Raw genomic sequence first — 70,038 nt, 5'->3', positions numbered from 1 at the left:
GTAGTTTACCTGGATATGCACCCCCACCAACACCTGTCCTCAGGGCAAGGCCACCCTGTCTCACCCACAGCTGACCTCACACAGCTCTCAGCATCTTGTGCTCTAAGCTCAGACTCTCAGCTCCCTCCAGTCAATTTCATCCTTCCAGGGCCTGCATCCCTATCTCTCTCTCTCCTGACCTAGATCATTAAACCATCATTCAGTATTTTAACAAGATCCTGTTTGTCTATAGAAAATGCTAGGCAGATCTGTAGACAACACCCTGAAGTCCTCAGTGGGAAGCCAATGCTGAGCTTACTGACCACTAAATTCAATCTTGGAGCTCTTGCCCCAGACATAAATGACAGTAGCTAATAAGCAAGTACCTACACCTGTCATTTGTGATTCGTTATTATACTTAACTACATATGATGGTAACATGTGATCCTTGGATACAGGGCAAACACTTGCCTTGAGATTTATCTGTAACTTCCTAGCAGTTTCAGAAAAGTCGGAGTGAGATATGATTAATTCATCAGACTATTCAAACAGATTGTTCCGTAGTATGATCAGTTGTTCCAAATGTTAGTGAGATGATGAACTGCAGTACTGCCTAGCCAGTGGTATCAAGACTCTAAGTACTGTGGTATAGTAGAGCTATAATTGTTGTTAGGATAAATTGGTTGTCAGTATTATTTAAAAAAGAAAGTTTTTTTGAGACAGGTTCTCTCTGTGTTAGTCTTGGTTGTCCCAGACTCCCTTTGTAGACCAGGCTGGCCTTGAACTCACAGCGACCTGCCTCTGCCTCCCGAGTGCTGGGATTAAAGGCTTGCACCAAAAAACAAAACAAAACAAAACAAAACAAAAACAAAACCCAACCAAACCAACCAACCACCACCAACAACAACAAAAAAGAAGATAGAAGAAGAAGAAGAAGAAGAAGAAGAAGAAGAAGAAGAAGAAGAAGAAGAAGAAGAAGAAGAAAGGAAGGAAGAAAAAAAAAAAAAAGAAACCCAAGTAGATCTTACCATAATGTAAAAGGATTTAATAGTTAGAAAAAGACACATTTTTGTCCCAATGCAGCCGCAGTAGACTTCCTGGGTGCTCAGGACTATTCAACCACAGTGTCTACACTCTACTTTCTTGCTAGCTTAGCTGATAATAGATAAATGTGGTGACAACGTCATGTTTACCCAAATCAGAAAACTTCCTTACATGATGTGACACAGATCAGAAGCAGAGCTGCATAGGTTTAAAAGCCCGTGAGGCCACTGAGCACACACCTGCTTCATCCCCTTCCCAGGGCTGTGTCTACTCTGCCCTCCTCCAACCTGAACAGCCTTCCTGGGAAGATGGCACCAGCGCTGATTCTCCTGGCTTTTCTTCTGTCCCTTGGAGCTCAAGCAGGTAAGTGAACAGCCCTGTTGCAGAGGTGCCATCACATGACACGACTGCTGTCCTTCTGCCCAGCAGGAGTCAGGAATGGTTCTGACAGTGCACACAGGAGCTTTGTGAACCTCAGGTCCCTACCAAAGCCAGACTTTGAAATTTGACACTGGCTAGATTCTAACAAGGTCTGAGGAAGGGAGGTGTTTTCAGAAAGCTTAATAGAGACTGGCTTCTTCCAGCTTTTCTTCATCACGTGGAGACTAGATCATCCTTAGAAAAGAGTTGTTGCAGAGATGCAAAGATAGAAAATGTACATCATTAACTTTCTTGAGCTCAGGTTAATGGCAACTTTAATGACCAGCATGCAACGAGTGAGGCCACCAGGTCAAGAATACTAACAATCTTCACTAACCTCCACCATTAGCCTGCTGAAAATCATGCCCAGGGTGACAAGATGCCTGCACTGCACACGCCACTAACTGTTCTGTCTTGTGCTAGCTGGCCTCTTCACTCTTTTCTGCAGCTCACCAACTTTTTCATCTTTGCTAGCACACTGAATGTCCCCCAGGCTCTGAATCCCACCAGCATTGCATCACCTATGCTCCAGCTAAATAGAAGTCATCATTCATTCTTGCAGCCAAAAGCATTTGCTGAGAGCCTAAGATGTGTTGGGCACCAGAATAGGAGAACATCATAAAATGTACATCCGTAGTGCTTGGGGGTAAAAGGCGTAGAAATGACACCAATCTCCATGTTAGAGAGGTTAGTGTGACTCACTAACAAAGAAAGGACCAAGGCGAGCCAAACAGGATCCCCTTGGCTTCTAGCATCATGAAAACAGAGATTATTCCTCCATGCCCTTGTAAAACTGAGCCTGGTGGACAAGGGCTACCCGAGCCTTCTCAGAGCAGGGTCTGAGGCTTAAGATTCACCAAAGATTATTCTATGTGCAAGGACTCCTGTCTGCAACCATCTTAGGGGACTGCCAGTCCCACCCTCTATCATCCTCCTTTATAGATATTATCTCCTGATCTCATCTGTTGCAAGAGACTCCAGATTCTATCCTTTTCTTTCAGAGGAGATCATTGGGGGCCGTGAGGCCAGGCCCCACTCCCGCCCCTACATGGCGTTTATTGAGTCTGAGGATATTGATGGAAATAGGAGTTGCTGCAGCGGCTTCCTGATTCGATACAACTTCGTGCTGACAGCTGCTCACTGCAGGGGAAGGTGAGGAGAAGCAGCTCGCCCACAGTTTCTGAGACCCCCACACAGGAGCTTCTTCCTTTACTGTGGCTGCTCCTCTGCTAGCTCACTAGAAGGCAGGACTGTGAAAATAGAAGTCTGATATATATGACATCAGAGGGTGAGAGGGCAGAGCCAGCTGAAATCAACTGCATTGGCCCAATTACAGCAGTGGTTGAGTTTGAATGTTCACCTTAAGTCTCAAAGCAAGTTTTGGAATACTGCCTAGAGGCAAGAGCGAGCCTCCAGGACTCTAAGGGCCCTGAGAAACAGAGAGCAGTTGGTCACATATCGAGGCACTCTTGTGTCCTCAAGTTCCCTCAGCTAGAGCCCCATCCTGTCTTTCACAGCTCCTGGACTACATCCTTCCTGACTGCACATCTCTCAAGTTCTTTCTGTCTCTGCACAGCTCACAGAAAGTCACCTGGGGGGCCCACAATATTAAGATACAGCTTGTCTACCCTGCCTGGATGCATCCTCTCTGACTACACATCTCTCATGTCCACTCTACTCTCTGCACAGATCAGTGACAGTCACCCTGGGGGCCCACAACATCACGGCACAGGAGCAGACCCAGCAGATCATCCGTGTGACAAGAGCCATTCCCCACCCAGACTATAATCCTAAGGAAGACTCCAATGACATCATGCTGTTAAAGGTGAGACCTGCCTTCCTTCCCACCCACACACCTCCACTCCCCCTCACCCCCACCCCACCCCTGCTGCCTGTGTTCTTCCTGGTGCAGTTCTTCCCCTCCAGCTCTGATCCTGCTTCTTCCCTCCCTTCCATACTGGCCTTTGTGTGGCCCAGGGCAGCAGGATCCTGGCTGAGCTGGTCTCTTCTGTCTCTTCCCCATCAGCTGGAGAGAAGGGCCAGGAGGACTAGAGCTGTGAGGCTCATCAAGCTGCCCACACACAATGTCCATGTGACAACTGGGGATGTGTGCCATGTGGCTGGTTGGGGGTCAAAATCCTTTAAGAGCTTTTCCATAACTGACCTCCTTCAAGAGGCTGAGCTGGTCATCGCGAAGGACGAGGAATGCAAAAAATGTTTCCGTCACTATTCCAACACCACACAGATATGTGCTGGAGACCCCAAAAAAGAACAGCTTGCTTTCAAGGTGAGGTACAAGCATTTAACAGACAAGCCACAGAGAGAGAGAGAGGAACCTGAGAGAGGCCTGCCAGTGAGACTGGCCAGACCCTCAAGCCTCAGAGCAGAGAAGGCACAGCCCAAGAGTGCACTTATTAGTCCCTTGTGTGGAGGTAGCAAGAGTGGGAGGTGGGGAAACTTCAGTCATCCCCAAAATGCATCAATTATGCCAGAGAATACCTGAGGACTTCAGGGGAAGCCTTGGACTGAGCTGGTAGGAAAAGGCAGGCTTCCCTGAAGCTCTGGCCCTGAGGGAAGTTGGAAAGCCTGTCCTGGTCCTGATCTGTTAGCTTTGCCAGGAGGAGGGAGAGAGGGCAGAGACAGAGGGAACCAGACTCAGTTCTTTTTTTCTCTACCCACAGGGTGACTCTGGGGGACCCCTGGTGTGTGACAACAGAGCTCTTGGGGTTGTATCCTATGCAAAATCCAAGAAGATCTCTCCAGTAGTGTTTACTAAGGTTGCACACTTCCTGCCCTGGATAAACAGAAACACGAATCTCTCCTAACGGGTGTTAAACCATATGTGCCTGACCATCTTGTCTGTGTTCAGACAAGAACTGTATGCAGTGAACAGCAAAGGCTGAAACTTCATAATAAATGACCCCCTAAGTGCATATACCTGAAGTTTGTTGTTGGTTGAGCCACTTTAATTTTTGTGCCCCTTGCTGGTCCAGGCAGCCATGTCCTGTCAGTTCTGAGCTTTGCTTCCTCCTCCTTCCCCAGCCCCTCCCCTCACTGGAACTTCAGGCTATAAAATTCCCACATATTTATCACCCATACATGGTGAGAGTAGAGGATTGTTTCTTTTTTTTTAAATTTTTGATATAGGATCTCACTGGATATGTATGGCTGGCCTGGAATTTACTATGGAAACCATCCTGGACTTAAACTCACAGAGATCTGCCCCTTTCTCCTTTGCCAGTGCTGGGATTAACGTTGTCTGCCAGGACATCCAACCATACACATATTTTAATTCTCAACTCTCCAAGGCTGGCTTTCTTACAATACAGCCATTAGGAGACTACAGCACTGCAGAGGTGCCATACACTCAGTCACTCTTATTCATACTGGAAATGAATCTTCCTAGGCCTAGGACATTCCTGTCATCTCTAACCGACTGTCATCAGCACCCAACATTTAGAAGAGAGCCGAACAAGGCTTTGAGGCAAAGGATGAGTCCTCTGTGGAAATTCAGTAGGCTGTGGGCAGGGCCACACATTCAGTATACTATTCCAGGACCTTCCAGTCTCTAGCAGGGCAGGGTACTCTTGTTACCCGAACTATCAGAAGTCTAGAAGGCTGATACGTGCCTCTGATGGCCCCAGGATCACTTCAGTCCTATTTCCCAGCCAAGCACAAAGCTCAGTCCACTTTTGTAACCCTTCTGGCCTGCCAGGGTTTGCCTTCTGACTTCCTCCAGCCCCACCTCCTGCAGGCCTGATTTCATCCAGCCTTTCACTCCTCTACCTATACGTTCTGAACATTGTGGACTCTCCTCTTCCTCATATTCCAGCTAGACTTGCTGTCAGTCACCTGATGTTCACGCCTTCCACCTAGGCTGGCTGAGCTCTCTTCCAAGTCAAGTCTTCCATGGAAAGAAAAGCTCAGCAATGTCCTCCAGTCTCTCCACTAACCTGGTTCAGCCTGAAATCTGGGCTCCCCCTCCTGGCCAGTGGGTATATGGCAGTTTGTGAACCTTATGCATCTAAGTGATGCTAGTATCTTTTGACATCATCAGCTAACACGTGTAGGTCTGTGGCTTTGTATCAGGTACTTGATAGACTCTTTCTTCGCTTTAACCCTCTTGTTTCACTGGACAGGTCAGTATTGATCTGTATTTGTAATTAAAAAATGTTTTAACCACTTATATCTGCATACTAGCCCAAGGGGCATGTCCCACGAAAGCCTTCACTTACCAGGAAACTGGGACAGAGGGGAGGACATCCTATTGGGACACTAAATGAGAGAAGCATGGGACAATAGCAAAGTAGAAGGATCCAGAGGGTCCTAGAAACCTACAAGTAGAACATTATGATAGGCAGATTTGGGCCCAGGGGTCCTGCTCAAACTAAGGCACCAGCCAAGGACAATACAGGCGGTAAACTTTAAACCCCTACCCAGATCTAGCCAATGGTCAGAACAGTCTCCACACTTGAGTGGAGAATGGGATATGACTTTCTCACGTACTCTGGTGCCTCACATTTGACCATGTCCCCTGGAGGGGGAGATCTGGTGGCACTCAGAGGAAGGACAGCAGGTTACCAAGAAGAGACTTGATACCCTATGAGCATATACAGGGGGAGGTAATCCCCCTCAGGAACAGTCATAGGGAAGGGGAATAAGGGGAAAAGGGGAGGGAGGGAAGAATGGGAGGATACAAGGGATGGGATAACCATTGAGATGTAACAAGAATAAATTTAAAAAAATGTTTTAACAATGATTAAGTTGGGAGCACAGCCAGCATGTTGTCCCCTGAGCCTAATTGCCCACCCTCCTGGGGAGGCCCACAGGGCCCCAGGAACATCCAGGTTAGATATCTCCACCAATTCCTGCCAGTGCCCTTCCTGTTGGTTCCATCTAAGGACAAATAGCACACTGTCTCTCAAAACCTATCAGCTACTTTCCTGAGGATGTCTGTAGAGCCCCCAGAATCATCTAGTTTAGATACCTCCCTGCTTGCCTGGTCCTCCTGGGCCACAGAGAGCAGAGATGAGCTGTGTTCTGTCTCTTGAGCTCCATTGTTAGGCTCACAGCTTTGTCTCCCTTCATGAGGAGGCTTGCAGGACTCTAGGAACAGCCAGCAGAGGTGAGCCACAGGCTGTTCCCTGAACTGCATTGTGAGGACCAAGGCTCTGTCTGCCTTCTGTGTCCTGCCATCATGAGGAACATCCATTCCACTCTGGGGACAACCAGATGGCTAATGGTCAGCATGAAACACGATCAACAAGAGCCAGGGCAGTATGGCGCCACCAGAGGCCAGCTGTCCCATTACAATAAGCTCTGGATTTCCTAACAAAGACAAAGAACAAGAGATGACCTTCAATCCTACCTTATAAAGAAGATCGATGGTTTTAAAGAGACAATGAATGAATCCATTAAAGAAATATAGGAAAATACAGTCAAACAATGAAGCAATGGAAATAGAATCAATAAGGGAAACACAAACTGAGTGAATCCTGGAGATGGAAAACCAGGGAAGAGATCAGGAACTACAGACACAAGTTCATCAGCAGAATAAAAGAGATGGAAGAGAGAATCTCAGGCATAGATGATACAATTGAAGAAACTGATATATTTGTCAAATAAAATGTTAAATCTAAAAAGTACCTGACACAAACATCCAGAAATCTGGGACACTATGAAGAAGCCAAACCTAAGAATAATAGGAATAGGAGGAGAAGAAGGAGAAGATGAAGAAGAGGAAGAAGTGGAAGACAAGGAAGAAGAGAGAGAAGGAGAAAGAGAAGACCTTCAGCTCCAGGTCCTAAAATTAAAAAAAAAAATTGTAGAAATTAATTTCCCCAATCTAAGGAAAGAGATGTCTATAAACATATAAGAAGCTTACAAAACACCAAATAGATTAGACCAGTAAAGAAAATATCCCACCACAAAATAATCAAAACATTAAATGTACTGAACAAAGAAGGAATATTAAAATTGCAAGGGAAAAGGACTAAGTAGCATGTAAAGGCAGACATATCATAATTACACCTGACTTCCCAACAGAGATTCAGAAAGTCACAAGGGCTTGAGCAGATATACTGCAGACTCTAAGAGACCAGATGTCAGCCCAGACCACTATACTCAGCACAACTTTTAATCATCATAGATGGAAAAAACAAGATAGTCCATGACAAAACCAAATGTAAACAATATTTATCTATAAATCCAGCCCCACAGAAGATACTAGAAGGAAAACTCCAACCCAAGGAGGTTAACTATACCCAATAAAACATGAGAAATAAATTACCCCCTACCTGCAGATTCAAGAGAAAGGACACACACACACACACACACACACACACACACACACACACACGCACATGCACACGCACACACACACACAAATCCATCAATGTAATTCACCATATAAACAAACTGAAATACAAAAACCACATTAACTTTGCATTAGATGCTAAAAAACCTTTGACAAAATCCAATACTCCTGCATGTTAAAAATCTTTGAGAGACCAGAGATAAAATGTGCATGCCTAAACTCAATGATTCCAGTACAGCAAGCCAATAGGCAACATAAAATTAAATGGGGAGAAACTTAAAGCATTTCCTTTCAAATCTTGGACAAGACAAGTGCTTGAAGTTCTAGCTAGAGCAATAAACAACTAAAGGAGATTGAGGGGGATATGAATTGGGAAGGAAGAGGTTAAATTGTCACTATTTGAAGATGATGTCATAGTAAACATAAGTGAGCCCCAAATTTCTACCAGAGACCTCTTACTGCTGATAAACACCTTAAGCAAAATGTCTTGAATCAAAATTATCTCAAAAAATCAGTAGGGCAACAACATTCTTCACAATAGCCACAAACAATATAATAAATCTTTGTGTGACGTTAGCCAAGCAAGTGAAAGACCTGAAAGACAAGCATTTCAGGTCTCTGAAGAAGATATGAGAAGATGGAAAGATCGCCCATGCTCATGGATCAGTAGGATTAACATAGTTAGAGTGTCATCTTCCCAAAACTAATCCAGGGATTCAATGCAATTTCCATAAAAATTCCAACAAAATTCCTTACAGACTTTGAAAGAGCAATTCTCAACTTCAAATGGGAAAACCAAAAACACAGGATAGCTACGCCAATCCTGCACAGTAAAAACTTCAGGAGGTATCACCATCCTTCACTGAAAGCTGTACTACAGAGCAACAGTAATACAAACCACATGCTATGGGCATAAACACAGACAGATTGATCAATGGAATCGAATTGAAAGTATAGATATAAAACCACACCTAAAGACACTTGGATTTTGACAAAGAAACCAAAACCATACAATGGAAAAGAAGAAAAGCATCTTTGAAAAATGGTCCTGGTATAACTGGATGTCTACATGTGGGAAAATGCAAATAGGTCTGTATCTATCACCCTGCACAAAACTCAAGAGCAAATGGATCACATCTTCAACATAAAACCAGATACACTATATCTAATAGAAGAGAAAGTAGGGAATGGCCTTGAATGCATTAGTACAGGAGAGCACTTTCTGAACAGAACACCTACAACGTAGGCCCTAAGATCAACAATTAACAAATGAGACCTCATGAAACTGAAAAGTTTCTGTAAGGAAAAAAAAAAAAAAACCCTGTCAATAGGACAAAATGGCTGCCTACCAAATGGAGAAAGATGTTCACCAACCCTCCATTTGACAGATGGCTGATATCCAATATATATATATTTCAAGAAATTAAATACCAACAAACCAAATAACCTAATTTAAAAATGAGGCACAGAGCTAAATGGAAAATTCTCAACAGTGGAATCTCTAATGGCCAAGAGGCACTTAATGGTCAATGTCCTTAGCCATCAGTGAAATACAAATCAAAATGACTCTGAGATTCCATCTTACACAAACTTGTACAACCACTTTAGAAATCAGTCTGGTGGTGTCTCAGAAAATTAGGAATAATTCTATCACAGGACCCAGCTACACCACTCCTGGGCATATACAGAAAAGATGCTCCACCATACCACAAGAACATTAGCTCAACTGTGTTCCTAGCTGCTTTATTTGTAATAGGCAGAAGCTTGGAACATCCTACATGTCCCTCAACCAAAGAATCGATAGAGAAAATATGGTATATTTATACAATGGAATACTACTCAGGTATTAAAAATGAAGATATCATGCAATTTGGAGGCAAATGGGTGGAACTAGAAAATATTATCCTGATTTAGGTAACTCAGACCCAGAAAGGCTAACATGTCATGTACTCACTTGTAAAAGGATATTGACCATCAGGTATGTGATAACAGTGCTACAGTCCACAGACCCAAAGAAACTAATAAGAAAGACCCAAAAATGGCTGCTTGAATATAACTAGAAGAGGAAATAAAATAGACCCTGGAAATGGATGGAGGGAAGGAGCTGGGAGCAAGAATGGTTTGTGATGAAAATGGGGGTGGAGAACAGATGTGGGGAGAAAGGAGAGTTCAGAGGAGAACTTGGAGAGATAATAAAAAGATGAGAGGGCATCTCTGTGACAGCAGAGGTTCCTGGGAATCTATTGGGGATAATCCTAGGTGAGACTCCAAGCAGTGGGAGATATGAAGCCTGAAGTCGCCACCTCCTCTAGTCAGGTGGGACTTCTATGTCAGGAATGGGGACATCCAAAATGTGTGTTGCCTACAAGAAATATAGAGATAAAGATGGAGCAGATATTGAGGGAATGGCCAAGCAATGACTGGCTCAGCTTGAGATCCACCACAAGGGAGAGAGCTAGCCACGGACAATATTAATGATATTCTGCTATGCTTGCAGACAGGAGCCTAGCATAAATGTCTTCTGAGAGGCTTCACCCAGTAGCTGAAGAAAACAGATGCAGAGACTCAAAGCCAACCATTAGACAATGCTCAGGGAGTCTTGTGGAAGAGTGTGAGGAACAATTGAGGGGCCAGAAAGGTAAATGACAGCATAAAAAGACCTATAGGGTCAGCTATCCCGGGCCCATGGGGCCTCACAGAGACTGAACCACTGACCAAAGATCATGGATAGGCTGGACCTAGGCCCTTTACACATATATAGCAGATGTACAGCTTACATCGGGAGTAGGGGCTATCTCTGACTCTGCTGCCTAGCTTTGAATCCCTTTGCTCTAGTGAGGTTGCCTTGTCTGTCCTAAGTGGGAAAGAATGCTCTTAGTCCTTCTGCAAATTGATGTGCCAGGGTGAGTTGATACTTATTGAAGGGGGGAGGTTACCCTTCTCTGAGGAGAAGGGGAGTATGGAATAGGGCAGGGGGTGTGACATGGGACTGGGAGGAATGGGGGAGGGGGCTGTAAAGTGATTAAATAAATAAATTAATGAAGAAAAATTGTTAAATTCACTATATTATAACAGTGTCATGGACATATCTGATTTGGCTCAGAATGCAGTGTGTGAAAGTAGGAGAAAGTTGGAAAACCTCCAACCCTGTGGTTTTCAATGTGCCTCATGTGGAGCTCTCACAGAGAGAGGTGAACAGGAGAAACACAAACAAAGAGACTTTAGCTTGCTTGATATTCAAAGCATAGACCACGATATGCCAATTGTCTTATAAAACAGCATATGTTGACCAAGTCACTCACACAGCACCACTGGTTTATTATACTTTTTCCTTCTCTTATATTTATATCCTAACCATAGTTTCTCCTCCCCCAACTCTCCTCTCCCCCAGATCCCACTTCTCCCTCTTTCTCTCCAGAAAAGGGCAGCCTTCCCAGGCATTTCAATTGAACACAGATGAACAAGTTACAATAAGACTGGGCACAGACCTTCATATCAAACCTCAGTGAGGCAACCGGAAGGAAAGAATTCCAAGAGTAGGTGAGAGAGTCAGAGACGTGTCCACTCCCTCTGTTAGGAGTCCTACAAGAAACCAAGCTACACAGACATAACAAATGTGCAGATGACCCGGCTCAGACCCATACAAGCTCCATGTTTGCCATTTCAGTCTCTGTGAGCCCCTATAAGACCTGCTTAGTTAATTCTGAGGGCCTCGTTCTCCTAGTGTCCTTGACACATTGCTCCTAAAATCCTTCATCCTCCCTTCAAACGAGGCTCCTCCAGCTCTGCCTAATGTTTGGCTGTGGGTCTTTGCAGCTGCTCCCATCAGTTGCTGGGTGACTCCTCTGATGACATTTGCTCTTGGCACTCATCTATGAATTTAGCAGAATACCTCTAGGAATCATTTCATTGACATTTCTTCTTATGGCCAGTTGTGTTTGCTTCTCTTTGTTCTCTGGGCTACCAAGCCTCTGGTTCCTCACCATCTAGGCAGTACCAGACATGGGCTCCTTCTTGTGGTATGATCCTCACATCGGACCACTCATTGGTTGATCACTCCATAAGTGCTTTACCCCAGCACATCTTGTAGACAGGGCAAATTGTAGGTCAAAGGTTTTGTGGCTGGGTTGGTGTCCCAGTGACACCACTGGAAGTCTTGCCTGGTTACAGGAGATGCAAGTTCAGGCTTAGTATCCCCAAGTACTTGATTCTTTCCTAGGGTTACCCTCATAGACAAACAAAGTTACTATGAACAGAGTTGAGCAAGTTTCCTTTCGATAGGATGGAGCACCATTTGTGTTTATGCCCAGGAGTGGTTACCTGGGCCTTGAGTTAGATTGATTCCCAATTTTCCAAGAAAGCACTATATTAATTTTCATATTGGTTGTACAAATTTTCACTTCCACCAGCAATGCAGGAGTGTTTCCCTTCCTCCACATCCTTGGTAGCATGTGTTGTCACTTTAGTTTTTGATCTAAGCCATTCTGACAGGAGTAAGATGGAATCTCAAGTATTGATTTACATTTTGCAGATAACTGAGGATGTTGAACCTTTATTTTTTAAAAATAATTTTAATATATTATAATTTATTCAGATTATATCCTGAATGTTATCTTTTTGCTTTTATCCTCCCATTCCCACCATCCCTCCCTCCCTCTTCTGCCCTATTCCCTCTTCTACCTCAGACAGAAGGGGCCCTCCTCCCACACCATATGACTATACGATATCAGGCCTCATCCAGATAGCCTGCTTCCCTTCCTTTTTGTGCCACCAGTCCTCCCCACCAAGGGGAAGTGATCAAACAGGGAGCACCGGAGTTCATGTCAGAGGCAGTCACCGTTTCCCTACAACTGTGGAGAATGAGGTTTCCAATGGCTAGCCCTGAACATGGAGTCTGGGTTTACTGCATGCATTGTCCATGGTTGGTGCAATGGTTTCTGTGGCACCCCTGTGTCCAGATCCTCCAGTCTTGATGATCTCCTTGTGGGGCTCCTGAACCCTCTGGGTCCTTCCATCCCCCCACTCTTCCATACACTCACAGAGTTTCCTCAGGAGTCTAGCAGTGAGATCCTGCATCTATCCTGAGCCCCCTCTGGGTGAAGTCTTTCAGAGGACATCTATGTTGGACTGTTATCCACTTATAAGTGTATATATACCATGCGTGTTTTTCTGGGTCTGGGTAACCTCATTCAGGATGATCATTTCTTTTTTTGTTTTGTTTTGTTCTTTTGGTTTTTTGAGACAAAATTTTTCTTTGTAGCTTTGGCTGTCCTGGACTAACTTTGTAGTTTGTCTGTCTCTGCCTCCCAAGTGTTGGGATTAAAAAGATGATCATTTCTAGTTCCATCCATTTTCCTGCAAATTTCAGGATTTCCTTATTTTTAATAGCTAAGTAATATTCCATTGTGTGAATGTTCCACCGTTTCTTATTCCATTCTTCAGTTGAGGGACATCTAGATTGTTTCCAGATACTGGCTATTATGACCAAAGCTGCTATGAACACAGATGAGCAAATGTTGTTTATTGGATCATCTTTTGAATATATAGCCGGGAGTGGTATATCTGGGTCTTGAGGTATCACTATTCCCAAATTTCTGAGAAAGTACCAGATTGATTTCTAAGGTGATGGTACAAGTTTGCACTCCCATCAGCAATGGAGGAGTGTCCCTCTTTCTCCACATCCTTGTCAGCATGTGCTGTCACTTGAGTTTTTGATCTAAGCCATTTTGACTGGTGTGTGATGGAATCTCAGAGTTGTTTTGATTTACATTTCCCTCATCGAGCATTTCTTTAGGTGCTTCTCAGCCACTCTATATTCCTCTGTTGAGAATTCTCTGTTTAGCTCTGTACCCACTTTCAATTGTATTTGGTTTGGTGGTATTTAATTTCTTGAGTTCTTTTTATGTTTTGGATATTAGCCCTTTGTCAGATGTAGGGTTACTGGAGATTTTTTTCTTAGCTTTTCAGAAGCTTATAATGTTCATGAGATCCCATTTCTTAATTGTTGATCTCAGAGCATGAGCTATTGGTGTTTTGTTCAAGAAGTTGTCTCCTGTGTCAATGAGTTCTAGGCTCTTCACCATTTTTTCTTCTAACTGATATAGTGTCTCTGGTTTTATGTTGAGATCTTTTATCCACTTGGACTTTAGGTTTCTGCAGGGTAATAAATATGGATCTACTTGCATTTTTCTACATGTAGACATCCAGTTAGACCAGCACCATTTGTTGAAGGTGCTATCTTTTTTTTATTGAATAGATTTGGCTTCTTTGTCACAAATCTAGTGTCCATATGTGTGTGGATTTATTGTTGGGTTCCATTCCATTGTTGATTCCATTCCATTGATCAACCATCCTATTGCTATGCCAGCACCATGCTGCTTTAATTACTATAGCTTTATAGTACAGCTTGAGATCAGGTATGGAGATTCCTCCAGAGTATCTTTTATTGTACAGAATTGTTTTAGCTATTCTGGGTTTTTTGTTTATCCATATGAAGTTGAGAATTGATCTTTCAATGTCTTTAAAAATTGTATAGGTACACCACATGCTGGCAAGGATGTGGAGAAAGGGGAACACTCCTTCATTGCTGGTGGGAATGCAAACTTGTACAACCACTTTGGAAATCTATCTGGAGCTTTCTCAGAAAAATGGGAATAGGGCTTCCTCAACACCCAGCTATTCCACTCCTTGGAATATACCCAGAATATGCTCCACCACACAATAGGGACATATGCTCAACCATGTTCATAGCTGCCTTATTCATAATAGCCAGAACATGGAAACAGCCTACGTGTCCCTCAGTAGAAGAATGGATAAAGAAATTGTGGTACATTTACACTATGGAATACTACTCAGCTATTAAAAACAAGGAATTTCCAAAATTTGTGGACAAATGGATTGAACTATAAATTATCATAATGAGTGAGTTCACCCAGAAGCAAAAAGAGTTAAATGGTATATACTCACTTATATCAAGACACTAGTCCAAGGGGTACGTCCCCATGAAAAACTTTACCTATCAGGAAAGTGGGTCAGAGGGGAAGACATCCTATTGAGACTTTAGGTGTGAGAAGCCTGGGAGAATGAGGAAATAGAAGGATCCAGAGGGTCCTGGAAAACTACAGGTGGGTCTGGGCCCTGGGGTCCTCCTCAAACTATGGTACCAGCCAAGGAAAATATAGGCAGTAAACTTTGAACCCCTACCCAGACTAGCCAATGGACAGGACATTCTCCATCGTTAAGTGGAGAAGGAGATCTGACTTTCACACAAACTCTGGTGCCCCATATTTGACTATGTCCCTTGGATGGGGACGCCTGGTGGTACTCAGAGGAAGGATAATAGGTCACCAAGAAGAGACTTGATACCCTATGAGCATATACAGGGGGAGGAGGTCCCCCTCAGTCACAGACATAGGAGAGGGGAATAGGGGGGAAGCGGGAGGGAGGGAGGAATGGGAGGATAAAAGGGATGGGCTAACAATTGAGATGTAATATGAATAAATTAATAATAAATAAAAAAAGAAAAAAAGAAAAAATTGTGTAGGTATTTTGATAGGGATTGCATTGAATCTGTAATTGCTTTTGGTAAGATGGCCATTTTTACTATGTTATTTCTCCCAATCCATGAACAAGGGAGATCTTTCCATCTTCTGTCATCTTCAATCTCCTTCTTAAGAGAATGAAGCTTTTTTTCAAATGAGTCACTAACTTGCTTGGTTAGAGTAACTCCCAGATATTTTATATTGCTTGTGGCTAATGTGAAGGATGTAGTTTTCCCAATTTCTTCCTCTGCATGATTGTCATTTGTATATAGGCAGGCTACTGACTTTTTGAGTTAATTTTGTATTCACTCATTTTGCTGAAGGTGTTATCAGCTGTAGGAGTTCTCTGGTAGAATTTTGGGTGTCACTTTTGTATAGTATCATATCATCTGCAAATAGGGATCATTTGACTTCCTCCTTTCTGATTTGGATCCCCTTGATCTCCCTTTTTTGTCTTATTGCTCTGGCTAGAACTTCAAGAACTATATTGAAGAGATATGGAGATAGTGGGCAGCTTTGTCTGGTGCCCGATTTTAGAGGAATTTCCTTGAGTATCTCTCCATTTAATTTGATGTTGGCTATTAGCTTGCTGTATATAGCCTTTATTATGTTTAGGTATGTGCCTTGTATCCCCAATGTCTCCAAAACTTTAAACATTAATGAGTGTTGGATTTTGTTAAATGCTTTTTCTGCATCTAAGGAGATAATCATGTGGTTTTTCTCTTTCAGTTTGTTTATATGGTATATTACATTGATGGATTTCTGTACATCAAACCTATATTTAATGAATGAATACCTACCTGGTTATGGTGAATGATATCTTTGATATGCTCTTGTATTCATTTTGTGGGTATTCTTTTGAGTATTTTTCCATCCATGTTTATAAGAGAAATTGGTCTGATACTCTCTTTTTTTGTTGGGTCTTTTCTGAGGTTTAGGTATCAACGTGACTGTGGCCTCATAGAAAGAATTTGGTAATGTTCCATCCATTTCTATCTTTTGGAGTAGCTTGAAGAGTATTATTATCAACTCCTCTTTGAAGGTCTGGTAGAGTTCTGCACTGAGACCCTCGGGCCCTGGCCTTTTTGGTTGGGAAGCTATCAACAATTCCTTCTAGTTATAAAGGAGAAATGAGGCTATTTAATTTGTTTATCTGACCTTGCTTCAATTTTAGCAAGTGGAATCGGTCAAGAAAATTGTCCATTGCCCTTAGATTTTTCAAATTTTGTGGCATATATGCCTTTGAAGTAGGATCTTATGATTCTTTGTATTGTTTCAATGTCTCTTGCTATGTCTCCTTTTTCATTTCTGATTTTGTTGATTTGGATAGTATCTCTCTGTCTTTTAGTTAGTTTGTCTAATGGTTTGTCTACCTTGTTGAATTTTTCAAAAAACCAGCTCCTGGTTATGTTGATTCTTTGACTTGTTCTCTTTGCTTCTAATTTATTGATTTCAGCCCTAAGTTTGATTATTTCCAGATGTTTACTCCTCTTGGGTGTTTCTGCTTCTTTTTCCTTGGGACTTCCATATGTGTTGTTAAGTTGCTTATGTGGGATGTTTCTAATTTATTTATAATGGCACCTAGTGCTAAGAATTTTCTTCTTAGCACTGCTTTCAAAGTGTCCCACAAATTAGGGTATGTTGTTCCTTCATTTTCATTGAATTTCAGGAAGCCCTTAATTTCTTTCTTTATATCTTCCTTGACCCAGGTGTCATTTGATAGAGTTGCTTAGTTTCCATGTGTATGTAGGTTTTTATTATTTCTATTGTTGTTGAAGTCCTTCCTTAGACCATGGTGATCTGATAGGATACAAGGTATTATTTCAGTGTTCTTGTAGCTGTTGAGGTATGCTTTGTGACCTACTATGTGATCAGGTTTGGAGAAGGTTCCATGGGGTGCTGAGAAGAAGGTGTAATCCTTTTTGTTTGAGTGAAAAGTTCTGTAGATATCTGTTAGATTTATTTGATTCATGACATTTGTTAGTGTAGTTGTTTCTTGGTTTAGTTTCTGTTTCAATGGCCTATTTTTTTATGAAAGTGGGGTGTTGATGTCTCCCACTATTAATGTGAGAGGATCAGTGTGTGGTTTAAGCTTTGTTAATAGATCTTTTACAAATGTGGGTGCCCTTGTATTTGGAGCATAGATGTTAAGAATTGTAATGTCATCTTGGTTGAATTTACCTTTGATGAATATGAAGTGTCCTTCCTCATCCCTTTTGATTAATTTTGGTTGAGAGTCTATTTTATTAGATAATAAAATGACTATACCAGCTTGCTTCTTGTGACTGTTTGCTTGGAATATTTTTTCCAGCCTTTTACCTTGAGGTAATGTCTATCCTTGTGCCTGAGATGTGTTTCTTGAATGCAGAAGAATATTGGATCTTGTTTATGCATCCATTTAGCTAGTCTGTGTGTTTTTATTGGTGAAGTGAGACCATTGTTGTTGAGAGATATTAATGACCAGTGACTGTTAAGTCCCTTGATTTTGATGTTGGTTGCCATAGTTTGTGTCATTGTGTTTTTGCAATGGTGTAGCTATCTACTTCCCATGTAATTTTTGTTGTAGCTTGTTCCTTTGGGGTGGAATTTTCCTTCTAGTACCTTCTGTAAAGCTGGATTTGTGGATAGGTACTGTTTGAATTTGTTTTTTGTCATGGAATATTTTGTTTTCTCCATCAGTGGTTTTGATAGTTTTTCTGGGTAAAGTAGTCTGGCCTGGCATCTGTGGTCTCTTAGGGTTTGAAGGATCTCTGTCCAGACCCTCTGGCTTTTATGGTCTCTGCTGAGAATCAGGTGTAATTCTGATAGGTTTGCCATTAAATGTTATTTGGCCCTTTTCCCTTGCAGCTTTTAATATTTTTTCTTTGTTCTGTATGTTTTGTGTTTTGATTATTATGTGACGGCAGTTCTTCTTTTCTGGTCAATTCTATTTGGTGTTCTGTAGGCCTCTTGTATGTTTATAGGCATCTCTTTCTTTAGATTGGGGAAATTTTCTCCTATGATTTTGTTGAGAATAATTTCTGGGCCTTGGAGTCTGATGTCTTCTCTTTCTTCAATGCCTATTATCCTCAGATTTCTTCTTTTCATGGTGTCCTTGATTTCTTGGATGTTTTGTGTCAGGATTTTTCCAGATTTAGCATTTAATTTTTTATTATTAATTTATTCTTGTTACATCTCAATGGTTATCCCATCCCTTGTGTCCTCCCATTCTTCCCTCCCTCCCCTTTTACCCTTATTCCCCTCCCCTATGACTGTGACTGAGGGGGATTACCTCCCCCTGTATATGCTCATAGGGTATCAAGTCTCTTCTCGGTAACCAGATTTAGCATTTTCTTTAATGGTTGCTTCAAGATCTGATTGTATCTTCTAGACCTAAGATTCATTCCTCCATCTCTTGGATTCTGTTAGAAAAGCTTGCCTTTGTGTTGCTCGCTGCCTTATCTGAGGTCTCATGTTCCTGTTTTTTTTTTCTGTCTGTGTGTTTATCGTTGAATCCATTTTCATCCTCAGATCTTGAACTAATTTTTTTGTTTCTTTCATCTGATTGTTTGTATATTCCTGAGTTTCTTCAATTGCCTCTTTATAGGCCTTCAGAGCTTGAATCGTTGTATTGATTTCCTTCATCTGGTTGTTTGTATTTTCCTGAAAAAAATTCCAGTGACACTCTATGGGCTTCTTTTATGTCTTCCACCTGTTTGGCTGCATCTTCCTGCATTTGATCATGATTTTTATTTGTTTCCTCCATTATCATCCTTAATACTAAGGATTTGAGGTCATTTTCTTGTATTTCTGTTGTGCTTGAGTTCTCTGGGTTGTTTTCTTTGGGATAGCTGGAATCTGGAGACGCCATATTGTTTTGGGTTTTTCCATATGCTTTTACGCTGTCCTTTAGACATCTTGCTGTCTCTGTTTTTGTTGAGTAGCTTTCAGAGTTGGGTAGAGGGAGTCTGATGATAGATTCACCTGTTTTCTCATGATTTCCCTAGGCTGGAAGCTCTAATGCTTCACTGGTCTGGATGGCAGGAGGCTAGCCCTGTTGTTTTGGACTCTCACAGCCAGTGATCCTCAGCTCCCTTGTGCTGTGGGTCCTGCAATCGTTCTGGGTCTCTGAATGTGTGGTGGGTCAGGCCAAAGTGTCCACAGCCTTCTGAGTCCCCTTGTAGCACTGGAGCTCTCTAGGGACTGAAGCAGGTCAGATGGAGGTGGACTGTGGCTACTCTACTCCCTGTCTCCCTGAAAATTTGTTAGTCCTGGAGCTTTGATGCTCTGCTGGTCTATAGTTCCTGGTAGCATTTCAAGACCCAGACTGCTTGCAGAGTCCAGGTTAGTGTCACAGGGCCCAAACTGTCCACATAACCTACTCTATTCCAAGCACTTGCCAATCTGATTGTCCTTGAGCAGCTTCTCACCACCAACCCCTCTGTCAACTGTTCATCTTAATTGTCAACCCCTGGCTCCTCCTCCTCTGCAGGAAGTTTCACCTTCCACCTCCTGTCCTTCTGCCCAGCTGATTGGCTGAACAGCACATTATTGACCATTGCTACACCCACTCAGGCGTTCCTGCAGATTGCACTCATATAATTGAGATTATTGTATTCTGAAAGAATTTTTTGCATATCTGCCTGTGAAGATATCCTGCTATTTGTATACAGTTCCTTTTCTGGGGAATTATCAACCTTCATTATACCTTGTGTAAGTAATGTACAGTCAAAACCACTTATCTCTTTAAAGAGGATCAGAAATGCAAAGTTTATATACTGGTAGATTATGTGAGTAATTTTGATACAATTAATACCAGGACTTTAGTTCATAGCAAAGGAAACAGTCGCTATTATTCCCACAATATGAAAGGAGGACATTAAAATATTCAGAAATATAACATAGTGATGAGAAAACAAAATCTAGATAGCGTCATGGGTTACTTGGACACACACACACACACACATACACACACACACACACACACACACACACACACACACACACACACCTGTCCTCAGGGCAAGAGCATCCTGTCTCTCCCATAGATGATCTCACACAGCTCTCAGCATCTTGTCCTCTCAGCTCAGATTTTCAGCTCCCTCCATTCCAGTTCAGCATTCTCAGGGGCTGCATCCCTGTCTCTCTAATTCCTGATCTAGATCATTAAACCATTGTTCAAGATCTTAACAAGGTCCTGTTTGTCTATAGAAAATGCTAGGCAGAGCTGTAGACAACACCATTGCATCCTCAGAGGGAAGCCAATGAGATAAATGGCAATACCTAATAAACATCTAGTTACACCTGCCATTTCTGATTCATTATAATACTTAACTATGTATGACATAACACATGATCATTGCACACATGGAAAACAGTTGCTTTGAGATTTCTCTGTGACTTCCTAACAGTTTCTGGAGAGTCAGAGTGAGTCAAGATTCACTTATCAGACTATTCAAACAGATTCTTCCTCAGTATGATCTCAGTTAGTGAGATGATGTGTGGCAGGAGTGCCTAGCCACATGTAGAGCACTATCCAGTCTCACTGAGCACTGTCAAACTGTGCAGGTATACCTTAGTACTGTAACTGTTGTTAGGATTAGCAGGTTGTTGATAGTAACTTAAACAGAGAGACAGAGAAAGAGAAAGACAGAGAGAGAGAAAGAGAGACAGAGAGAGACAGAGACAGAGAGACAGAGATAGACAGACAAAGACAGAGATAGAAAGACAGAGAGAGACAGAGAGACAGAAAGTGAGAAGGAGAGAGGAAAGGAAGAAAAATATCATTGGTAGCAAAAGACATCTCACCAGAATGCAAAAGGGTGTAAGAGTTAGAAAATGACACACTTTAGTCTCAGTGCAGTCAGTGTGGACTTCCTGGGGTCTCAGGCCACTAACCACAGCCTCCACACCATCTACTTTCTTGGTATTCATCCCAGCTTAGCTCATAGGATGTGAATGTGGTGACAGGGTCATTTTTACCCAAACCAGAAAACTTCCTTAAGTGTTGTGACACAGATCAGAAGCAGAGCTGCATAGGTTTAACAGCCCGTGAGGCCACTGAGCACACACCTGCTTCATCCCCCTCCCAGGGCTGTGTCTACTCTGCCCTCCTCCAACCTGAGCAGCCTTCCTGGGAAGATGGCACCAGTGCTGATTCTCCTGGCCTTTCTTCTGCCCCTTGGAGCTCATGCAGGTGAGTGAACACAACGGTTGCAGTCGTGTCATACCATGACACCTCTGTTGTCCTTCTGCCCAGCAGGAGTCAGGAGTGATCCATGCATTGCACCTGGGAGATTTCTGAAGTTCAGGACCCAACTAAATCCAGACTTGGAAATCTGACACTGTCTAGATCCTCAACAAGATGTGAGGAATGGGGGTGTTCTCAGAAAGCTTAGTAGGCACTGGCTTCTCCTAGCTTTTCCTCATCATGTGGAGACTGAATCATCCTTACAAAGAGATGTTGCGGAGAGTTCAATGATAGAAAATATACACCATTAACTTAGTGGAGCCCAGGGAAAGAACAGATTTAATGACCAGCATGCAATGGGTAAGGCCACCAGCACAAGACTATTACCATCATTGTTAACATCCACCCCCAGCTTGCTGAGGAAAGAGGCCCAGGGTGACAAGATGCCTGCACTGCAAACTACAGTGGTCTGCTGTGAAGTTGTAGTTGGTCTCTCCACTGCAGTTTGCATGTCCTTTGCTTTTTCTATAATTTCCTCCAAATCCCAGGCTCTGCATTCCACCAGCATGGCATCACCAGCCGTCTGGTTAACTAGAAGTCACTCATTCATGCACAGAAAGCATTTACTGAACCATAAATAGGAGAATGTTAGAAAATCCACCTCCATAGACTTAGGGAAAAAGCTGAGAAAATGACACTCACTGACAAAAAAAAGTTCCAAAGGAGCTGCCCAGGACCCCCTCAGCTTCTGGCAGGATGGAGAGAAAGTGTACCCTCATTGTAATTCTAAGCAGGATTGGGGGGACAAGTGCTACCCTCTCCTTCTGAGAACAACAACTGAGGTTTAGGATTCAGCAAAAGTTTTTCTATGTGCAAGGAATCCTGTCTGCAACAGTCTTGGGCACAGCAGATCCCATGCTCCACCACACCCTTCCCACTCTTCCCTCCTGACCTTGTCTGCTGCTCCAAGACACCCCATATCCTTGCCTTTTCTTTCAGAGGAGATCATCGGGGGCCATGAGGTCACACCCCACTCCCGCCCATACATGGCATTTGTTAGGTCTCTTAAAGAAGATGGGAATAGGAGTCGCTGTGGAGGCTTCCTGGTGCAAGACAACTTTGTGCTGACAGCTGCTCACTGCTGGGGAAGGTGAGGAGATGCAGCTCGCTCACATTATCTGAGACACTCCCTGTAGGAGCTTCTGTCCTTTGCTGTGGATGCTCCCCTGGGAGCTCACTGGAAAGCAGAGTTGTGAAAAAGGAAGTCTGATAACATTAATATTTGAGGTCACAGGATGAAAGGTGAGAGGCAACAGCACACTTGCGTTAATCAACTGCACTGGCAAACTAAAGCAGTGGTTGAGGATGAAAGTTCAGGTTAAGAGTCAATGGAATCTTTGGAATATTGCCTAGAAGCAAGAGGGAGCCTCCAGGAGTCTCATGATGCTGAGAGGAAGGGAGTAGTAAGTCAACACTGAGGCACCCCTGTGTCCTCAAGTTCCCTCTCTGCCTATCCTGTGTTCTAGGTGTGTCCAGAAGAGCTCCACCCTGCCCACCCACTCTGCACTGCATCCTCCCTGATTCCACATCTCTCATGTCCACTCTGCTCTCTATGCAGCTCCATGAGAGTCACACTGGGAGCCCACAACATCAAGGCACACGAGCAGTCTCAGCAGATCATCCGTGTGGCAAAAGCCATTCCCCACCCTAAATATAATTCTGAGAACAAGATCAATGACATCATGCTGTTAAAGGTGAGACCTGTGCCCAGTCCACCCACATACCTCAACTAACCCCTCACCTCCCACCTCACCCCTGCTGCCTGTGTTCTTCCTGGTGCAGGTCTTCCCCTCCCCTCCTCTCATCCTGCTTCTTCCCTCCCTTCCATCCTGGCTTTTGTGTGGCCCAGGGCAGCAGGATCCTGGCTGATCTGGTCTCTACATCCTCTTCCCATCAGCTGGAGAGAAAGGCCAAGAGAAGTAAAGCTGTGAAGCTCCTCAAGTTTCCCAGGGCCAATGCCCGGGTGAGGCCAGGGAAGAAGTGCCATGTGCCTGGCTGGGGGGTGACATCCTTCAATGCTACTAAAGCATCTGATCTCCTACAAGAGGCTGAACTGAACATTCAGGTGGACTATCAATGCCAGAAACACTTCCTTCACTATTCAGAGACAACACAGATATGTGTTGGAGACCCCCGAAAAGTACAACTGGCTTTCAAGGTGAGGTTCAAGCATTTCATAGACAAAACATAGGGTGAGAGGAGCCTGTAAGATGCCTGACTGTGAGAATGGCCAGACTCTCAACCCTCAGCTCAGAGAAGGGACAATCCAATAGTGAACCTGTTAGTCCCTTGCTCGGGGCTACCAACAGTATGAGGTGGGAAACATCAGTCATCTCAAATCTGTATTAATTATCCCAGAGCATTCATGAGGACTTTAGGGAAAGCCTTGCACTGTGCTATAAGAATAAAAATCAGACCTCCCAGGAGATGTGCAACTGAGGGGAGTTGGAATGCCTGTCTTGCCCTTATCTGACACTTATCCTTGCCAGGAGTGGGAGGGAGAGCAGATATGGGGTTCTAAGCTTAGGTCTTCCATTCTCTGCCCACAGGGTGACTCTGGGGGACCCCTTGTGTGTGACAACAGAGCCTACGGAGTTTGTGCTCGTGTTAACAAGGACACCACTCTAGACGTCGTCACTAAAATCTCCTCCTTCCTGCCGTGGATACGCAGAAACATGAAGCTCCCCTAGCAGGTGTTAAACCACCTGTGATGACCAGCTTTTCTGGCCACAGACAACAACCACATGGAGTGGGCAGTAAAGGCTGAAAAATGTTAATAAATAAACCCCTGACTGCATGTAATTGATGTTCTTTGTTATTTGAGCCAATTTGTGGTTTGTGCATCTCACTGGTCCAGGCAGCCATCACCTGTCAGTTCAGGGCTTTGCTTCCTCCTCCTTCCTCAGCCCCTCCACTCACTGGAACATCAGGCTGCACATTTCTGCACTGTTATCACCCTACATGGTGGGCATTAGGGGTTGCTTTATGTTTTTATGTTTGATATAGGCTCTCAGTGCATAACTCTAAATTGCCTGGGATTTGCTATGGAAACCACTATGAACTTAAACCCACAGAAACCTTCCCCTATTTGCTTTCCTAGTGCTCGAATTAAAAGTGTGTGCCACAACATCCCATCATAATCGTATTTTAATTCTCAACTCCCCAAGGTTGGCTTTCTCGCAACACAGTCATCAGGAGGCTACAGCATTGTGGGGGTGTCCTACACTCAGTCACTCCTATTCATACTTAGCCGTCCAGAATAGGTTCTTTCTGGATGTAGAAAATTTCTACCATCTCTAGGCCACCTTCATCAAGGCAATAGCACTGACCAGAGAGTCGTACAAGACATTGGATGGAGGGAGATTTTTATCTGCGAATTTGGAGCCTATGGATGTGCCACCCTTTCAGTGTCCTATTCCAGGACCTCCCGGTATCTAGCAGGGCAGGCTACTCTCACTATCTGAACTATCTGCAATCTAGAAGGATGAGACATCCCTCTGAAGGCCCAGGCCTCACCTCAGTCCTGTTTCCCAGCCCGGAACAGAGAACACTCAACTTCTGTATCCCTTTTGGCCTGCTGGTGTTTTCCAATAGACTACCCCCAGCCCCACATTCCCCAGGCCTGGTTAAGCCAGCCTTTCACTCCTCTATCTATAAGTTCCAACCACTGTTAACTCTCCTGTACTTCATATTCCAGCTAGAATTGTGCTGCCAGTCACCTGATGCTCAGACCTCCCACCTAGGCCAATCTTCCCTGCAAAAAGAGGCTCTGCCATTCCCTCAGGTTTCTCAACATCCCTGGCTCAGCCTGGAAACTCGGCCTCCCCCTGCTGGCCACATGGTGTTATGGCAGTTTGTGATCCTGAAGGATCCAGGGGACGCTAGGCTACAAGTCTCTTTTGACATCGTCAACCAACACTTGTAGCTCTCTGGCTTTGTGTCAGGTGTTCAGTAGACTCCTTCTTCACCTTCATCTTTTAATTTCGCTAGGTAGGTCAATGTGCCACAAATGGATCTATGTTTGGAATTAAAAAAAAAAAACATGTTGTAAAATAGGTTAAAATCTGCATGTTTTAACAGTGCCATGTGCCTGGGCTTCAGAATGCACTGTGTGAAGTTGGACTAAAGTTGTAAACCCTCCAGCCCTGTGGTCTCAGTTGTACCCCATGTGGAGCCCTCATAGAAAGAGGTGAGCAGGAGAAAGACAAGCAGAGAGGCTCTAGTTTGCTTGATGTTCAAACCAATGACCCTGCCACTGCAGTTGGCCTAAAAGATATTTCATGGTGACCCATGTGACCCTGTTTAAGTCCCATATACAACAGCACTGGTGAGTTATACTTTCTTTCCTTCTTTCATACGTTACACCCTGAAAACCATTTTCCTCCATCCACTTCTCCCCAAGCCCCACACACCTCCCTCAGATGCACTCCTCCCTGTTTCCTTTCTGAAAAAGGTAGGTTTCCTAGGATTATCAACTGAACACAGATTAAACAGTTAAGATGAGATTAGACACAAACTATTGTACCAAGACTAGAGGAGGCTCCCAGTATGAGAAAAGGGTCCCAGCATAGGCAAAACAGTCAGAGACTGCCCCAGCCCCCACTGTTAGGTGTCCCACAAGAACACCAAGCTAACAGACATAACATTATGCAGAGGACCTAGATTAGTCCCATACAGGCTCCCTGATGGTCACTTCAGTCTCTCTGAGTCCATATGAATCCTGCTTCATTGATTTAGTGGGCCTTGTTCTTCTAGGGTCTTTGCATTCTTTGTCTCCTAAAATCTTTCCTCAACCCTTTCAGAGAGTTGCCCCCCAAGTTCAGCCTAGGGTTTGGCTGTGAGTCACTGCAACTGCTCCCATCAGTTCCTGGATGACGCTCTCGGAAGACAACTGGGAAAAGCACCCATATATGAGTTTAGCAGGCTGTCATTAGGAATCATTTCATTGATTTCTGTTTTTATGGCCCAGTTGTGTTGGTTCTATCCTTGGTCTCAGGGCTCCCCAGCTTCTGCTTCCTGACCATCCAGGCAGTGTCAGGCATGGGATTCTGTTTTATGAAAATAAGCTTACCAGGCTTCCACTCATTGTGTTATCTTAAAGTTAAATTATTCATTGGTGCCTTCTCCACAATGTCTGCTCCACCTTTACCCCAGCACATCATGTAGACAGTAAAGTTGTAGGTCAAAGGTTTTGTGGCTGGCTTGGTGTCCCAGTCGCACCCCTGGAAGTCTTGTCTGGTTACATATGGCCAGTAAAGGCTCCATATCCCCCACTCCTTTGAGTCTTTGCAAATGTCACCCTCATAGACTCCAGGGAGTTTCTAGTGCACTAGGTTTCCACATCACCCTTCAAGTGCTCCAACAGTCGACTTCCAAGGGCTCTCTCCCTTCATTGCTCCCTCCCTCACCTGATTCTTCCTCTTCACATCCCACTCACCTCTAGCCCATGTGGAAAATCTGTTCTATCTCCTTTTCCCATGGAGATCTATGATTCCTTCCTTGAGCCCCATTGTCACACACACTATCTGGGTTGTGGATTGTAGCAGGATGATCCTTTACTTGACAGCTAATCTCCACCTACAAGTGAGGAGGACATGTTTGTCTTTCTAGGTCTGGGTTCTCTCGGGTAGAGTTTTTTTCTACTTCCATCCATTTGCCTGCAAATTTCATGATGTCATTTATTAACAGCTGAGTAACACTAACACATCTTTTTAACAGTCTTTTTATGTGGTGGGAAATCTAGTTTCGTTTTTTTTAAAACCAGTTTCTAACTATTGCAAACAAAGCTACTATAAACATAGTTGAGAAAGTTTCCTTTTGGAAGGATGGAGCACCCTTTGTGTGGTTTAACTGGGCCTTGAGTTAGATTGATTCCTAATTTTTCAAGAAAGCACTATATTAATTTTCATATTGGTTGTACAAATTTGCACTTCCACCAGCAATGCAGGAGTGTTCCCCTTTCTCCACATCCTCTCCTTGCCAGCATGTGCTGTCACTTGAGTTTTTGTAAGATGGAATCTCAATGTATTGATTTGCATATCTCAAATAGCTGAGGATGTTGAACCTTTCATTCTTTTCAAATTTATTATAATTTATTCAGATTACATCCTGAATGTTATCACCTTGCTTTTATCTTCCCATTCCCAGCCTCTCTCCCTCTTCTGCCCTATTCTGTCTCCTAGACCTCCTCCCACATTATACGGCTATAGCATATCAGGACTCATCCAGATAGCCTGTTTCCCCTTCCTCCTTGTGCCACCTGTGGTTCCCACCAAGCGGAAGTGGTCAAATTGGGAGCACCAGAGGTCATGTCAGAGGCAATCATGCTTCCCTACAACTGTGGAGAATGAGACGTCCATTGGCTAGGTCTGAACATGGAGTCTGGGATTACTGCATACATTGTCCTTCCTTGGTGCAATAGTTTTTGCAGCCCCCCCCAGGTGTCCAGATCCCACCACCCTGATGGTCTCCTTGTGGGGCCCCTGAACCCTCTGTGTCCTTCTATCCCCCCATTCTTCCATACACTCACAGGGTTTCCCCAGGAGTCCAGCAGTGAGTTCTGGTATCTATCCTGACTCCCCCCTCTGGATGGAGTCTCTCAGAGGACATCTATGTTGGGCTGATATCCACTTACAAGTGAGTATACACCATGCGTGTTTTTCTGGGTCAGCGTTACCTCACTCAGGGTGATCATTTCTAGTTCTGTCCACTAGTCTGCAAATTTCAAGATTTCCTTGTTTTTTTGTTTTTTTTGTGGTAGAAAAATATTTTATTTATTTTTTATTATTAATTTATTCATATTACATCTCAGTTGTTAGCCCACCCCTTGTATCCTCCCATTCCTCCCTCCCTCCCGCTTCCCCCCTATTCCCCTCTCCTATGTCTGTGACTGAGAGGGACCTCCTCCCCCTGTATATGCTCACAGGGTATCAAGTCTCTTCTTGGTGACCTATTATCCTTCCTATGAGTGCCACCAGGCCTCCCCATCCAAGGGACGTGGTCAAATATGGGGCACCAGAGTTTGTGTGAAAGTCAGATCTCCTTCTCCACTTAACGGTGGAGAGTGTCCTGTCCATCGGCTAGTCTGGGTAAGAGTTCAAAGTTTACTGCCTATATTTTCCTTGGCTGGTGCCATAGTTTGAGGAGGACCCCAGGGCCCAGACCTGCCTGTAGTTTTCCAGGACCCTCTGGATCCTTCTATTTCCTCATTCTCCCAGGCTTCTCACACCTAAAGTCTCAATAGGATGTCTTCCCCTCTGACCCACTTTCCTGATAGGTAAAGTTTTTCATGGGGACGTACCCCTTGGACTAGTGTCTTGATATAAGTGAGTATATGCCATTTAACTCTTTTTGCTTCTGGGTGAACTCACTCATTATGATAATTTATAGTTCAATCCATTTGTCCACAAATTTTGGAAATTCCTTGTTTTTAATAGCTGAGTAGTATTCCATAGTGTAAATGTACCACAGTTTCTTTATCCATTCTTCTACTGAGGGACACGTAGGCTGTTCCATGTTCTGGCTATTATGAATAAGGCAGCTATGAACATGGTTGAGCATATGTCCCTGTTGTGTGGTAGTGCATCTTCTGGGTATATTCCAAGGAGTGGAATAGCTGGGTGTTGAGGAAGCCCTATTCCCATTTTTCTGAGAAAGCGCCAGATAGATTTCCAAAGTGGCTGTACTAGTTTGCATTCCCACCAGCAATGAAAGAGTGTTCCTCTTTCTCCACATCCTCACCAGCATGTGGTGTCAGTTGAATTATTGATCTTAGCCATTCTGATGGGTGTAAGATGGAATCTCAGAGTTGTTTTGATTTGCATTTCTCTGATGACTAAGGAGGTTGAGCATTTCTTTAAGTGTTTCTCAGCCATTTGATATTCCTCTGTTGAGAATTCTCTGTTTAGTTCTGAGCCCCATTTCTCTATTGGGTTATTTGGTTTGGTGATGTTTAATTTCTTGAGTTCTTTATATATTTTGGATATTAGACCTTTGTCAGATGAAGGGTTGGTGAAGATCTGTTCCTAGTCTGTAGGCTGTTGCTTTGTTCTCTTGACAGTGTCACCTTCCTTACAGAAGCCTCTCAGCCTCATGAGGTCCCATTTATTAATTGTTGACCTTAAGGCCTGGGCTGTTGGTGTACTGTTCAGAAAGTTGTCTCGTGTGCCTATGTGTTCCAGACTCTTCCCCACTTTTTCTTCTAACCGGATTAATGTCTCTGGTTTTAGGTTGACATCTTTAATCCACTTGGACTTGAGTTTTGTGCATGGTGACGAATAGGGGTCTAATTGCATTTTTCTACACGTAGACATCCAGTTAGACCAGTGCCATTTGTTGAAGATGCTGTCGTTTTTCCATTGAATGGATTTGGCTTCTTTGTCAAAAATCAAGTGACCAAATGTGTGTGGATTCATCTCTGGGTCTTCAGTTTGATTCCATTGATCCACCAGCCTGTTGCTGTGCCAGTACCATGCTGTTTTAATTACTGTTGCTCTGTAGTACAGCTTGAGATCAGGTATGGAGATTCCTCCAGAGGATCTTTTATTGTATAGGATTGTTTTTGCTATTCTGGGATTTTTGTTTCTCCATATGAAGTTGAGAATTGTTCTTTCAATATCTTCAAAATATTTTGTAGGTATTCCGATAGGGATTGCATTGAATCTGTAAATTGCTTTAGGTAAGATGGTCATTTTTACTATGTTAATTCTTCCGATCCATGAACAAGGTAGATCCCTCCATCTTCTGATGTCATTTTCAATCTCTTTCTTCAGGGATTTAAAGTTTTTTTTTTTTTTTTTCAAATAAATCCATCACTTGCTTGGTTAGGGTTATTCCTAGATATTTTATATTGCTTGTGGCTATTGTGAAGGGAGTAATTTTCCTAATTTCTTCCTCTGCCTGTTTATCATTTGTATATAGGAAAGTTACTGACTTTTTTGAGTTAATTTTGTGTTCTGCCAATTTGCTGAAGGTGTTTATCAGCTGTAGGAGTTCTCTGGTGGAATTTTGGGGGTCACTTATATACACTATCATATCATCTGCAAATAGGGATAATTTGACTTCTTCCTTTCCCATTTGGGTCCCCCTTGATCTCCTTTTGCTGTCTTATTGCTCTGGCTAGAACTTCAAGAACTATATTGAAGAGATATGAGGAAAGTGGGCAGCCTTGTCTGGTCCCCAATTTTAGAGGGATTTCCTTGAGTATCTCTCCATTTAATTTAATGTTGGCTGTTGGTTTGCTGTATATAGCCTTTATTATGTTTAGATAAGTGCCTTGTATTCCCGATCTCTCCAGAACTTTAAACATAAATGGGTGTTGGATTTTGTCAAATGCGTTTTCTGCATCTAAAGAGATGATCATGTGGTTTTTCTCTTTCAGTTTGTTTATATGGTGGATTACATTGATGGATTTCTGTATATTAAACCATCCCTGCGTGCCTGGAATGAAGCCTACCTGGTCATGGTGAATGATGTCTTTGATATGCTGTTGTATTCACTTTGCGAGTATTTTGTTGAGTATTTTTGCATCGATGTTCATAAGAGAAATTGGTCTGAAATTCTCTTTTTTTGTTGGGTCTTTGTGGGGTTTAGGTATCAATGTGACTGTGGCCTCATAGAATGAATTTGGTAATATTCCATCCATTTCTATCTTTCAAAATAGCTTGAATAATATTGGTATTATCTCCTCTTTGAAGGACTGGTAGAATTCTGCGCTGAAACCATCTGGCCCTGGGCTTTTTTTGGTTGGGAGACTATCAATGGTTGCTTCCATTTCTATAGGCAAAATAGGGCTATTTAATTTGTTTATCTGGATTTGATTCAATTTTGGCAAATGGAATCGGTTGAGGAAATTGTCCATTTCCCTTAGATTTTCAAATTTTGTGGCATAAATGCCTTTAAAGCAGGTTCTTATGATTCTTTGTATTTCTTCAGTGTCTGTTGTTATGTCTCCCTTTTCATTTCTGATTTTGTGTATTTGGATAGTGTTTCTTTGTCTTTTAGTTAGATTGGCTAACGGTTTGTCTATCTTGTTAATTTTCTCAAAGAACCAGCTCTTGGAGTTGTTGATTCTTTGGATTGTTCTCTTTATTTCTAATTTATTGATTTCAGCCATGAGTTTGATTATTTCTAGGCGTCTAATCCTCTTGGGTGTTTCTGCCTCTTTTTTTTTTAAAGCTTCCTGATGTGTTGTTAACTTGTTTATGTGGGATGTTTCCATTTTCTTTTTAAAGGCACTTAGTGCTATGAATTTTCCTCTTAGCACTGCTTTCAATGTGTCCCACAAATTTGGGCACGTTGTTCCATCATTTTCATTGAATTTCAGGAAGTCTTTTATTTCTTCCCTTATTTCTTCTGTGACCCCTGTGTCATTAAGTAGAAAGTTGTTTAGTTTCCACGTGTTAGTATGCTTTTTGTTATTTCTGTTGTTGTTGAAGTCCAGCCTTAGACCATGGTGATCTGATAAGATACAAGGTATTATTTAAATCTTCTTGTATCTGTTGACTTTTGCTTCGTGACCAACTATGTGATCAGTTTTTGAGAACGTTCCATGGGGTGCTGAGAAAAAGATATAATCCTTTGCGTTTGGGTGGAAAGTTCTGTAGATATTTGTTAGATCCATATGATTCATGACATTGGTTAATGAAGTTATTTCCCAGCTTAGTTTTTGATTCAAAGACTTATCCTTGAGTGAAAGTGGGGTGTTGAAGTCTCCCACTATTAATGTGTGGGTATTGATGAGTGGTTCAAGCTTTGTTAATAACTCTTTTACAAATGTGGGAGCCCTTGTATTCGGAGCATAGATGTTCAAAATCGTGATGTTTTCTTGATTGACTTTACCTTTGACGAGTACAAAGTTTCCATCCTCATCCCTTTTGATTAATTTTGGTTGAAACTCTATTTTATTAGATATTAGAATGGCTACCCCAGCTTGTTTCTTGTGACCATTTGCTTGGAATATTTTTCCCCAGCCTTTTACCTTGTGGTTGAGATGTGTTTCTTGAATGCAGAAGAATGTTGGGTCATGTTTATGTATCCACTCAGTTAGTCTGTGTCTCTTTATTGGAGAATTGAGACCATTGATGTTGAAAGATATTAATGACCAGTGATTGCTAAGTCCCTTCATTTTTGATATTTGTAATAGTCGAGATTTTGTGAGGTTGTGATTTTGCGATGGTATAGTTACTTATTTCCTATGTAGTTTTGGTTGTAGTTTGATCCATTGGGGTGGAGTTTTTTTTCTAGTAACTTCTGTAAAGCCGGATTTGTGGCTAGGTACTGTTTGACTTTGTTTTTGTCATGGAATATCTTGTCTTCTCCGTCAATGGTTATTGATAATTTTGCTGGATATAGTAGTCTTGCCTCGTATCTGTGTTCTCTTAGGGTTTGCAAGACCTCTGTCCAGGCCCTTCTGGCTTTCATGGTCTCTGCTGAGAAGTCAGGAGTAATTCTGATAGGTTTGCCTTCATATGTTACTTGGCCTCTTTCTCTTGACGCTTTTAATATTTTCTCTTTGTTCTGTATATTTTGTGTTGTTATTATTATGTGGCAGGAAGATTTTCTTTTCAGGTCTATTCTATTTGGTGTTCTGTATGCCTCTTGTATGCTCATATGCATCTTCTTCAAATTGGGGAAATTTTCTCCTATTATTCTATTAAAGATATTTTCTGGGCTGTGGAGTCGGTTGCCTTCTCTTTCTTCTATCCCTATTATTCTCAAGTTTCGTCTTTACATGGTGTCCTTGATTTTTTGAATGTCCTGTGTCAGGCACTTTTCAGATTTAGAATTTCCCTTGATGGGTGTTTCCAGTTCTGCAATTGTATCTTCAAGTCCCAATATTCGTTCCTCCATTTCTTGCAATCTGTTCATAAGGCCACCTCTGAGATGCTTGCTTTCTTTTCTGATGCTTCTCGATCACGTTTTTCTTCCGTGTGTTCCTTTATGATAGCTTCCATTTTTATCTTCAGGTCTTGGACTGTTTTAATGATTTCCTTCATCTGGTTATTTGTATTTTCTGAAATTCTTCAAATGCCTCTTCATATGACTCTTTTAAATTCTCAGCCCTCTTGTTTGCCTCCTCCTGCATTTGTTTACAGATTTTATTTGTTTCTTCCCTTATCATCTTACTTACTAAGGACTTGAGGTCATTTTCTTGTATATCAATTGTTGTTGGGTTCTCCAGGTTGTTTTCATTGGGATTGCTGGGATCTGGAGATGCGAACCTGTTTTGGTTTTTGTTAGCATTCTTTCGCTGTCCTCTTGTCATTTTGGTGACTCTGGTGTTGGGATGTGGTTTGTTGTGACCTTCCCTGTTTGAGAGTGGATAGTTGATGCCTGATTATAGATAGGGTGCCCTTGCCTGTGGGGGTCAGGGAGTATTTCCCTGGACCAGGCAGGTGATTCAGGTTCTACTCCTGGAGATTTTTCTCAACACCTTAGGCTCCAGGCTGAGTCATGCAAAGTAGGTTTCTGTTTGGGCCTTTTCACCTTACTGCTGTAATTCAGATCAGCAGTTTTGGGATCTAGAGTAAGGCCAGCACACAAGCTCTCTGGTTGTGTAGGTTGATCCCAGCTGCCTGTCATTACTGTTGCTTTGTAGCCAAGACCCCGGGTGGATCAGATCTTCTGGTCTGCAGCTGTCTTTTAGCTCTGCCTCTATATTCCGTAGGAGCGTCCAGCCTCTTCCATGAATTTGGGAGTTCTTGCTGGGTCTGCAGGATATGACCCAGCTAGGATCTGCCTGTTGGACATTACAGGATCAGTGCCTGGTGGGCCTGAGACAATATGGTTTCAGGCCACTGGCAGTATCCAAGGAGGCAGCAATTTCCATGACCCTGTAAGCTAGGATGCTCCCAGATTGCTTTAGATCAGCAGTTAGACCCTGCAAGCACGACCCGAAGTACCATGGGAGGTCCTGTTGCACCCGCAAGAATGGACCTAGCTAGGTTCTGTTGTTTGGGGAGTGCCAGGTCGGTGCCGGCAGCCCAGGATGCTCCCAGATCGCTTTAGGTCAGCAGTTAAACACCGCAAGCAAGACCCACATCTCCCGATAATGTGGGCGGTCCCAGTGGGCTGTGGGAGCAGTCCACGCCGGTTTCTAACTGCCCCTGTTTGTAGGGTTAATCCTTTGTGTCTGGGTTCAGATTGGGCACAGGATGCGGACTGCGAGCTACATGCCAGCTCTAGTTGTTTTTGGTGAGTCCCACCACCTCTGTTTCCACTCGGGCTACGCAGGTGACCTCTGCAGTTTGGCCTGGTGTAGATGGAGAGGTTCAATGGTAGTTTCACCCTATTTGCTGAGACTGCTCAGGTTGGGGGCTCCGGAAATCCCCTCCCCAAATGGTGAGTTTGGGTTTTATGTGGTGGCTGCAGCTTGATTGTGGATTCTGTTTCAGAGTTTGGGGAGTGCGTTGTCACCTCCAGGCTGTTGCTTGTTCCGGGGTTAGACCCACTGGCGGGCTGCTGAGTTTGGGGCCCCACTCACCTACAGTTCTCAAAATCCAGCAGTCTAGATCTGGGTAGGGGTTTAAAGTTTACCGCCTGTATTGTCCTTGGCTGGTGCCTTAGTTTGAGCGGGACCTCTGGGCCCAAATCTGCCTATCATAATGTTCTCCTTGTAGGTTTCTAGGACCCTCTGAATCCTTCTACTTTGCCATTCTCCCATGCTTCTCTCATCTAGAGTCCCAATAGGATGTCCTCCCCTCTGTCCCAGTTTCCTGATAAGTGAAGGCTTTTGTGGGACATGCCCCTTGGGCTAGTATGCAGATATAAGTGAGTATATACCATTTAAGTCTTTCTGCTTCTGGGTTAACTCACTCATTATGATAATTTATAGCTAAATCCATTTATCCACAAATTTCAGGAATTCCTTGTTTTTAAAAGCTGAGTAGTATAGCCAATGGTCAGAACAGTCTCCACACTTGAGTGGAGAGTGGGATATGACTTTCTCATGTACTCTGGTGCCCCACATTTGACCATGTCCCCTGGAGGGGGAGACCTGGTGGCACTCAGAGGAAGGACAGCAGGTTACTGAGAAGAGACTTGATACCCTATGAGCACATACAGGGGGAGGTTATCCCCCTCAGGAACAGTCATAGGGGAGGAGAATAAGGGGAAAATGGGAGGGAGGGAAGAATGGGAGGACACAAGGGATGGGATAACCATTGAGATGTAACAAGAATAAATTAATAATAAAAAATTTTAAAAAATCCAGCAGTCTGTGGCTCCATTCATGTCCCTGGTCTCCTCGGAGTAGATCAGCTATGGTGCATACTGGTCAATGCCATCTTAGAATCAGAATTTCCTTGTTTTTAATATCTGAATAATACTTCATTGACTAAAATTGCCACAGTTTCCCATTCCATTCTTTGGTTGAGGGACATTTAGGTTGTTTCCAGATACTGGCTAGCATGAATAAGGCTGCTATGAAAGTAGTTGAGCAAATGTAGCATGGTGGAGCATCTTCTGAGTATATGCCCAGGGAGTGGTATAGCTGGGTCTTTAGGCAGTACTATTCCCAGTTTTCTGAGAAAGTGCCAGATTGCTTTCCAAAGTGGTTGTACAAGATTGCACTCCCACCAGCAATGGAGGAGTGTTCCCCTTTCTCCACATCCTTGCCAGCATGTGCTGTCACTTGAGTTTTTGATCTAGGCCATTCTGACTGGTGTATGATGGGATCTCAGAGTTGTTTTGATTTACATTTCCCTCATTGAGCATTTCTTTAATTGATTCTCAGTCATTCTATATTCCTCTGTTGAGAATTCTCTGTTTAGCTCTGTACCACATTTTTAAATGTGTTGTTTGGTTTGTTGGTATTTAATTTGTTAAGGTGGACATATATATATATATATATTTGATATTAACCCTTTGTAGGATGTAGGGTTAGTGGATATCTAGTCCCAATCTGCAGGCTGTTAGTTTTGTTCTGTTTACAGTATCCTTTGCTTTACAGAAGCTTTTCAGTTTCATGAGGTCCCATTTATTAACTGCCTATCTTAGAGCCTGAGATGTTACTATTCTGTCTAGGAAGTTGTCTCCTGTGCCAATGAGTTCTAGGCTCTTCCCACTTTTTCTTCTAAGTGATTTAGTGTGTCTAGTTGTATAATGAGATCTTTTATCCACATGGACTTTAGGTTTGTTCATGGTGATAAATATGGATCTATTTTCATTTTTCTACATGTAGACATCCAATTTGATGAGTGCCATTTGTTGAAGACGCTATCTTTTTTCCATTGTATGATTTTGTTTCCTTTGTCAAAAACCAAGTTTTCATAGTATGATGTTTTTTTTTCTGGGTCTTTGGCTTTTCCTTTTTTTTTTTTTCCTTCAAATGCCCATTAGTGGAGTTTTACTTCCTTTGTATTTAATTTCTGAAATCCTTTGTCTATTTTGGATAATAGTCTGTGATGCCTAATTTTGCTTGTGTGCTTCAATGCATTTAGAAATAATGAAATAACTAAAACCTAAGTATCTGAGGGATTTACTTCATTAGTTTATTCGAGTTGGAAGATGAACACTAAATATGGGCCACACATTCTAGTATTATCCTAAAAAAGAAACATGGAAAAAGGATGAGTGTATTTTTTCCACTTGCTGTCACACTTTCTGGCTGTATATACACTGTTGTTGTTCCTTCCTTGGTATGGGAGCCAACTTCTTCAGGATTCCATGAGACCAGCAGCTCGCTAGGAATCCTCAGAAACTCTAGCATCAGATTGGGACAGCTGAGACTTCCAGTGCTGGGGTCTGAAACAATGGACCCTTGGCTTCCTGTCAGGAGACAGCCACTACTAGTTCCTTTACTGTACATTATCTTTATTTTCGTGAGGTCCCACTATTGACACTTGAGTCAGTTCCTTGGCTTTTAGTGTTCTATTATAAAACAGTGTTTTCCTTTCCCAGTATGTTGGAGGATTTCCCCTGTGTTGTCTGCTCAAGTTTATGTTTCCAGCTTTAAACTAAGGCTTTGGTCCACTTTGGAATTGTTTTTGTAGAAAGTTAAGGACAAGAACCTAATTTTGTTCCTCTCCAGGTGGATGTCCAGTTTGCCAGCACATTTGCTGAAATTTTATTCTGAAAGATTTTTCGGAGGGTGTCCCTTGTCAACAACTAAGTAGGCATTGCCTCACTTCTTGATGTCCAAAATCTCTGTTTTATTTATTGATCTTTCTGTGTATTTTTTACAACAGTACTAGGCTGTCTTATCACCATGGTTGTGTAGTATAATTTAGGGTGAGAGATTGTATCATTTCCAGCAGTGTTCTTATTCCTTGGGACTGTTTCGGTATTTGTGATCTTTTGTGGTCTCATGCGAACTCTTTTCATATTTTTCTATTCCTGTGATATATGACATGGGAATTTGGATATTCACTCCATTTATTTTATATATTAATTTTGGTAGTATAAATTTGATTCACAAGGATGGTTCTGCCTATGCAGGAACAGGAAGTATTTTTCTGTCATGTATCATCTCTTCTGACTTCCTCCTGTAATATCTTGGAACTTCAGAGAGAAGTAGACCCGATTATCTGCCTCACATTTTGAATATAGCCAATGTATAGCATAATGAAAACTGCACATATGAGTAATTATGATGAGAGGAAATGCTGCAACACAGCCAAAATAAAAAAATGAGGAAGAAGCACGGGTGATGGGCATGCTCCATGAAAAGCTTATTAAACTAATTACATTTTATTTCTATTTCCTTTTTAAACTATTGTTTCTTCTTGAATTTCTCAAATGCATCCAAATCCCATAAATCCCATTCCCTTATTATCTGACCTCAGCCCTTAAGAACCCCCACGCAGAAAGGAGAAAATGAAATGAGACAGAAATTGGAAAGAGATTTCAATATTTCCAGAAATATTGTCACTATCTTGTAATATTCAGAAGTCCATTTTTAGTCACCATAAATATGGTTCCTTCCAAGTTTTCAAATGGAATGCATAGAACTGCAATCTTTCAGTAATTAAATATATATTTTGATCATGGCCCTTCCTGAACTTTATGGGCTTTTATAGGTCCTTCTCAGAGATGGCTGCTCACACTTTACAGTCACACTGCAATCACACACAACTATTTTACAGCAGCAACATTTGTGAGCAACTACTCTTGAGAACTGAGGACACAGGACTGTAGAGTTGGCTCAGAAGAGTGAACAACAGGCTGTTCTTGCAGAGGATACAGGTTTACTTTTGAGCAGCCATCTTGAGTACCTTATCACCACTAGTAACTTCAGCCTCTCTGGCCTGCAAGAGCACTTCTACTCATGGGCACACACCAAATTCAGACACAGACACATGATCAAAAGTTAAAAGTCCTGTATCTATATGTCTTCTAGATAGGACAAGGAAACCACTCCCAGGAGATCTCAACAATATGACTGCTGAAACAAGACCTGAGCAATGACAACCAGCTGACCTTCCAAAGTGGATGGGGAAATAGGAAGTGGTCCCACCACCAGAAGATCAACTGAAATTATAAACTGCTGAGAGTGGGAGAATCAGCCTTTTCCAAGGATGAGCCACCATAGTGGTCATCCAGTCCCAAGGAGCCAGACCTAGAAAAGTATGTGCTCAAGCATATTAAAATAACCCTGTTGGTTAGGTTTACATTTTATTCCCTTATATGTGTATGAGAGAGAATTGCAATTAATAATAAGAGGCCAGCTGAGCATGGTGACTATGCCTTTTTTTGTGGGAGGCAGACGTAGTAGAGTCTCTGAGTTTGAGAGCAGCCTGGTCTACATAGTGAGTACAGGGCAGCCAAGGCTACACAGAGAAACAATGTCTCATGAAGGGTGGAGAAGAGGCCATAAAGCTGAAGGGGATGGAGAAACAAGGAAGGAGCAAGAGGGATAATAAGAGGATAACACAATTTGTTACTTTTTCCAATCTAAAATGTTATATACAGTAACAGTAAAATTAGAAGCAAAATATCTCTCAGCACCTTGAAAATTCAAAGTGATCAGAACTATGTACATCAAGTCATGGAGTGAAACATTCGTGTCTCAAACGCAATGTAGAACATCCACCCAGATTCATGTTGTCCTCATTTTTTAATAAAAACATACCAAAATAAATTTTATTAAATACAAGTGTATAATTTATTCATGAGATATCAGAGCTTGCTTGCTTGCTCCATGGTTTTCAATATGCTTCCCAACTGTGAACCCATATAATTGAGATTATTCTATTCTGTAAGCGTTTTATTGCATATCTGCCTGTGCATATATCATATCATTTATAAACACTTCCTTCTCAGAGAAATTACCAACCTTCATTATCACTTGTGTAAATAATGTGAAACCAAAAACACTTATCTCTTTAAAGAGGATCAGAGATGCAAAGAGGCCACATACCGGTACACGATATGATCATTCAATCCAATTAATATCAGCATTTTAGTTTATTTCAAACAAATCAAGCTTCCATTGGTACCAAAATACGAAAGGAGGAGATTAAAACATCCAGAAACATAACATAATGATGAGAAAACAGGATCCAGATAGCTCCATGGGTTGCCTGGACACACACACACACACACACACACACACACACACACACACACACACACACCAGTTCTCAGGGCAAGAGAAGCCTATCTCACCCACAGCTGACTTCACTCAGCCTCAGCATCCTCTGCTCTTAGTTCAGATTCCAGCTCACTATGTTCTAGTTCATCCTTCTCAGGGGCTGCATCCCATTTTCTCTCACTCCTGATCTAGATCATCAAACCACCATTCAAGATCGTAACACAGTCCTGTTTGTCTATGGAAAATGCTAGGCAGAGCTGTAAACAACAGCATTGCATCCTCAGAGGAAGCCAGTGAGATACATGGCAATAACAAATAAACATGTAGTTACACCTGTCATTTCTGATTCATTATAATACTTAACTATGTATGATGGTAACATGTGATCATTGAACATGGAAAACAGTTGCTTTGAGATTTCTCTGTGATTTCCTAGCAGTTTCTGGAGAGTCAGAGTGAGTCAAGATTCACTCATCAGACTATTCAAACAGATTCTTCCCCAGTATGATCTGTCCACTAGAAAGTTAGTGAGAAGATGATCTGCAGGAGTGCCTAGCCAGGTGTGGTGTGCTATCAATTCTCACTAAGTACTATCGAACTGTGTGAGTGTAATTGTAGAGCTATAACTGTCCTTAGGATTGACAGGTTGTTGGTATTACTTTAGAAGAAAGGAAGAGACAAAAAACAAGAGGGAGAGACTGAGACAGAGACAGAGAGAGGGAGACAGAGAGAGACAGAGAGAGGAAAGGAAGAAAAATTGATACAAAAGACATCTCACCAGAATGCAAAAGGGTATAGGAGTTAGGAAATGACACACTTTGGTTTCAGTGCAGTCACTGTGGACTTCCTGGGGTCTCAGGCCTCCTCAAGCACAGCCTCCACACCATCAACCTTCTTGGTCTTTATCCCAGCTTAGCTCATAGGATGTGGATGTGGTGACAGTGTCATTTTTACCCTAACCAGAAAACTTCCTTAAGTGATGTGACGCAGATCAGAAGCAGAGCTGCATAGGTTTAAAAGCCCGTGAGGCCACCGAGCACACACTTGCTTCATCCCCTTCCCAGGGCTGTGTCTACTCTGCCCTCCTCCAACCTGAGCAGCCTTTTTGGGAAGATGACACCAGTGCTGATTCTCTTGGCCTTTCTCCTGCATCTTGGAGTTCATGCAGGTGAGTGAACAGCCCTGTTGTAGTGCCTTCCATGACACTTCTGCTGTTCTTCTGCTCAGCAGGAGTCAGGAATTGTCCTGGCAGTGCATGTAGGAGCTTTCTGCCCCTCAAGTCCCTATGGAATCCAGACATGGAAATGAGACACTGGCTAGATCCCCAACAAGTGGGGGTGTTCTCAGAAAGCTTAGTAGGCTCTGGCTTCCCCCAGCTTTTCTTTATCATGCAGAGACTGGATCATTCTTAGAAAAAACATGTTGCAGAGAGTTCAATGATAGAAAATGTACATCACTAACTTCCTTGAGCCCAGGGAAAGAGAAGCTTTAATGACCAGCTGGTGGGTAAGGCCACCAGCACAAGAATATTACCATCATTGTTAATATCCATCCTCAGCCTGCTGAAGAAAGAGGCCCAGGGTGACAAGATGCCTGCACTGCACACTACAGGGACTGTGCTGTGTAGTTGTAGTTGGTCTCTCCATTTCTTTACACAGGTCCTCTGCTCCTTCTGTAATTTCCTGCACACTACTCAAAATGCTAGGCTCTGAATCTGAATCCCACCAGCACTGCATTACTAAGTCTCTGGCTAACTAGAAGCCACTCATTCATTCACAGAAACCATTTACTGAACCACAAATAGGAGAATGTTAGAAAATGCATCTCCATAGGCTAGGCGGGGGGGGGGGGGACTGGGAAATAAACTAAAAAAAAGTTCCAAAGGAGCTGCCTGGATCCACTCAGCCTCTGGCAGGATGGAGAGAAAGCTTATCCCTAATGTAATGTAAAGCCGGATTGGGGGCCAAGTGTGACACACTCCTTCCAGAGCAGTATCTGAGGCTTAAGATTCAGCAAAGATTTTTTTTTTTGTGCAAGGAATCCTGTCTGCAACAGTCTTGGGGACAGCAGATCTCACCCTCTATTGTGCCCTTCCCAATCTTCCCTCCTGACCTCTGCTGCTCCCAAACACCCATATCCTTGCCTTTTCTTTCAGAGGAGATCATTGGGGGCCATGAGGTCAAGCCCCACTCCCGCCCCTACATGGCATTTGTTAAGTCTGTGGAAGAAGACGGGAAGAGCAGTCGCTGTGGAGGCTTCCTGGTGCAAGACAGCTTCGTGCTGACAGCTGCTCACTGCAGGGGAAGGTGAGGAGAAGCACCCTGCCTTGTCCCAGTTCTCTGAGACCCCCACACAGGCGCTTCTTTCCTTTACTGTGGATGCTTCCCTGAGAGCTCACTAGAAGGCAGGGCTAAGAAAATGGAAGTCTAATTATAGGAATATTTGAGGTCACAGGGTGAAATATCAGAGCCAGCAGCACACTTGGGTTGATCAACTGCACTGGCCTAAAACAGCAGTGGTTGAGGTGACAGTACACATTAAGAATCAATGAAAATTATGGAGTGTTACCTAGAAGCAAGAGGGAGCTTTCAGGAGTCTCATGACACTGAGAAGAAGGGAACAGCAGGTCCCATACTGAGCAACCTCTGGGTCCTGAAGTCCCCTCAGCTAGAGCCCTATCCTGCCTATCCTGCCTGGGTGCATCCTCTCTGACTGCACATCTCTCATGTCCACTCTGCTCTCTGCATAGTTCAATGACAGTCACGCTGGGGGCCCACAACATCATGGCACAGGAGCAGACCCAGCAGATTATCCCTGTGGCAAAAGCCATTCCCCACCCTGACTATAATTCTGAGAGCAAGATCAATGACATCATGCTGTTAAAGGTGAGACCTGTGCAGATTCCACCCACTTTCCTCAACTCACCCCTTACCCCCCACCCCGCCCCAGCTGCCTGTGTTCTTCCTGGTGCCGTTCTTCCCCTCTCCTCCAGCTCTCATCCTGCTTCTTCCCTCCCTTCCATCCTGGCTTTTGTGTGACCCAAGACAGCAGGATCCTGGATGATTTGGTCTCTCCTGTCTCTTCCCATCAGCTGGAAAGAAAGGCCAAGAAGACTAAAGCTGTGAAGCTCCTCAAGTTGACCAGGGCCAATGCCCGTTTGAGGCCAGGGAAGAAGTGCCATGTGGCTGGCTGGGGGATGACGTCCTTCGATGCTACTAAAGGATCTGACGTCCTACAAGAGGCTGAACTGAGCATTCAGGTGGACCAGCAATGTGAGAAACGTTTCCCTCACTATTCCAAGACAACAGAGATATGTGCTGGAGACCCCAAAAAAGAACAGCTTGCTTTCCAGGTAAGATTCAAGCGTGTAACAGAGAAAACACAGGGTGAGCGGATCCTGTAAGAGGCCTGCCTGTGAGAATGGCCAGAGCCTCAAGCCTCAGCTCAGAGGGGGACAGCCCAATAGTGCACCTGTTAGTCCCTTGTGTGGGGCTACCAAGAGTGAGGGTTGATAAACATCAGTTATCCCCAAGCTGCATTAATTATGCGAGAGCATACCTGAGCACTTCAGGGAAAGCCTTGGACTGAGTTCGAATGAGAGGGTAGGCCTCCCTGGAGCTCTGGTATTGAGGCAAGTTGGAAAGCCTGTCCTGGCATTGATAGTTATCATTACCAGGAGGTGAGAGGGTGAGCAGGCTTAGATCTTCCATTCTCTTCCCACAGGGCGACACTGGGGGACCACTCGTGTGTGACAACAGAGCCCATGGACTTTATGTTCCTCAGGGGAATGAAGCCCTTCCAAATATCTTTACTAAAATCTCCTTCTTCCTGCCTTGGATAAAGAAAAACATGAAGCTCCCCTAGCAGGTATTAAAGCACCTGTGATGACCACCTTTTCTGACCACAGGCAAGAAGTTTGGGCAGCAATTGATTGTTCATAATAAATAATCCCCTGAGCACATGTGACTGAGGTTCTTTATTGATCGAGCCACTTTATCGTTTGTCCACCTCACTGGTCCAGGCAGCCATGTCCCTGTCAGTTCTGGGCTCCGCTTCCTCCCCTTCCCCGCCCATCCCCTCACTGGAACTTCAGGCTGCATAGTTCACACACAGTTATCACCCTACATGGTGGGTGTAGAAGGTTGTTTCTTTGTTGTTATTTTTGACATAGGCTCTCAGTGTATAGCTCTGAGTTGCTTGGAATGTACTATGGAAACCACACTAGACTTAACCCCACAGAGACCTTCCCTTCTTTGTTTTCCCAGTGCTGGAATTAAAGGTGTTTGTCACAACATCCCATCATAATCATATTTTAATTCTCAACTCCCTGAGGTTGGCTTTGTCACAACACAGTCATCAAGAGGCTACAGCACCGCTGAGGTGTTTTGCAGTCAGTCACTCACATTCATACTTAGCCCTCCAGAAAGGACTCTTCCGGGATGCAGGAAATATCTACCATCTCTAAGCCACCTTCATCAAGCCAACAACATTTGTCAGTGTTGAACAAACATTGGATGGAGGGAGATTTATCCCTGGGAATTCAGAAGGTGCCACGCTTTCAGTCTCCAGGTCCTCCTGGTCTCTAGCAGGGCAGGCTACTCTCACCAACTGAACTGTCTGCAGTCTAGAAGGCTGAGACACCCCTCTGATGGCACCTGGCTCACCTCTGTTCTGTTTCCCAGGCCATAACTAAACTTCTGTACCACTTCCGGCCGCCAATACTTTCCAATAGACGACCTCCAGCCCCATCTTCCCCAGGCTTGGTTAATCGAACCTTTCACTCCTCTACCTATAAGTTCCAAGCACTGTTGACTCTTCTCTACTTCATATTCCAGCTAGAACTGGGCTGCCAGTCACCTGATGCTCACCCCTTTCACTGAGGCAAGTCGGGCTGAGACCTGGGCCAATCCAAGTCTTCCCTGGGGAAAGAGGCTCTGCCATGCCCTCCAGTTTCTCAACATCCCTGGCTCAACCTAGAAACTCGGCCTCCCCCTGCTGGCCACATGGTGACATAGCAGTGTGTGATCCTGAGGGATCCCAAGGGATGCTAGGTTGTACCTTTTTACACCATCAACCAACACTTGTAGCTCTCTGGCTTTGTATCAGGTGTTCAGTAGACTCCTTCTTCACCTTCCTCCTCTAATTTAACTAGACAGGTCAATGTGACACAAATGGACCTATGTTTGGAATTCACAAAAAGGCATGTTGTAAAACAAGATTAAATTCTGTATGTTCTAAGTGTACCATGTACATGGTCTTCAGAATGCACTGTGTGAAGTTGGAAGAGAGTTATAAATCCTCCATCCCTGTGGGTTCAATTGTGCCCTGTGTGGAGCCCTCATGGAAGGAGGTGGGGAGGAGAAAGGCAAGCAGAGAGGCTCTAACTTGCCTGATGTTCAAACCAATGACCATGGCACTCCAGCTGACGGACAAGACAGTTCATGGTGACCCATGGGACCCTGTTTAAGCCCCTCACACAGCAACACTGATGAGTTATACTTTCTTTCCTTCTCTCATACATTACACCCTGAGAACCACTTTCCTCTCTCCACAACTCGCCATGCCCCCACACCTCCCTCAGATCCACTCCTTACCTTTTCCTTTCAGGCTTCCTAGGATTATCAACCGAACACAGATTAACCAGTTAACATGAGATTAGACACAAACCTTCATATCAAGACTGGAGGAGTCTCCTAGTATGAGAAAATGGGTCCCAGTGTAGGCAAAAGAGTCAGAGATTATACCAGTTCCCACTGTTATGAGTCTCACATGAACACCAAGCTAACAGCCATAACATTACGCAGAGCTGAGACACACACATGGTCCCTAACTGTCACTTCAGTCTCCCTGAGCCCATATGAACCCTTTAGTTGATTTAGTGGGCCGTGTTCTCCAAGGATCCTTGCATCCTTTGTCTCCTAAAAGTTTTCCTCGCCCTTTTCATAGAGGCGCTCCCCCCAACCAAGTTCAGGCTAACGTTTCGCAGTGAGTCTCTGAAACTGCTCCCATCAGTTCTTGGATGATGCTTGTAGGACAACTGCGATAGGCTCCCATATATGGGTTTAACAGACTGTCATTAGGAATCATTTCATTGATTTCTCTTTTTATGTCTAGTTATGTTTGGCTCAATCCTTGGTCTCAGGGCTACCCGGCCTCTGTTTCCTGACCATCCAGGCAGTGTCAGGCATGGGATTCTGTTTTATGAAAATAAATTTACCAGGCTTCTGCTTGTGGTGTTATCTTAAAGTTAAATCAGTCACTGGTGGCTTCTCCACAATTTCTGTTCCACCTTTACCCTGGCACATCTTGTAGACAGAAAAATTGTAGGTCAAAGGTTTTGTGGCTGGCTTGGTGTCCCAGTCAGACCCCTGGACGTCTTGTCTGGTTACAGATGGCCAGGCATTGGGGTCTTTGCAAAGGTCACCCTCATAGTATCCAGGGAGTTTCTAGTGCAATAGCTTTCCACATTATCCTTCAAGTGCTCCAACCATTTGACTTCCCAGGGCACTCTCCCTGCATTGCCCCCTCCCTAACCTGATTCTTCCTCTTTACATCCCCACCCACCTCCAGCCCATGTGCAAAATCTATTCTATTTCCTCTTCCCATGGAGGTCCATGATCCCTTCCTTGAGCCTCCTTGTCACATATGCTCTCCGGGCTGTGGCTTGTACCATGATGATCCACCTATAAGTGAGTAGGACATGTGTGTCTTTCTAGGTCTGGGTTTTCATGGGATGAGTTTTCTCTACTTCTATCCATTTGCCTGCATGATGCCACTTATTAACAGCCGAGTAACACACCTGTGTATAAATGTACCACATCTTTTTAACAGTCTTTTTCTGTAGTGGGAAATCTAGGTTTTTCTCCCATTTTTGAACTATTACAAAGCTACTATTTACATAGTTGAGCAAGTTTTCTTTGGAAAGATGGTGCATCCTTTGGGTTTACTCACAGGAGTCATTTAGTTGGGCCTTGAATTATATTGATTCCTAATATTCCATGAAAGCAATATATTAATTTTCATATTGATTGTACAAATTTACACTTCCACCAGCAATGAAAGAGTGTTCCCCTTTCTCCATATCTTTGCCAGCATGTGCTGTCACTTGAGTTTTTGATCGAAGCCATTCTGACTGTGTGCGATGGAATCTCAGAGTCGTCTTGATTTACAATTCCCTTATTGAGTATTTCTTTAATTGCTTCTCAGCCATTCTATATTCCTCTGTTTTGAATTTTCTGTTTAGCTCTGTAGTCCATTTTTAATTGTGTTATTTGTTTTGTTGGTATTTAATTTCTTGAGTTCTTTATATAATTTGAATATTAGCTCTTTGTTGGATGTAGGGTTGGTGAAGATCTTTTCCCAATCTGTAGGCTGTCAGTTTGTTCTGTTAACAGTATCTATCCTTTGCTTTACAGAAGCTTTTCAGTTTCCAGAGGTCCCATTTATTACTTGTTGATCTTAGAGCATGAGCTACTGGTGTCTGTCCAGGAAGTTGTCTTCTGTGCCAATGAGTTCTAGGCTCTTCTCACTTTTTCTTCTAACTGATTTACTATGTCTGGTTTTATATTGAGATCTTTTATCCACTTGGACTTTCTGTTTAAGCAGGGTGATAAATACGGATCTATTTGCATTTCTACATGTAGACATCCATTTTGACCAGCACCATTTGTTGAAGATGCTATCTTTTTTCCATTGTGTGGTTTTGTCTTTTTGTCAAAAATCAAGTGTCCATAGGTGTGTGGGTTTTTTCCTGGGTCTTTAATTTGATTCCATTGATCAAACAGCCAATTTATATGCCAGTACCATGCCATTTTCATTACTGCTGCTCTATAATATAGTTTGAGATCAGAGATGGAGATTCCTCCAGAAGATCTTCTATTGTACAGGAGTGTTTGGGCTATTCTGGTTTTTTTTTTTTTAATTTATTCTTGTTACATCTCAATGTTTAACCCATCCCTTGTATCCTCCCATTCCTCCCCCCCCCCCCATTTTCCCATTATTCCCCTCCCCTATGACTGTTCCTGAGGGAGATTACCTCCCCCTGTATATTCTCATAGGGTATCAAGTCTCTTCTTGGCTACCAGCTGTCCTTCCTCTGAGTGCCACCAGGTCTCCCCCTCCAGGGGACATGGTCAAATGTGAGGCACCATAGTACGTGAGAAAGTCGTATCACACTCTCCACTCAACTGTGGAGAATATTCTGACCATTGGCTAGATCTGGGAAGGGGTTTAAAGTTTACCTCCTGTATTGTCCTTGGCTGGTGCCTTAGTTTGAGTGGGACCCCTGGGCCCAAATCTGCCTATCATATTGTTCTACTTGTAGATTTCTAGGACCCTCTGTATCCTTTTATTTTGCTATTCTCCCATGCGTCTCTCATTTAGAGTCCCAATAGGATGCCCTCCCCTCTGTCCCAGTTTCCTGGTAAGTGAAGGCTTTCGTGGGACATGTCCCTTGGGCTAGTATGCAGATATAAGTGAGTATATACCATTTGATTCTTTCTGCTTCTGGGTTAACTCACTCATTATGATCATTTCTAGCTCAATCCATTTATCCACAAATTTACACTATTCTGGGTTTTTTGTTTTTCCATATGGAGTTGAGAATTGATCTTTCAGTGTCTGTGAAAATTGTGTAGGTATAGGTAATGTGTAGGATAGGGAATGCATTGAATCTGTAGGTTGCTCTTGGTAGCATTGCTAATTTTACTATGTTGATTCTCCCGATCCATGAACATGGGAGATCTTTTCATTTTCTGATATCTTCTTCAATTTCTTTCTTTAGGGACTTGAAGTTTTTTCATACAAGTCTTTCACTTGCTTGTTTAGAGTTACACCAAGATCCTTTATATTATTTGCGGCCATGTGAAGAGTGTAGTTTCCCTAATTTTTTTCTCAGCCAGTTTGTTATGTGCATACAGTAGGGCTACTGATTATTTAAAATTAATCTTGTATCCAGCCTCTTTGCTGAAGGTGTTTTTAAGCTTAGGAGCTCTCTAGTGGAGTTTTGAGGGTCCCTTATATATACTATCATATTATCTGCAAAAAGCGATACCTTGATTTCTTTCTTTCCAATGTGGATCCCCTTGATATCTTGTTGTTGTTTTGATGCTCCTTTATTGAAAATTCTCTGCTTAGATATTACCTCAATTTTAATATTATTTCTTTGTTTATGTCTAGTTTCTTACATTCTTTGCATAGTAGCCCTCTGTCATATGTGAAGTGTAAGGGAGGTCAGCTTCAGAAGAACGGTACAGGATGTACCCACACAACAAATCTTCAACAAAAGGAGATTTATTAATGCAGAGGGGGCATGCACAGGGTGCTGCAAAGTCAAGATCAGCAACAAATGCAAACGAGAAAGAAAAACAAAAGAAGAGAATCCAGAGAAGCAAGAGAGAAGAGGTATTTATGCAGGAATGGGTCTTTAAGGAGGGAAGGGGAGTCTGTGCTGGAGTGAGTTGGCAAATTCTTTTTGGAAATCTTAGCTAAATAATGAATTTTGATTACTGGACCTTGCTGTTTAGTCTCAGGAATGACTCAGTGGCCAAACAAGAGAATAGAACTTGTGTGAGGCTATCGTGAAGAATGTACTCTAACTTTTTAGTGAAGGAACTATGTAAAAGTCAAAACCTTTGGGTGCCATGTTTACCATGATAAAACTTGTGTTTGCCAAGCTTGGGGCTGCTAGAGATGGTCATGGTATTGATGAAACTCTTTTTTTTTTTTCATTCTGCAGAGTTTCCTTTGCCTTAAAGATGCTTCTAAGTTTCCTGAGGTCCCAGTTTTTAATTGTTGATCTTGGTGCCTGAAGTATCCATGTTCTGCTCAGGAAGTCATCTCCTTTGCCAATGTGTTCAAGATTGTGTCCCACCCTATCCTATCAGCTCCAGTGTATCTGGAGGCATGCTGAGGTCTTTGATCCACTTGTACTTGAGTTTTGGCGATAGTTATGGACCTATTTGCATTCTTCTACATGGAGACTTCCAGTTAAGTAAGCATCATTTGTTGAAGATGTTTTCTTTTTCTATCTATCTATCTATCTATCTATCTATCTATCTATCTATCTATCTTTATCTATCTATCTATCTATCTATCTATCTATCTATCTATCTATCAAAACCAGGTGTCCACAGGTGTGTGGATTTACATCTGGGTCTTTCATTCAATTTCATAGATCAACATGTCTATTTTTATGACAATACAAGGCAGTACTTATTACCAATGCTCACCAGTAATAGAAATGAGGGTGGATATTCAACACTTCTAAAAAATAGTTATTGAATATTTCTTCTTTCGTTCATACTTTTCCTTTAAAAAAAAACCACCAGATTGTTCCATTCCAATGCCCATTTATGGACTGGCAGTTTTACTTTCTTGGTATTTAATTTCTGAAATTCTTTGTCTATTTTGGACAATAGTCTATGATGACTAATTTTGCTTTTCTACTTGACTGTATTCAGAAATTACTAAAACCTAAGTATCTGGGAACACCAGTGAAGGATTTTCTTCATTTGGTTATTTGAGGTGGAAGGTAAGCACTATGTCTGGGCCACACCTTCTAGCACCAGCCTACATAAAAGGACATGGAAAAGGGGTTTAATTTTTTTCATATGCCCTCACACTTTCTGGCTGTATATACCCTGTTGTTGTTCCTTCCTTGGTATGAGAACCCACTTCTTCAGGATTCTGTAACAGATGGGACCAGCCGCTCTCTAGGAATCATCAGGTTGAGCAGCAGATTGGGACATCTGAGACATCTAGTCCTGGGGACTGAATCACTGGACCCTTGGCTTCCTGTCAGGAGAGAGTTATTATTCTTTCTTTTGCTGCACAGAATTTTATTTTCATGAGGTCTCAGCTGTAGAGTCAGTTCCTCTGCCTTTAGTGTTCTGTTTAAAAAAATCTTACTTCTCCCAATATTTTGAAGGATTTTCGCTGTGTTTTCTTCTTAAGCTTATGTTTCCAGCTTTAAGCTGAGGCTGTTGATCTGTTTTGAAATGGTTTTTGTAGGATGTTAAGGACAAAAATCTAATTTTGTTCCTCTCCATGTGGATATTCAAGTTTGTCAGCATATTTGTTGGACATTTATTTTCAAATGTTGTTTTGGTTGTTGTTTTTGTTTTGTTTTGTTTCGTTTTTTGATCCTTGTCAACAATTAAGTGGGCATTGCACTGTCTCTTGATGCCCAAAACCTCTGTTCTATTCATTGGTCTTCTTATCTATTTTTGTACCAGTTGCAGGAAGCCTTACCACTACGGTCATGCAGTGTAATTTAGGATGAAATATTGTTACATTTCCAGCAGTGTTCTGATTCCTTAAGACTGCTGTGGTATTTGTGGAAGTTGTGGTTCCTTTTGTTATTTTTCTAAGCCTGTAACATATGACATGGGAGAAGCAGAAAGACTCACATGGTATATACTCACTTATAATTGGGCACTAGCCCAAAAGGAATGTCCCATGAAAGTCTTCACTTACCAGGAGATTGGGATAGATGTGAGCACATCCTACGGGGACTCTAGGTAAGAGAAATATAGGAGATGGAGAAATAGAAGGGCCCAGAGGGTCCTAGAAACCTACAAGAAGAACATCATAACAGGAGGATTGAGGCCCAGGGGCGTCTGCTCAGACTATTGCACTAACCAAGGACAATACAAGTAGCAAAAAGAGAATCTCCACTCTGATCTACCCAATGGGCAGGACATTCTCCACAGTTATGTGGAGAACGAGGACTGACTCTGACATGAACTCTGGTGCACCATATTTCACCACCTTCCCTTGGTGAGGAGGTCTGATGGCTCTCAAAGAAAGAATAAGTAGGCTACCAAGATGAGACTTGATAGTCCATGACCATATAGTGGAGGAATAGTTCTCCCTTGATCTTAGGCCTCAGGGAGGGGAAGAGGGTGATGCAGGAAGGAGGGAAAAACAGGAGGATACAAGTGATGGGATAAAAATTGAGGTGTATGAAAGCCTCCATTAATCACAAAATATGAAAGGAGGCAATTAAAATACCCAGAAACATAAAGTAGTGATGAGAAAAGGAAATCTAGATAGCTCCATGGGTTACCTGGACACACACCCAAACACACGCTCACGCACAAGCACCAACACCTGTCCTCAGGGCAAGGCTACCCTGTCTCACCCACAGCTGACCTCACAAACTCACAGTATCTTCTGCTCTAAGCTCAGGTTCTCAGCTCCTTCCAGTCAAGTTCATCCTTCTCAGGGGCTGCATCCCTGTCTCTCTCACTCCTGACCTAGATCATTAAACCATCATTCAAGATCTTAAAAAGGTCCTGTTTGTCTATAGAAAATGCTACACAGAGCTGTAAACCACAGCACTGCATCTTCAGAGGGAAGCCAATGAGATACATAGCAATACCGAATAAACATGTAGTTTCACCTGTCATTTCTGATTCATTATAATACTTAACTATGTATGGCAGTAGCATGTGATCAAAGGACACATGGAAACAGTTGCTTTGAGATTTCTCTGTGACTTCCTAGCAGCTGCAGGAGAGTCAGAGTGAGTGGAGATTCACTTACCAGACTATTCAAACAGATTTTTCCACAGTATGATCAGTCATCTTGAAGGTTAGTGAGATGATGTGTGGCAGGACTGCCTAACCACATGTGGAGCACTATCCAGTCTCACTGAGAACTGTCAAACTGTGCGGGTTTATGTGTAGCGCTATAATTGTTGTTAGGATAAACAGATTGTTGATAGTAACTTAAAAGGAACACACACACACACACACACACACACACACACACACACACACACACACATATAGAGAGAGAGACAGAGAGACAGAGACACAGAGAAAGAAGGAGAGAGGAATGGAAGAAAAATCCAATTGACACCAAAAGACATCTCACCAGAATACAAAGGGGTATAAGAGTTAGAAAATGACACTTTAGTCTCAGGGCAGTCACTGTGAACTTCCTGGGGTCTCAGGCCACCATCCACAGCCTCTACACCATCTAATTTCTTAGTTTTCATCCCAGCTTAGCTCATAAGATGTGAATGTGGTGACAGGGTCATTTTACCTGAACCAGAAAACTTCCTTACATGATGTGACACAGATCAGAAGCAGAGCTGCATAGGTTTAACAGCCCGTGAGGCCACTGAGCACACACCTGCTTCATCCCCCTCCCAGGGCTGTGTCTACTCTGCCCTCCTCCAACCTGAGCAGCCTTCCTGGGAAGATGGCACCAGTGCTGATTCTCCTGGCTTTTCTCCTGCCCCTTGGAGCTCATGCAGGTGAGTGAACACCCCTGTTGGAGAGGTGCCACCACATGACACTTCTGTTGTCTTTCTGCCCAGCAAGAGTCAGGAATGGTCCATGCATTGCACCCAGGATCTTCCTGAACCTCAGGTCCCTACCAAATACAGACTTGGAAATGAGACACTGGATAAATCCTCAACAAGATGTGAGGACGGGAGTTGTTCTCAGAAAGCTTAGTAGGCTCTGGATTCTCCCAGCTTTTCCTTATCATATAGAGATGGGATCATCCTTAGAAAAAACATGTTGCAGAGAGTTCAATGATAGAAAATGTACATCATTAACTTCCTGATCTCAGGGAAAAAGAAGCTTTAATGACCAGCATGCAATGGGTAAGGCCACCAGCACAAGAATATTACCATCATTGTTAACATCCATCCTCAGCCTGTTGAAGAAAGAGGCCCAGGGTGACAAGATGCATGCACTGTACACTGCAATAGCTCTGCTGTGTAGCTGTAGTTAGTTTCTACACTGCTGTTTGCATGTCCTTTGCTCTTTCATTAATTTCCTCCAAATCCCAGGCTCTGAAACCTACCAGCACAGCATCACTAGCCCTCTGGCTAACTAAAAGTCACTAACTCATGCACAAAAGCAGTTACTGAACAAAGAAAAGGAGAATTTTAGAAAATTCACCTCCATAGGCTTAGGGGAAAAGCTGAGAAAATGATACTCACTGACAAAAAACTTTCAAAGGAGCTGCCCCGGTTTCAATCAGCCTCTGGCAGGATGGAGAGAAAGCTTTACCCATGTAATGTAAAGCAGGATTGGGGAACAAGTGCTACCCTCTCTTTCTGAGAACATCTGTGGCTTAAAATTCAGCAAAGGTTTTTCTATGCGCAAGGAGTCCTGTCTGCAACAGTCTTGGGCACAGCAGATCCCACCCTCTATCTCACCCTTCACAATCTTCCCTCCTGACCTCATCTGCTACTCTCAGACACCCCATATCCTTGCCTTTTCTTTCTGAGGAGATCATCAAAGGCCATAAGATCAAGCATCACTCCCTCCCCTACATGGCATTTGTTAGGTTTCTGAAAGAAGATGGGAATAGGAGTCGCTGTGTATATTTTCCCACAATGCACATGTGCTGCATACTGTCAGGCACTGTAGGCACTTCCTTGTGCATTACAACTATGTGCTAACAGCTGCTCACTGCAGGGGAAGTGAGGAGAAGCTGCTTGCCCACACAGGAGATTCTGTCCTTTACTGTGGATGCTTCCTTGAAAGCTCATGGAAAGCAGGGTTGTGTAAAAGGAAGTCTGGTAAAAGGAATATTTGAGGTCACAGGGTGAAGTATCAGAAACATCAACACACTTGGGTTGATCAACTTCACTGGATAAAGTAAAGTAGTGGTTGAGGTTGAAAGCTCAGGTTGAGAATCAATGGAATCATTGGGATATTGCCTAGAAGTAAGAGGGAGCCTCCAGGCATCTCATGATGCTGAGAAGAAGGGAGCAGTAGGTTTGACACTGAGGCATTCCTGTGCCCTCAAATCCCCTCCCTGCCTAGCCTGTGTACTCCCTGTGTCCTGAAGAGTGCCATCCTGCCTAACCCTGCCTGGGCTTAATCCTCCTGTCCACTCTGCTCTCTGCACAGCTCAATAACAGTCACGCTGGGGGCCCACAACCTCAAGGCACAGGAGCAGACCCAGCAGATCTTCCCTGTGGCAAAAGCCATTCCCCACCTTAACTATAATTCTAAGGACAAGATCAATGACATCATGCTGTTAAAGGTGAGACCTGTGCACAGTCCACCCACTTTCCTCAACTCACCCCTCACCCCCCACCCCACCCCTGCTGCCTGTGTTCTTCCTGGTGCAGTTCTTCCCCTCTCCTCCTGCTCTCATCCTGCTTCTTCCCTCCCTTCCATCCTGGCTTTTGTGTGACCCGGGGCAGCAGGATCATGGCTGATCTGATCTCTCGTGTCTCTTACCATGAGCTGGAGGGAAAGGCCAAGAGGACTAAAGCTGTGAAGCTCCTCAAGTTGACCAGGGCCAAGGCCCGGGTGAAGCCAGGGAAGAAGTGCCATGTGGCTGGCTGGGGGGTGACATCCTTCAATTCTACTAAAGCATCTGATCTCCTACAAGAGGCTGAACTGAGCATTCAGGTGGACTATCAATGCCAGAAACACTTCCCTCACTATTCAGAGACAATACAGATATGTGTTGGAGACCTCCGAAAAATACAACTGGCTTTCAAGGTGAGGTTCAAGCATTTAACAGACAAAATATAGGGAGAGAAGAGCCTGAAAGATGCTGACTGTGAGAATCACCAGAGCCTTGAGCCTCAGCACAGAGAAGGCACAATAGTGCACCTGTTAGTCCCTTGCTTGGGGCTACCAACAATGTGAGGTGGGAAATATCAGTCATCCTAAATCTATGTGAATTATCCCTGTTGACTTCAGGGAAAGCCCTGGACTGTGCTCTAAGAAAAAAATCAGGCCTCCCTGGAGCATTGGCACTGAGGGAAATTGGAAAGCCTGTCATGGTCCTGATCTGACAGTTAGCCTTGCCAGGAAGAGGGAGGGAGAGAAAATAGAGGGTACTAGGCTTAGGTCTTCCATTCTCTGCCTGTAGGGTGACTCTGGGGGGCTCCTTGTGTGTGACAACAGAGCTTATGGAGTTTGTGCTCATGCTAAGAAGGAAACCGCTGTAGACATCATCACTAAAATTTCCCCCTTCCTGCCATGGATAAGCAGAAACTTGAAGCTCCCCTAGCAGGTATTAAACCACCTGTGATGACCAGCTTTTCTGGCCACAGACAAAAACCACATGGAGTTGGCAGCAAAGGCTGAAAACTGATAATACATAAACCCCTGGGTGCGTATAACGGAAGTTTGTCATTGTTTGAGCCATTTTCTGGTTTGTTCACCTCGCTGGTCCAGACAGCCATCTCCTGTCAGTTCTGAGCTCTGCTTCCTCCTCCTTCCCCAGCCCCTCCCTTCATTGGAACTTCAGGCTATAAACTTTCCACACAGTTAACATCCCATTGGTGGGCAATAAGGGGTTGTTTCTTTGTTTTTAGTTTTGATATAGGCTCATACTTTATAGCTCTAACGTGCTTGGAAATTGCTATGGAAAGCACCATGAACTTAAACCCACAGAGACCTTCCCTTCTTTGCTTTCCCGGTGCTGGAATTGAAGGTGTTTGCCACAGCATCCGATCATAATCGTATTTTAATTCTGAACTCCCCAAGGTTGGCTTTCTCACAACACAGTCATCAGGAGGCTACAGCACTGTGGGGGTGTCCTACACTCAGTCACTCATATTCATACTTAGTCCTACACAAATGAATCTTCCTGGATGTAGGAAATTCCTACCATCATCAAGCCAACAACATATGTCAGTGTTGAACAAGGCATTGGGGTGAAGGGAGATTTGTCTCTGGAAATTCAGAAGTTGTGGGCCATGCCACCCTTTCAGTCTCCTATTCCAGGACTTCCTGGTCTCTAGCAGGCCAGGCTACTCTCACCACTTGAACTGTCTGTAGTCGAGAAGGCTGAGACATCCCTCTGATGGCACCAGGCTCACCTCTGTCCCATTTCCCAGCCCAGAAGAGAGATCACTCAACTTCTGTGCCCCTTCTGGCCTGCCAGTGTTTTCCAATAGACTACCTCCAGCCCCACACCCCCCAGGCCTGTTTAATACAGCCATTCACTCCTCTACCTATAAGTTCCAAGCACTGTTGACTCTCCTCTACTTCATATTCTAGCTAGAATTGGGCTGCCAGTCACCTGATGCTCACCCTTTTCACCTAGGTCAGTCAGGCTGATATCTGTACCAAGCCAAGTCTTCCCTGGAGAAAGAGGCTCTGCCATGCTCTCAGGTCTCTCAACATCCCTGGCTCAGCCTGGAAACTCGGCCTCCCCCTGCTGGCCACATGGTGTTATGGCAGTTTGTGATCCTGAAGGATCCAATGGATGCTAGGCTACAAGTCTCTTTTCACATCATCAACCAACATTTTTAGGTCTCTCTGGCTTTACATGAGGCATTCAGTAGATCCTCCTTCACCTTTGTCCTTTAGTTTCACTAGACAGGTCAACGTGCAACAAATGGACCTATGCTTGGAATTCACAAAAAGGCATGTCGTAAAGCAAGATTAAATTCTGTATGTTCTAAGTGTACCATGTACATGGTCTTCAGAATGCACTGTGTGAAGTTGGACGAGAGTTATAAATCCTCCATCCCTGTGGGTTCAATTGTGCCCTGTGTGGAGCCCTCATGGAAGGAGGTGGGGAGGAGAAAGGCAAGCAGAGAGGCTTAGCTTGCCTGATGTTCAAACCAATGACCGTGCCACTCCAGCTGACCTACAAGACAGTTCATGGTGACCCATGGGACCCTGTTTAAGCCCCTCACACAGCAACACTGATGAGTTATACTTTCTTTCCTTCTCTCATACATTACACCCTGAAAACCGTTTACCTCCCTCCAGAACTCGCCATGCCCCCCACACCTCCCTCAGATCCACTCCTCTCCATTTCCTTTCAGAACAATGCAGGCTTCCTAGGATTATCAACTGAACAGAGAACAACCAGTTAACACGAGAATAGGCACAAACTTTCATATCAAGAGTGGAGGAGAATACCAGTTGAGAAAAAAAGGTCCCAGAGTAGGCAAAAGAGTCAGAGACCACCCCAGCTTCCAGTGTTAGCAGTCCCACAAGAACACCAAGCTAACAACCATAACATTATGCAGAGGACACAGCTGAGACCCATACATGGTCCCTGATTGTCACTTCAGTCTCTCTGAGCCCATATGAATCCTGCTTGTTTGATATACTGGGCTTTGTTCTTCTAAGGTCCTTGCATTCTTTGTCTCCTAAAATCTTTCCTCACACTTTTCATAGATAATCCCCCTCCCAAGTTCAGCCTAGTGTTTGGCTGTGAGTTTCTGAAACTGCTCCCATCAGTTCCTGGATGATGCTTTCTGAACATGACTGCAGTAGGCACCCATATATGAGTTTAGCAGGCTGTCATTAGGAATCATTTCATTGATTTCTCTTTTTATGGCCAATTGTGTTTTGTTCTATCCTTGGTCTCAGGACTACTCAGCCTCTATTTCCTGATCATCCAGGAGTGTCAGGCATGGGCTTCTGTTTTATGAAAATAAGTTTACCAGGCTTCCACTTGTAGTATGACCTTAAAGTCGAATCATTCATTGGTGGCTTCTCCACAATTTCTGCTCCACCATTACCCCAGCCATCACATAGACAGGAAAATTGTAGGTCAAAGGTTTTGTGGCTGGCTTGGTGTCCCAGTCGCACCCCTGGAAGTCTTGTCTGGTTACAGATGGCCAGTAAAGGCTCCATGTGCCCCTGTCCTTGGAGTCTTTGCAAAGGTCACCCTCATGGTATTCGGGGAGTTTCTAGTGCACTAGGTTTCCACATCACCCCTCTAGTGATCCATACAGTCGACTTCTCAGGGCTCTCTCCCTTCATTGCTCCCTCCCTGATTCTGCCTCTTCACTTCCCCACCCACCTCCAGCCCCTGTGCAAAATCTATTCTATTTCATCCTCCCATGGAGATCCATGATTCCTTCCTTGAGCCTCCTTGTCACGTAGGCTGTCTGGATTATGGATTGCAGCAGGATGATCCTTTATTTAGCAGCTAATGTCCACCCATAAGTGAGTAGGACATGCTTGCTTTTCTAGGTCTGGATTTTTACAGGCTCAGTTTTTTCTACTTCAATCCATTTGCCTGCAAATTTCATGATGTCATTTATTAACAGCAGAGTAACACTGCCACATCTTTTGAACAGTCTTTTTCTGTGGTGGGAAATCTAGTTTTTTTTTTTAATACCAGTTTCCAGCTATTACAAACAAAGATAATATGAACGTAATTGAACAAGTTTCCTTATGGAAAGATGGAGCACCCTTTGAGTTTATGCCCAGGAGTGATTTAGCTGGGCCTTGAGTTAGAGTGAGTCCTAATTTTCTGAGAAAGCAATATATTAATTTCCATATTGGTAGTATACATTTGCACTTCCAACAGCAATAGAGAAGCCTTCTCCTTTCTCCACTTCCTTGCCAGCATGTGCTGTCTCGTGAAGTGTGGTCTAAGCCATTCTGACTGGTGTAAGATGGAATCTCAAAGTATTTATTTGCATTTTGCAAATAGCTGAGGATGTTGAACCTTTCTTTTTTAATTTATTATAATCCATTCGGATTACCTCCTGAATGTTCTCACCTTGCTTTTATCTTCCCATTAACATCCTCTCTCCCTCATTTTTAATTTAAATTTAAATTTTCCCTCTCTGCCTCTTCTGCTCTATTCCCTCTCCTACCTCAGACAGAAGTGGACCTCCTCCCACACCAAATGGCTAGAGCATATCAGGTCTCATCCAGACAGTCTGTTTCCCTTTCCTCTTTGTGCTGCCAGTGCTCCACCCCAATAAGAAGTGATCAAATGAGAAGCAGCAGAGTTCATGTCAGAGGCTGTCACTAATTCCCCACAACTGTGGAGAATGAGCTATCCATTGGCTAGCTCTAAACATGGAGTCTGGTTTTACTGCATGCATTATCCTTGGTCGGTGCCATTTCAAGATTTCCTTATTTTTAATAGCTGAGTAATACTCCATTGTGTAAAAGTAGTATAGTTTCTTATTTCATTCTTGGGTCGAGGGAGATCTTGGTTGTTTCCAGATACTTGCTAGTTTGAATAAGGCTGCTATGAAAGTAGTTGAGGAAATGTAATATGGTGGAGAATCTTTTCAGTATATGCTCAGGAGTGGTATAGCTGGGTCTTGAGGTAGCACTCTTCCAATTTTTTGAGAAAGTGCCAGATTGAGTTCCAAAGTGGTTGTACAAGATTGCACTCCTCCCAGCAATGGAGGAGTGTTCCCCTTTCTCCACATCCTTGCCAGCATGTGCTGTCACTTGAGTTTTTGATGTAAGCCATTCTGACTGGTGTACGATGGAATCTCAGAGTCGTCTTGATTTACAATTCCCTACCTGAGCATTTCTTTAGGTGTTTCTCAGCCATTCTACATTCCTATGTTGAGAATTCTCTATTTAGCTCTGTACCCCATTTTTAATTGTGTTATTTGGTGTGGTGGTATTAATTTCTTGATTTTTAAAATATATTTTTGATATTATCCCTTAGTCAGATGTAGGGTTAGTAGAGAGCTTTTCCCAATCTGCAGGCTGTCATTTTGTTCTGTTTACAGTATCCTTTGCTTTACAGAAGCTTTTCAGTTTCATGAGGTCCCACTTGCTATTTGCTCATCTTAGTGCCTGAACTGTTATTATTCTGTCCAGGAAGTTGTGTCCTGTGCCAATGAGTTCTAGGCTCTTTCCACTTTTTCTTTTAAATGGTGTAGTGTGTCTGGTTGTACTTTGAGATCTTGTATGCACATGGGCTTTAGGTTTGAGCAGGGGGATAAATATGGAACTATTTGCATTTTCTACATGTAGACATCCAGTTTGACCAGTGCCATTAGTTGAACTCTTCTTTGTCAAAAGTCAAGTGTCCATAGGTGTATGGGTTTTTTTTCTGGGTCTTCAACTTTTCCTTTTTTTTTTTTTTGAAAAACTGACTATTTCCTTCTAATGCCAAGTAGTCGATGGTAGTTTTACTTCCTTAGTATTTAGATTCTGGAATTCTTTGTCTATTTTGGATAATAGTCTATGGTGATTAATTTTGCTTGTCTACTTGAATGCATTTAGAAATAGCTAAATAACTAAAACCCAAGTATCTGAGGGATTTACTTCATTAGCTTATTTGAGTTGGAAGATGAACAATAAATTTGGCCCACACATTCTAGTATCAGCCTAAAAAAGAGACATGGAAAAAGGATGAGTGTATTTTTTTCCACTTCCTGTCGCACTTTCAGCCTGTATATACACTGTTGTTGTTCCTTCCTTGGTATGAGAACCTACTTCTTCAGGATTCCATAACAGATGAGACCAGCAGATCTGTAGGAATCTTCAGGGACTCCAGCATCAGATTAGCACAGCTGAGACATCCAGTGTTGGGGACTGAAACAATGGACCCTTGGCATCCCATCAGGAGACAGCCACTACCATTTCCTTTGCTGTACAGAATCTTTATTTTCATGAGGTCTCACCTACTGATACTTCAGTCAGTTCCTTTGGTTTTAGTGTTCTGTTAAAGAATATCTTGAAAGATTTCCCCTGTGTTTTCTTCTCAGGCTTATGTTTCCAGCTTTAAACTAAGACTTTTGATCCATTTTGGAATGGTTTTTGTAGAAGGTTAAGGATATGAACCTAATTTTGTTCCTCTCCAGGTGGATGTCCAGTTTTGCCAGCACATTTGTTGAAATTTTATTCTCAAAGTTTTTTTGGAGGTCCTTGTCAACAACTAAGTGGGCATTGCTTCACCTCTTGATGCCCTAAAATCTCTGTTCTATTCATTGATCTTTCCGTCTATTTTTACAACAGTACTAGGCTGTCTTATCACCATGGTTATGCAGTATAATTTAGGGTGAGATATTGTCGCATTTCCAGCAGTGCTCTTATTCCTTAGGACTTCTTTGCTATTTGTGGTCTCATATGGACTCTTTTTACACTTTTCTAAGCCTGTGAAATATGACGTGGGAATTTTGATATGCACTCCATTTATTTTGTATACCAATTTTGGTAGTAGAAATTTGATTCACAAGGATGGTTCCCTGCAGGAACAGGGAGTATTTTTCTCACCATATATCATCTTTTCTGGTTTCATTTTATAATATCTTGGAACGTCAAAGAGAAGTAGACGCAATTATCTGTCTCACATTTTGAATAGCCATTGTATAGCATACAGAAAACTGCACATATGAGTACACTATGATGGGAGGAAATGCAGCAACACAGCCAAAAATAAGAAAATGAAGAAGAAGCACAAGTGATGAGCATATGTTCTGAAAAAGCATATTAAATTAAGTAGTTTTTTCTTTGTATTTCTTTTTTAAAGTCTTTGTTGTTTCTTCTTGAATTTCTCAAATGCATCCAAATCCCGTGCATCCCATTCCCTTCTTATCTGACCTCAGTCCTTCAAAAATCCCCACCCAGAAAGGAAAAAATGAAATAAGACAAAATTTGGAAAGAGATTTTAATATTTCCAGTATTGTTACTGTCTTGTAATATTCAGAGGTTCATTTTTTAGTCACCATAGACATGGTACCTGCCAAGTTTTCAAATGGAATGCATAGAATTGCAATCTTTCAATCAAATTAAATGTATATTTTTTATCATGTCCGTTTATGATATTTATGGGCTTTCATAGTTTTTTCTCAGAGATGGATGCTCACATTTTACCATCACACTGCATTCACACACTACTATTTCACAGCAGCTACATTCATGAGCAACTACTCTTGAGAACTGAGCACACAGGACTGCCGAGATGGCTGAGAAGACTGAACAATATAGGCCGCTCTTGCAGAGGATACAGGATTACTTTTGTGCAGCCTTGTTAAGTACCTCATCAGCACATGTAACTTCAGCCTCTCTGGCCGGCTAGGGCATCTCTACTCATGGGCACACACCAAACACAGACACAGACACATAATCAAATGTTAAAAGTCTTGTATCTATATTTCTTCTAGATATGACTAGGAAACCTCTTCCAGGAGATGTCCCTAATATGACTGCTACAACAAGACCTGAGCAATGACAACCAGTTGAGTTTCCAAAGTGGATGGGGAAATAGGAAGTGGCCCCACCACTAGAGGAAGATCAACAGCAATTATAAACTGCTGAGAGCGGGAGAATCAGCCTTTTCCAAGGATGAGCCACCATAATGGTCATCCAATCCCAAGGAGCCAGACCTAGAAAAATATGTGCTCAATCATATTAAAATGACTCTGTTGGTTAGGTTTATATTTTATTCCCTTATATGTGTATGAGAGAGAACTTTAATTAAGAGTAAGAGGCTAGCTGAGCATGGTGACACATGCCTTTTTCATGGGAGGCAGACGTAGTAGAGTCTCTGTGAGTTTGAGAGAAGCCTGGTCTACATAGTGAGTACAGGGCAGCCAAGGCTACACAGAGAAATCCTGTTCACAGGGAGAAAAGAGTCCATAAAGCTGAAGGGGAAGGAGAGACAAGGAAGGAGCAAGAGTGTTAATGGGAGGACAACATAATATGATACTTTTTTTCCAATTTAAAGTGTTATGCACACTAACAGTAAAATTAGAAGCAAAATATCTCACAGCACCTTACAAATTCAAAGAGACCAGACTATGTCCATCATGGAGCGAAACGTTCATGTCTCGAACACAAAGTTGAACATCCACCCAGATTCCGGTTGTCCTCATTTATGTTTTATGAAAATATATCAAAATAAATTTTGTTAATACAAGTGTATAATTTATTTATGAGATATCAAAACTTGGAGCTTGCTTCATAGTTGTAAAGATGTGCACCCATATAATTGAGATTATTCTATTCTGTAAGGGTTGATTGCATATCTGCCTGTGCAGATATCATGTCATTTATACACAGTTCCTTTTCAGGACAATTAATAACCTTCATTATAACTTGTATAAATAATGTGAAGCCAAAAAACACTTATCTCTTTAAAGAAATGCAAAAAGGTCACATACCGGTACACTGTACGATCCATCAATCCAATTAATATCAGCATTTTAGTTTATTTCAAACAAATAAAGCCTCCATTGGTACCAAAATATGAAAGGAGGAGATTAATATATCCAGAAAAATAACATACTGATGAGAAAACAGGATCAGAGTAGCTCCCTGGGTTACCTGGATGGATGTACACACACACACATACACACACACACACACACACACACACACACACGCCTGTCCTCAGGGCAAGGCCACCCTGTCTCACCCACAGCTGACCTCACACAGCTCTCAGCATCTTGTGCTCTAAGCTCAGATTCTTACCTCCCTCCAGTCAAGTTCATCCTTCTAGGGGCTGCATCCCTGTCCCTCTCACTCCTGATCTAGATCATTAAACCATCATTCAAGATCTTAACAAGGTCCTGTTTGTCTATAGAAAGTGCTAGGCAGAACTGTAGACAACACCATTGCATCCTTAGAGGGAAGCCAATAAGATACATGGCAATACTTAATAAACATCTAGTTACACCTTCCATTTCTGATATGTTATAATACTTAACTATATATGGCAGTAATATGTGATCATTGGACACATGGAAAACAGTTGCTTTGAGATTTCTCTGTGACTTCCTAACAGTTTCTGGAGAGTCAGAGTGAGTTGGGATTCACTCATCAGACTATTTAGAGAGATTCTTCCCCAGTATGATCAGTCACCTTGAAGGTTAGGGAGATGATGTGTGGTAGGACTGCCCAGCCAGAGGTGACTTGCTATCAATTCTCACTATGTACTATTGAACTGTGTGAGTGCATTTGTAGAACTATAGCTGTTTTTAGGATTAACTGGTTTTGGTATTACTTTAGAAGAAAAGAAGAGACAAAGAACAAGAGACAGAGACAGAAATGGAGAGACTGAGAGAGACAGGGAGAGAGAGAGAAAGAGACAGAGAGACTGGGAGGAAAGGAAGAAAAATTGATACAAAAGACATCTCATCAGAATGCAAAAGGGTGTATGAGTTAGAAAATGACACACTTTGGTCCCAGTGCAGTCAGTGTGGACTTCCTGGGGTCTCAGGCCTCCTCAAGCACAGCCTCCACACCATCAACCTTCCTGGTCTTTATCCCAGCTTAGCTCATAGGATGTGGATGTGGTGACAGTGTCATTTTTACCCAAACCAGAAAACTTCCTTAAGTGATGTGATGCAGATCAGAAGCAGAGCTGCATAGGTTTAAAAGCCCATGAGGCCACTGAGCACATATTTGCTTCATCCCCTGGCCAGGGCTGTGTCTACTCTGTCCTCTTCCAACCTGAGCAGCCGTCCTGGGAAAATGATACCAGTGCTGATTCTCCTGGCCTTTCTCCTGCCACTTGGAGGTCATGCAGGTGAGTGGACAGCCCTGTTGCACAGGCGCTATCATATGACACCACTGCTGTCCTTCTGCCCAGCAGGAGTCAGTAATTGTCCTGGCACTGCAGACAGGAAATTTCTGAACCTGCATTGCACATGCCATTACCTCTGCTGTCTAGTTGTAGTTGGCCTCTCCACATCTTTTTTCAGGTCGCCTGCTCATTCAGTCATTGTCTGCACACTACTCCAAATCTCAGGCTCTGAATCCCACCAGCCCTCTGGCTAACTAGAAGTCACTCATTTGTGTACAGAAAGCATTTACTGAACCAAGAATAGGAGAATGTTAGAAAATCCACCTCCATAGGCTTAGGGGAAAAGCTGAGAAAATGACACCCAATGACAAAAAAGGACCAAAGGGGCTGTGCAAGATCCACTCTGCCTCTGGCATGATAAAGGGAAAGCATACCCCACATGTAATTGTAGAGCAGGCATAGGTGGCAAGTGCTACCCACTCCTTCCAGAGATGGTTCTGAGGCTTAAGATTCAGCAAAAGTTTTTCTATGTGCAAGGAATCCTGTCTGCAACATTCTTGGGGATATCAGATCCCACGCTCTATCACACTTTCCCAATTTTCCCTCTTGACCTCATTTGCTGCTCCCCATATCCTTGCCTTTTCTTTCAGAGGAGATCATTGGGGGCCATGAGGTCAAGCCCCACTCCTGCCCCTACATGGCAGTTGTTAGGTCTCTGAAAGAAGAAAATGGGTCGCTGTGGAGGCTTCCTGGTGCATTACAACTTTGTGCTGACAGCTGCTCACTGCCGGGGAAGGTGAGGAGATGCAGTTTGCCTATAGCCTCTGAGACCCCCACATAGATGCTTCTGTCCATTACTGTGGATGCTCCCCTGAAAGCTCACTGGGAAGCAATGTTGTGTAAATGGAAGCCTGATAACATGAATATTTGAGGTCACAGGGTGAAATGTCAGAGGCAGCAGCACACTTGGGTTGATTAGCTGCACTGGCAAACTAAAGCATTGGTTGAGGTTGAAAGTTCATTTTAAGAGTCAATGGAATCTTTGGAACATTGCTAAGAAGCAAGAGGGAGCCTTCAGGAGTCTTGTGATGCTGAGAAGGGAGCATCAGGTCACACACCGAGACACTCCTGAGTCCTCCAATCCCCTCAGCTAGAGCCCCACCCTGCCTACCCTGCCTGGGCTGCGTCCTCTCTGACTTCACTTCTCTCATGTCCACTGTACTCTCTGCACAGACCAATGAAAGTCACACTGGGGGCCCACAACATCATGGTACAGGAGCAGATCCAGCAGACCATCCCTGTGGCAAAAGCCATTCCCCACCCTGACTATAATTCTGAGAGCAAGATCAATGACATCATGCTGTTAAAGGTGAGACCTGTGCACAGTCCACCCACTTTCCTCAACTCACCCCCCACCCCCATCCCACCCCTGCTGCCTGTGTTCTTCCTGGTGCAGTTCTTCCCCTCCCCTCCTGCTCTCATCCTGCTTCTTCCCTCCCTTCCATCCTGGCTTTTGTGTGACCCAGGACAGCAGGATCATGGCTGATCTGGTTTCTCCTGTCTCTTTCCATCAGCTGGAGAGAAAGGCCAAGAGGACTAAATCTGTGAAGCTCCTTGTGTTGACCAGGGCCAATGCCCAGATGAAGCCAGGGAAGAAGTGCCATGTGGCTGGCTGGGGGATGACATCCTTTGATTCTACTTAAGGATCTGACGTCCTACAAGAGGCTGAACTGAGCATTCAGGTGGACCAGCAATGTGAGAAACACTTCCATCACTATTCCAAGACAACAGAGATATGTGCTGGAGACCCAAAAAAATATACAGCTTGCTTTCCAGGTAAGATTCAAGCATTTAACAGACAAAACACAGGGCAAGGGGATCATATACAAGACCTGCCTGTGAGAATGGCCAGATTCTCAAGTCTCAACTCAGAGAAGGGACAGCCCAATAGTGCACCTGTTAGTCCCTTGTGTGGGGCTACCAAGAGTGAGGGTTGATAAACATCAGTCATCCCCAAGCTGCATTAATTATCCCACAGCATCCCTGTTGACTTCAGGGAAGGCCTTGGACTGAGTTAGAAGGAGAGGGCAGGCCTCCCTGGAGCTCTGGCACTGAAAGAAGTTGGAAAGAGTGTCCTGGCCTTGACCTAACAGTTAGCCATGCCAGGAGGAGGGAGGGAGAGCAGAACCAGAGGGAACCAGGCTCAGATCTTCCTTTCTCTGCCCACAGGGTGACTCTGGGGGACCACTCGTGTGTGACAACAGAGCTCATGGAATTTATGTTCTTCGGAAGAATAAAACCAGCCCAAGTATCTTTACTAAAATCTCCCCCTTCCTGCCTTGGATAAGGAGTAACATGAAGCTCCCCTAGCAGGTGTTAAAGCACCTGTGGTGACCACCTTTTCTGGCCACAGAAAAGAACCACATGGAGTGGGCAGCAAATGATTGATTGTTCACAATAAATAATCCCCTGAGCGCATGTAACTGAGCTACTTTATTGTTTGTTCATCTCACTGGTCCAGGCAGCCATGTCCCTGTCAGTTCTGGGACCTGCTTTCTCCCCTTCTCCAGCACCCCCTCACTGGAACTTCAGGCTACATAATTTACACACAGTTATCACCCTACAGGTGGGAGTAGAAGGTTGTTTCTTTATTCTTAGTTTTGATATAGGCTCTCAGTGTATAGCTCTGAGTTGCTTGGACTTTGCTATGGAAACCACACTGGACTTAAACCCACAGAAACCTTCCCTTCTTTGCTTTCCCAGTGCTGGAGTTAAAGGTGGTTGCCACAGCATCCCATCATAATCATATTCTAATTCTCAACTCTCAAATGTTGGCTTTCTCACAACACAGTCATCAAGAGGCTACAGCTCCACTGAAGTGTTTTACACTCAGTCACTCATATTTATACTTAGCCCTCCAGAAATGACTCTTTCTGGATGCAGGAAATTCCTACCATTTTTAAGCCACCTTCATCAAGCCAACAACATTTGTCAGTGTTGAACAAGGCATTGTTGTGAAGGGAGATTTGTTCTGGGAATTTAGAAGGTGTGGACCATGCTACCCTTTCAGTCTCCTATTCCAAGACCTCCTGGTCTCTAGCAGGGCAGGCTACTCTCACCACCTGAACTGTCTGTAGTCGAGAAGGCTGAGAGACATCCCTCTGATAGCACCAGGTTCACCTCTGTCCAATTTTTCATCCCAGAAGAGAGATCACTCAACTTCTGTGCCCCTTCTGGCCTGCCAGTGTTTTCCAATAGACTATCTCCAGCCCCACATCCCCAGGCCTAGTTAAGCCAAACTTTTACCCATCTACTTATAGGTTACAAGCACTGTTGACTCTCCTCTACTTCATATTCCAGCTAGAATTGGGCTGCCAGTCACCTGATGCTTATCCTTTTCACCTAGGTCAGTCAGGCTGAGATCTGTACCAAGTCAAGTCTTCCCTGGAGAAAGAGGTCTCTCAGCATCCCTGGCTCAGCCTGGAAACTCGGCCTCCCCCTGCTGGCCACATGGTGTTATGGCAGTTTGTGATCCTGAGGGATCCAATGGATGCTAGGCTACAAGTAACTTATGACATCATCAACCAACACTTGTAGCTCTCTGGCTTTGTATCAGGTGTTCAGTAGACATCTTCTTCACCTTCCTCCTCTAATTTCACTAGACAGGTCAATGTGCCACAAATGGACCTATGTTTGGAATTCACAAAAAGGCATGTTGCAAAACAAAATTAAATTCTGTATGTTCTAACTGTATCATGGGCATGGTCTTCAGAATGCACTGTGTGAAGTTGGACTAACGTTGTAAACCCTCCAACCATGTGGTTTCAATTGTACCTCGTGTGAAGCCCTCATAGAAAGAGGTGGGATGGAGAAAGGCAAGCAGAGGGCATCTATGTTGGGCTGATACTCACTTTCAAGTGAGTATATACCATTCATGTTTCTCTGGGTCAGCGTTACCTCATTCAGGGTGATCATTTCTAGTTCTGTCCACTAGTCTGCAAATTTCAAGACTTCCTTATTTTTAATAGCTGAGTAATACTCCATTGTATAAAAGTACATCAGAATATTTTCCATTCTTCAGTTGAGGGACATCTAGGTTGTTTCTCGATACTGGCTATTATGAATAAGGCTGCTATGAAAGTAGTTGAGCAAATGTAGTATGGTGGAGCATCTTCTGAGTATATGCCCAGGAGTGGGATAGCTGGGTCTTTAGGCAGTACAAGTCCCAACTTTCTGAGAAAGTGCCAGTCTGAGTTCCAAAGTGGTTGTACAAGATTGCATTCCCCCCAGCAATGGAGGAGTATACCCCTTTATCCACATCCTTGTCAGCATGTGCTGTCACTTGAGTTTTTGATCTAGGCCATTCTGAGTGGTATAAGATGGGATCTCAGAGTTGTTGTGACTTACATTTCCCTCATTGAGCATTTCGCTAATTGCCTCTCAGCCATTCTATATTCCTCTGTTGAGAATTCTCTGTTTAGCTCTGTACCCCATTTTTAATTGTGACATTTGGTTTGGTGGTGTTTAATTTCTTGAGTTTTTTAATATATATTTTTAATATTAGCCCTTTGTAGGATGTAGGGTTAGTGAAGAGCTTTTCCCAAGCTGCAGGCTGTCATTTTTGTTCTGTTGACAGTATTCTTTGCTTTACAGAAGCTTTTCAGTTTCATGAGGTCCCATTTATTAATTTCTGATCTTAGCACCTGACCTGTTACTGTTCTGTCCAGAAAGTTGTGTCTTGTGCCAATGAGTTCTAGGCTCCTTCCACTTTTTCTTTCAAGTGATT

At 43.2% G+C, this 70,038-nt stretch overlaps 4 protein-coding genes, 1 non-coding gene and 1 pseudogene across 9 annotated transcripts; 5 read left to right on the top strand and 1 right to left on the bottom strand.

The window, feature by feature from the left end:
- The first annotated feature begins 1,331 nt into the window (after window positions 1-1,331).
- On the top strand, window positions 1,332-4,268 carry LOC127187192 (granzyme E-like). Its single transcript, XM_051143377.1, has 5 exons — window positions 1,332-1,386; window positions 2,445-2,595; window positions 3,133-3,268; window positions 3,470-3,730; window positions 4,125-4,268. Exons 1-5 carry the CDS (start codon window positions 1,332-1,334, stop codon window positions 4,266-4,268), a joined length of 747 nt encoding a protein of 248 aa, XP_050999334.1.
- Window positions 4,269-21,300: 17,032 nt separating this feature from the next.
- On the top strand, window positions 21,301-24,321 carry LOC127186861 (granzyme E-like). 3 transcript variants are annotated; one of them, XM_051143166.1, is made up of 5 exons: window positions 21,301-21,475; window positions 22,469-22,618; window positions 23,075-23,223; window positions 23,427-23,687; window positions 24,079-24,321. In XM_051143166.1, exons 1-5 carry the CDS (start codon window positions 21,421-21,423, stop codon window positions 24,217-24,219), a joined length of 756 nt encoding a protein of 251 aa, XP_050999123.1. In that variant the 5' UTR covers window positions 21,301-21,420; the 3' UTR covers window positions 24,220-24,321. The 3 variants fall into 3 exon arrangements, with proteins under 3 accessions (XP_050999123.1, XP_050999125.1, XP_050999124.1); XM_051143168.1 differs by having other exon boundaries at window positions 22,469-22,619; window positions 23,088-23,223; window positions 23,427-23,492; XM_051143167.1 differs by having other exon boundaries at window positions 22,469-22,619; window positions 23,088-23,223.
- Window positions 24,322-24,676: 355 nt separating this feature from the next.
- LOC127187254 (small nucleolar RNA SNORD55/SNORD39) lies at window positions 24,677-24,758 on the bottom strand. Its single transcript, XR_007830417.1, has one exon. It is a non-coding gene; the product is annotated as a small nucleolar RNA SNORD55/SNORD39 (small nucleolar RNA).
- Window positions 24,759-41,174: 16,416 nt separating this feature from the next.
- Window positions 41,175-44,016, top strand: LOC127186860 (granzyme E-like). 3 transcript variants are annotated; one of them, XM_051143163.1, is made up of 5 exons: window positions 41,175-41,229; window positions 42,217-42,366; window positions 42,798-42,946; window positions 43,153-43,413; window positions 43,785-44,016. In XM_051143163.1, exons 1-5 carry the CDS (start codon window positions 41,175-41,177, stop codon window positions 43,923-43,925), a joined length of 756 nt encoding a protein of 251 aa, XP_050999120.1. In that variant the 3' UTR covers window positions 43,926-44,016. The 3 variants fall into 3 exon arrangements, with proteins under 3 accessions (XP_050999120.1, XP_050999121.1, XP_050999122.1); XM_051143164.1 differs by having other exon boundaries at window positions 42,217-42,367; window positions 42,811-42,946; XM_051143165.1 differs by lacking the exon at window positions 43,153-43,413 and having other exon boundaries at window positions 42,217-42,367; window positions 42,811-42,946.
- A 9,254-nt stretch (window positions 44,017-53,270) lies between these two features.
- On the top strand, window positions 53,271-56,060 carry LOC127187191 (granzyme E-like). The gene is made up of 6 exons (XM_051143376.1): window positions 53,271-53,320; window positions 54,306-54,406; window positions 54,454-54,517; window positions 54,941-55,076; window positions 55,283-55,543; window positions 55,920-56,060. The coding sequence occupies exons 1-6, from the start codon at window positions 53,271-53,273 to the stop codon at window positions 56,058-56,060; spliced, it is 753 nt and encodes a 250-aa protein (XP_050999333.1).
- A 9,140-nt stretch (window positions 56,061-65,200) lies between these two features.
- LOC127187189 (granzyme E-like) lies at window positions 65,201-67,622 on the top strand (annotated as a pseudogene).
- Window positions 67,623-70,038: the final 2,416 nt, after the last annotated feature.

Source organism: Acomys russatus, chromosome 3 (genome assembly GCF_903995435.1).
Source record: "Acomys russatus chromosome 3, mAcoRus1.1, whole genome shotgun sequence".
Classification (NCBI taxonomy): domain Eukaryota; kingdom Metazoa; phylum Chordata; class Mammalia; order Rodentia; family Muridae; genus Acomys; species Acomys russatus.
This window is presented reverse-complemented; position numbering and strand designations above follow the sequence as displayed.

Excerpts from the sequence above, each read along its gene's own strand:
- LOC127187192 (XM_051143377.1), top strand. The coding sequence starts at position 1,332 with ATGGCACCAGCGCTGATTCTCCTGGCTTTTCTTCTGTCCCTTGGAGCT. Across the intron at positions 2,596-3,132 it reads GCTGCTCACTGCAGGGGAAG|ATCAGTGACAGTCACCCTGG; the intron begins GTGAGGAGAAGC and ends CTCTCTGCACAG. Across the intron at positions 3,269-3,469 it reads ATGACATCATGCTGTTAAAG|CTGGAGAGAAGGGCCAGGAG; the intron begins GTGAGACCTGCC and ends CTTCCCCATCAG.
- LOC127186861 (XM_051143166.1), top strand. The coding sequence starts at position 21,421 with ATGGCACCAGTGCTGATTCTCCTGGCCTTTCTTCTGCCCCTTGGAGCT. Across the intron at positions 21,476-22,468 it reads GCCCCTTGGAGCTCATGCAG|AGGAGATCATCGGGGGCCAT; the intron begins GTGAGTGAACAC and ends CTTTTCTTTCAG. Across the intron at positions 23,688-24,078 it reads AAGTACAACTGGCTTTCAAG|GGTGACTCTGGGGGACCCCT; the intron begins GTGAGGTTCAAG and ends CTCTGCCCACAG.
- LOC127186860 (XM_051143163.1), top strand. The coding sequence starts at position 41,175 with ATGACACCAGTGCTGATTCTCTTGGCCTTTCTCCTGCATCTTGGAGTT. Across the intron at positions 42,367-42,797 it reads AGCTGCTCACTGCAGGGGAA|GCTCTCTGCATAGTTCAATG; the intron begins GGTGAGGAGAAG and ends CATGTCCACTCT. Across the intron at positions 42,947-43,152 it reads ATGACATCATGCTGTTAAAG|CTGGAAAGAAAGGCCAAGAA; the intron begins GTGAGACCTGTG and ends TCTTCCCATCAG.
- LOC127187191 (XM_051143376.1), top strand. The coding sequence starts at position 53,271 with ATGGCACCAGTGCTGATTCTCCTGGCTTTTCTCCTGCCCCTTGGAGCT. Across the intron at positions 54,518-54,940 it reads TGCAGGGGAAGTGAGGAGAA|CTCAATAACAGTCACGCTGG; the intron begins GCTGCTTGCCCA and ends CTCTCTGCACAG. Across the intron at positions 55,544-55,919 it reads AAATACAACTGGCTTTCAAG|GGTGACTCTGGGGGGCTCCT; the intron begins GTGAGGTTCAAG and ends CTCTGCCTGTAG.